Source organism: Atractosteus spatula, chromosome 10, assembly GCF_055471065.1.
Source record: "Atractosteus spatula isolate fAtrSpa1 chromosome 10, fAtrSpa1.hap1, whole genome shotgun sequence".
NCBI lineage: Eukaryota > Metazoa > Chordata > Actinopteri > Semionotiformes > Lepisosteidae > Atractosteus > Atractosteus spatula.
Window position 1 is genome coordinate 16,066,148 of NC_142715.1, and position 72,089 is coordinate 16,138,236.

At 39.4% G+C, this 72,089-nt stretch overlaps 4 non-coding genes across 4 annotated transcripts; 3 read left to right on the forward strand and 1 right to left on the reverse strand.

The window, feature by feature from the left end:
- The first annotated feature begins 24,953 nt into the window (after positions 1-24,953).
- Positions 24,954-25,011, forward strand: LOC148825481 (U7 small nuclear RNA). Its single transcript, XR_016093271.1, has one exon. It is a non-coding gene; the product is annotated as a U7 small nuclear RNA (small nuclear RNA).
- A 10,542-nt stretch (positions 25,012-35,553) lies between these two features.
- trnat-cgu (transfer RNA threonine (anticodon CGU)) lies at positions 35,554-35,625 on the forward strand. Its single transcript has one exon. It is a non-coding gene; the product is annotated as a tRNA-Thr (tRNA).
- A 20,995-nt stretch (positions 35,626-56,620) lies between these two features.
- trnal-caa (transfer RNA leucine (anticodon CAA)) lies at positions 56,621-56,733 on the reverse strand. The gene is made up of 2 exons: positions 56,696-56,733; positions 56,621-56,666 (listed from the first exon to the last, which is right to left on the reverse strand). It is a non-coding gene; the product is annotated as a tRNA-Leu (tRNA).
- A 2,957-nt stretch (positions 56,734-59,690) lies between these two features.
- Positions 59,691-59,762, forward strand: trnaa-ugc (transfer RNA alanine (anticodon UGC)). The gene has a single exon. It is a non-coding gene; the product is annotated as a tRNA-Ala (tRNA).
- The last annotated feature ends 12,327 nt before the right edge of the window (positions 59,763-72,089 follow it).

A 72,089-nucleotide genomic window follows, 5' to 3' on the forward strand; every position in this document is an offset into this window, starting at 1 on the left:
AGGGATGGAGAGATTCAGCTCAGTCGGAGCACTCAGTCAATTCAGAATTGGCTGCAGTCACTCTCAGCCCAGCTTTCTCCAGCTCGGCGCCAGCACCAGCAGCAACCACACGTGAGCCCTGGGTCACAGTCTGACAGGGGTCTAAGAGCTCAAAGACTAGACCCCCTGCACACCAGTCACCAATCCAACTCGGCAACAGGCTTTTTGCTTTAGGCAGTGCATCTGTCAATGCGGATAAGGTGCTCTAAATTGGCGGCTAGATAATCAGCAATATGAGAATTCCTAACTGTCACAAATCGGAGGTTTCCGTAAAATGCCTCCGTGGGGCCAGAGGTTCTTACATTGAGGCAAAACTAGACATTTTCCAGCAATGAAGTCTCCACCTTGGTTGTTCACGCTGGAACTAATGAATAAAGTATCAACAATCTGAGATACGAACTTCATTTCAATGTGCATTTTATTGTGTCTGGTCCCTTACAAATCCTTTACAGTAACCTATAGTAGGCTATATTCTTACTAAGCCACTGGTTAGAGACTTGCTGTGCATCCAATAGAATAACTTTCATCAATAATTGGGACGTTTTTCGGGGACGGCCTGGCTTTTGTAAACGGGACGGTCTCCACCCAAACTGGAGGGGATCATTAATTCTATCCCAAAATATAGCAGACAAGTTGCCCGCCTGATTACTAAGAGCACATCCCCAGTCCTCAGTACTGGTACACAGAAGGACATAACGGAAGGCTTAATACTCCACATGTAGTACTTTTTAGAAGGGTATAATGTTAGCATGCCCAGAGGGGTTGGGCAGCCAGTTGATCTTGAACCCCAAGAGGTTTTTCTCATCCTTACTAAGGAGTTTTTGTTTCCTCTCCTGCATTGTGTTCTTGTCTTTTCTGTATTTACAACATGTATGGGCACTTGCTTTGTTAAGCGCCTTGGGGCAACCTTGTTGTGAAAGGCACTCTATAAAAATAAATTTAACAGAATAAAGTTTATTATGTATTCAGTGTGTCTGTATTAACGCATTTCTCTCTTTCAGCGCAGTGTTAATGTACTGTAGTGTGCGGTCCTCTTAGCCAGTGCCTCTAGAGCAGGGGGGTCTCTAACAAGCAGCCCGAAGGAATTATCTGTGGCCTGCAATGATTCACTTGAACTAACAAAATGCTACCCATAAAATTCAGTCATTTGATACATTGTTCTAGAGATTAACTTTCTGTTAAATAATCGCCATGGAGATATTGTAGTGAAGCGGAGGTGCACTCAGCTAATGTATGTGCCACAGGCTGGGAATTGTAGCCGGGAGGTGGTCTGAGGGTCTGTAGAGTGACCACTAGGTCACCCTGCCTATGTAAATAGTGACTATAAAACATAAGGTAAACAGTATTGTTAAATTAATTGTTTACTCCTGTTTTGTCCCTTGTCTTGTTACCACCCTACCACCCTAAACCCTATTCACAGCCCCTGTGAGTGTGTTACACACCAACTCCTCAGCTCAGCGCCTGCTCCCTAAGCCTCTGTTCTCCTATTGCTAGCTGACAGAGTGCTGTTAATAAAGAAAGTAGACAGAAAGATTTGCCAGGTTAGTCTCCACATCTGGTAGAATCATAGCAATGTTTGGCAGGATGTACGTCAGCGAACAGTTTCTCTCATCAATGAAGATCAACAAAATCAATTTTACACTGAAGACTCACTGATGAACATTCATGAGCAAAATTGTGACATCAGGCCTCATGTTCCGGTCTCTGCAAAACGCAGAAGCAACAAAGCAGCCAGAAGGACGAACTTCAGAAATAACCTCACACGTCGAGTACATTGAGGTAAAGTTAACCAACATGTTTCAAATAAAAATTTCAATGAATTGTTTTAATATTTGATGTATTTTGTATTTGTATGAATGCAGCCCCCCTATTCATTTGATTTTGAGACACCGGCTGCAGATTCTAGATTAAATGTTGGAGATGATGATGCTCTTCAAGCTCTGTACTAATCCCTGTGTTTCTTTGTCAGAACAAGATTGTGGGAAGCTGTTTAGAGATTTGTAAAGGAACAGATCTGCTCCATTTTGTTTGTGTTTTATACTTCTGTGGCAGAAGCCAAAGAAAGTTCCACAGCAGTGGACAATAATGTAGCTCTAGGATCATTAATGACAACTTCCCCCCATCTTAACAGTTGACCCCGCCACAGCTATCCCCTTTCCTGACCGTTCCATTATCTCCTATCGCCGAACAACTAATCTGCGCAACCTCGTTCACAGCTCCCTTGACCTCACTCAGCAATCACCCACACCATGCACTTTCCACAGCAACGGACCTCACAGCATCACCTGTGAATACATATCCAATACCACACTCATTCAAAGGCCCCCTCTGGACAATTCTGTCACCCAGATGACATTATGCATTTCCAGCAATCTTAGTTACTGGATCTCTTGCAGAAAACACCCTGCTATTGACATTGACATTGGTGAAGACAACGACTCACAGACCATTTCAGGGAACATGTCAGAGCTGCAATTTCTCCACACTGATAGTTCCCTTATTCACCTCTTAAGGCTGCGATCTTCTTGATCTCCCTATCTGCTATTGCAGAAAGACATCCAAAACCATACTTATCTTTAAAATTTGGATCACACCACCTCCTTTCTCTTTCTAATCCTCTTGCCAAATGTGCTCCAGGACTTGATTATTCATTCTCACCTGCTCTATGCCCATTTGCTCCCTGTCTGTTATTGCCTGCTCTGCGTTTTGTTCTCCGATGCCTTCCTCTCTCTCCCTCACACCTGAAGACTCCACAACCGAATTGTGGTATTTCTTTTCAGCATAGAACGAACCTCTACCATGAATACCAGGGAAGCAATTTAAGTTTTTGGCTGGCACAGTGCAGACAGGTTTCCTAAGAAGTGTACAAAGTTGTAAAGAGGGTCATTGAGTAATGCAGAGTGTGACAGAGTGGCTCTTTTTTTTCTTTTGATGAATATGAAATACTCCTATATTTTCTTCCTCTACCTTTCTGGTATGTTTGAGTGTGTATGTGATACGAATGAAGTATAAATGATACTCACCTTTTTTATTTCCCTAAAATCATTAGTATTATTTTGTGTTCATCAAGATGACCACCAGTCACCTTTTCCATTTGTAGTATCCCACAATGCTCCCACAAATGATCTTAAAGGGAAAGGTTACTGGTGAGCCATCTAGAAATAACAGATTTAAGATTATTTGTTTTGTTTAAGTGGATATAACTTTGTTAGAGTTGCATGACTGTTAAAACGTATAAGTTTTTATGGATGGTTAAATACTTTATTTGTATCAAATTGCCCATCTCTGTTAAAACACGTGAGCGAGTTCCTTTAAGAGATCCCAATCCTTCCACTGGGACCCTCTTTTCTGACCGCCCCATCATCTCATATCATCGACCACCTAATCTGGGTAATCTTCTTGTTCACAGCTCCCTTGACCGCCCTCAGCAACCATCCACACCAGGCACTTTCCCTTGCAACAGAGCTCGCTGTATTACCTGCAAGTACATATCTAAAACCACACTCATTCAAGGCCCCTCAGGACAATTCTGGATCACCAAGATGGCATCTTGATCATCCAGCAACCTTATTTACTGTATCTCTTGCAGTAAATGCCCAGCCATCTACATTGGAGAAACAGGAAGGAGACTCGGAGACCTCTTCAGAGAACATGTCAGGTCTGTGAAGATTAAAGATCTCTCCAAGCCCATTGTTTCTCATTTCACCTCTGACGGCCACAACCACTCTAATCTCTCCGTCTGTGTTCTCAAAGACGGTTTTCCAAACTCATACATCAGAAAGACTACCGAAACCAAAATTATCCTGCAGCTAGGATCACACCTTCCCCATCTCTTAACGACAGACTACTCTTCTTCTAAATTTTCTCCATTCATTGGAAGTTTCATTTCACACCTCTCTACACCTATTCTGACTTCACACCTCTTGATTGGCCTCTCTTTCTGTCCCCTGCTCCCGTCTCTCGCTCCTCCTCCCTCCCAGCCTTTGTTCTCCTGCTACATTACCTTTGCTTACTGCCCTATCTTTCTCACACCTGAAGAAGGCTCCACAGCCAACACATCGCATTTTCTTTCTCATTTCAGCGTGGAATAAACCTATTACTAGTTCGTTTAAAGTGTGTTTTGTATTGTGGTAGTCCAGTAGTATTTACTGTATATATTGTATTAAAAGTATGAATGTAAAGGAACAGTTCTCTTTCGCACATAACTCATTTGGCTTGTATCATTTAATAAAGTGATGTATTCAAGTACTACATCCCAGTTCACTAGGGTTAGAGTACACACTTTCTTCCAATGTGGTTGAGTTAACCAAGACCCACCCTTCAATGAGAAACTCACTGCCCATTGGAAAACATGTTGGTTTTGCATTGTTGTACTGTATGCATTTTAATAAAGTTATGGTAGAGCATAAAAGGTCATAAAAGGGTTAAAGTAATGGATAAGTTATGTTCTCATATGATAATGTGTGCTCCAAAAAGCACTGAAGTGCCAAATCCAGTATGCACGTACTTAATGGGACGTTCAAAGTCAGAATGTCTTCACTTATGCTACAAAAATGCAAATAACATTTAATAAAGAAGACAAAATGATTTTATTTCTGCTTCAGATGTGCTTGATGTGTTGATAAATTTCAAGTTATCAGACAAGCTGTAGGGTATTACATCTCTCTATGGTAGGACTTCACATATTGTTTTTGTTTTTTTAGAAGTATTTTACTCTCCAGTTAAAGAAACATGCTATAAGTACTTGAATCTTTCTACAAAACATCTCATTGAAATGAAATAGCTTTACTTCTTATTTTCTAGATTCAGTCTGACAGCTCTAAAATGATTTGTACATCTCATCAGAAGAAAAATGAAGAGGCCTAGACTTTTAGTTGCAAAAAATGAAAAGGAAACTCCTAAACATTTGATATGCAGTTTATTTTTCCCCTATTTACTTGCACAACCGTTGTTAAGCTACAATTATGATCCTATCAATTTCAGTTTACTGTTCCGTAATATTGAAACAAAGGCAGGGGAAAATGTCAGTGATGATTACCCTCAAAAAGTTTAAATAAGTTAAAAAAAAGAAATGAATAGGTTATGTTCTCACATGAGAGCATGTGGTTCAAAAAGCACTAGAGTGCCAAATCTAATATTCACATATGTAATGGGCTCTGTCCACTTTTCAAGCCAGAAAATCTTCACACGCTACAGGAACATGACATTAAATCATTGTCATGTTTATTCAAGTTACTCTACAGATGTGCTTAATGTATGGAGTGGTACGTCAGTGGACTGGACAAATATAGAAGTGTATCCCATCATTCTGTGTACGACTTCACACAGTTTTTGTTCTGCTTATTAGAACTAATTGACTCTCCCGTTAAAGAAACATACGCTACAAGTACTTGAATCTTCCTAGAACACAACTCATTGAAATATCATTACTTATTTTGCTTTGTCTAGTTTCAGTGTGACACGTGTGAAAACTGGTTGCAAGAATTGTGCCTCTCAACTGAAGAATGTGAAAGGCCAAGAATGAAGACACCTGGTTATTTACATTTCACAATACCTGTAGTGCTGAGTAGTTTAGGCATGTATACTATCACCATGGTATGTTTTGTGAGCAGGAAATGTAGTGCTACTGTAGATTTGAAAAATACAAAAACTGATATTTATATGGAAGTGTTTCAATAAGCACGTTTGGAAGTTCATCTTCAGGCTCTGTTTTGTTTTTAGTATATTCTACTACTGTAAAAAATTAAAAATGAAACCCCTAAAAGTTATTGATTGGTTTTTATTCCTTATTACATGCTTGCACAACCATTGTTAAGCTAGAATATGATGCACCATGTACATATATTTTATGTCCAATACTACTGAAACAAATGTAGTATAAGATGTTAGGGATGATATTAAAGAGTGATTTCACAACCAGAAATGTCTGGATTTTCAAAACAAATAGCCCCGTACTCCAAAAAGCACCGAGAGGGAGCACCAGAGTATTGCATGTTACAGATATGGGTTTAAAAACCTAATTCCAATACCATTTTTATGTGAGATTTGAAAAATTCTACAGATGGTTTTCAGTTGAACATTAAACAGTTAAACTATTCGGGTCCTTTATGTAGGCCTCTCAGTGGGAGGATTTGCATAGAAATGTGGTTCATTTAAAACGTTTTTCAAAACCTAACCACCTCAAAAAAATGAATACAGCATTTTCCTGCATTCCTCTTCACAATACTGTACACTTGGTTTCAACTACTGACTGAACCAGTTTCAAAACAGACCAAGGAGCAGCTCTTTAGCCAAGGAGCTGTGGGGATATGGAACAAGCTAACCAGCCATGTTGTTGAAGCCGATACCCTGGTTTCTTTCAAGAAACAGCAGGATGAGATCGTTGGATTAGTAAATCAACTACCAAATGACATAGGAGGCCTTTTGCCCATTTACTTTTTTTGGAACCTCTTATGTTTTTGCATTCTAGGCACCACTAATAAGTGAGCAGCCACCCTACACTGCAAAGCATTATATATGTGCAATATTCCTTATCTCTCTTTACAGGATTACTCTGAAATGCAGGTAACTACTGGTTTCAATATGCCCAACATGGAGGGAACTGTCCTTTTGATAAGCGTTGACTTACAGAACGGATGGAGTCGCAGACCTTTTCTAAAAATACAAATCATATACAACACTAGAGTGAAACAGTGAAGATCATTTCAAAACTTGGTCAATTGTTTCCGTGATTTAGTCAGAAATCACAGGTCATGTACTGCTTTCCTCAAAGTTAGCAAGCACAAGATCTCCAATATGGACACACAGCATCTTGCACCCGGATCTGAACTGGAAAGGGAGGTCGATTCCATTTGGTCAGAGCTTGTTCAGATATTTTTGTTTCCAGGTTATTGATGCGGAACTCACAATACAAGTAGAGCAGCACAACAGGAAAGTGCCGAAAAAAAAGACTTGTCACTGGCCAATCTGGGATGGTAACCAATGTTGAATGGAAAAAAAATTGTCAACTTGTTTAAAAAGTCTCAGGATTTTGGATATGAAGTTTTACTTTATAGATTGATATGAGCCATTTTAATTACTTTAATTACATTTTAATTGTGTAAATGAGACTCATTGTACAGATTCCTAAAAAAAAATACCAAGATACAGACATTCTCATTCTAAATGCAACAAAAACACCACAAGAAATTGTTTTTTTTTTTTATCCCAGAGCAGTTGGCGATCACTCACAGGTAGTAATCTACAACAAATTTATCACTCAGGTTGATTCATATAAGTACTTAGGTGTACACATAGACAGTAACCTCAACACATAGATAGTAAACTTGACCAGTTCCTTACTTCAGAGAAGGAAAAAAAAACTCAATCATCTTCTACAGAAAAAGCCCAATAACACCCCTACCTGCTCAACTAATCCCAACCTTGTCATTACTATACCCTCTGACCTTTTCCTTTCACAGGATGAGTGATCTCTTCTTAGCAAAGGCCTCAGTTTTGTTCTAGTCCCCAAGAAGCTGGACACCCCGCAAACCCAAGTCGACCTCAACCGTTTTTACCACGGGATTCAGCTCAAAGCTCATTTTGCTGACGGCTCCTCCTCTCCGGTAGAGGACAATAACCCAGTCACTGATGCCATTAACAATATCAATCCTAAACAGAGCTCTTTGACTCCAACTGGCCTCTCTGTCTCTCTACCTCTCCTGCCTCCTCCCCCCTCCCAGCTTTTGTTCTTCCGTGCTAGAGTTGACAACCCAAGCTACTGTATGGTCACCCTCCATACTGTCGGCCACAAACCAAACATGTCAAACAGACAGGATACCTTCCAACAAGGAACCAGGATCATCTACAAAATTATCCAAATAGTAAACCATTTACAAAACAGCAGCTTTTTTGGACGGGAGAACAGAGCCTCCAGCCTATGACGGAAGACCGAGGAACTCAAGCACCTCATAAAACCTGCCAAGCCAGCCAAACTCACATATTTGAAGCTGGTAAGCAATGCCAAAAATTGGCTTCACACCACACTGCAGATCCTCGAAGAGCACTACGAGGAAAATCTGTCATTTCAACTAGAGGATCTTGAGCTTCCCCGCTGGGAGGAAGCTTTCACGCTTGCTTCCAACTGATCAAAGAAACATCATGGGAGGAAATTACAGGACACCTTTGGACCCTACACAAGCTATCAATACTGGGTTAGGGAAGGACACTCAGGCAGACCAATTATCACAGTAGTTCTTAAAGTCTACAATGGCTTCTACTGGAAAGACTGCAACCAAGACCAAGTAAGAGTTAAGTTGTTTTATAAAGTCATTATTTTAGAGCAAGGTATAATTCTGAAAAAAAATACAATAAACAATACAGTGAAGCTATTGGAGAGAAAATTAAGGCTCAGTTAAGAAACTAGAACAGTCTTGACTTGTTTCTTTACACAAAAGTTATTTATTTTCAAGAGACCCATGTGGATTCCTCTGGTGTGCAAGACCTGCCTGAAGACATTTGACCAGTTTCCTCTTCTCTTAAAGATGGTGTATGAAATGAGCCTCAGCAGTGGAGATCAGCGAGGTCTCACTCCAGGCCAAGAAGGACTTGTTGAATCACCTGAGGAATGGGCAGGTTGGGGATTGCAAGAGCACAGAGCTCATATCTGGTAAGGATGTGAGACTGGTGGAGTCCATGGACTGTTTTATGTGGAATCCTGAAGACACATCATCAAGGTGAGATATTTATAATTTATAAGGGTTCTTCTGTTTCTTTTCAAATTTACCATTATGTAAACGTATGTTAAAATTATATACCCATAGTCCAGATGCCCTGAGCAAGAGGCTGCTGTCCAGGAGGAAGAGATGCCAGAGACTGAAGCAGAGGAGGAAGGGGAAGACATGAGTTCTGGAGAACTTTCTATTTTTACAAATGTATCTATTATTTTATTCTTGTATTCTAGTTTGTCTTATAGGTATAAAATTTTTAAAATTGAATCTTGTATTCCTACTGGCCCCTAGTAGTTAAAAGCCATCATCAGGCTCTCAGGAAGACGGTAGCTTCTGGACTGGACAGAAAGCACTCCCTGGATGCTCCTCACCTGGCTGGGTTTAAACAGGACCTTACCAAGGATCTTGGAGTGGCAGATTGCTCTCAGGAGGTATTTATTTTTTAAAGGCATTTAAAATTGAGTAGTGATATTTCCATAGCACATGTTTTCACTCCTTAGCTTAAAATTTACGCATGTGAAATGTCAGCCATAAACATAGTGACTTTACATTTGTCAGGTAGAAAATGTTTCCAGATTCCTGTTTCTTTATGGATCGATCTGCATCTTCCTTAAACTTTGTAAAGGACAACCAAAACACAATTATTGTAACCAAATGAAGACCACTGGACTGTCTCACCAAACCATTGCTAATTATATCAAGAACATAAACCGTTTTCCGCGCTACATCCTGAAGGCTATCAATGTGAAAGTAGATGATCCCAGCTTGGCTAACCTCATCATAAACGTCCATAGTATCTTAAAGGATATTCAGAAGAAAAACTGTAAGAATGTTGCTAAGAGATTACCAGAAAGAGGTACTTTTCATTTTTTAACTTTATTCAATTGTACTTCTTTTAATTTGAATACAAAAAAAAGATGTTGATAGCATTACTTTCTCCCACAGATATAGACAGATGCAGAGTCCATAATCAAGTACCAGAGATTGCTGGAAGGTGTTGAGGGTTGCAAAGAGAGATGTGTTGCACATACTGGGCAAGACATACAGCTCTGAAGAGAACACCCTGCCTGACCATCATCTTGTGCTGTATTATCTGCAGACCTTTCTCAAGCTGAAGGACCTGCAGCACCCAGTGGTGGTAAAGAACATGACAGTAAGAATACTTTCATACAACAAATAACACACGCGCGCACACACACGATTTTTACAGTTTGGTGTATTATTTTTTATTTTCTTGCCATTACAGGTCGAGGAATGGATGCAAAGAAAGTGTTGTTTCAACAAGTGGGCGAAAAGATGGTCTAGTTTGCTGTTAACCTGCACAAAACCTCATCACAGCAGCTGGCTTCCTTTGCATTGAGTGAAGAGGAACATGTAAGTGGATGGCTACATTGATAAACCCCTCCACACGATTCAGGGTTGTTGTGGAACTGGAATAATCCTGGCAAGCAGTGGGTGCAAAGCACAGTATTGCCCATAATGTGACACCAGTTCATCACAGGACTCGCACACTCACACCACGGCCAATTTTCATAGAAGCCCATTAAAATCCATGTTAATACAGAACAAAATACCTCCACTTGCATAGCTCCCATCATGTATAATATTTAAGAAAATCTCCAATGTACCCTAATTGCATTTTATTTGTGTTTTATCAGCTGTTTCATCTTTACTTCACTAAACTAAGCTGTAATGCCCAGGTCAGCAGCTGTGAAGGGAGACAAAAAGTTTTTCAGTTCATCTGCGGGAGAGCCAATTCACAGTCCTTCCAACAACTTGAGAAGACTGCATGAGAAGTAAGCAGAATAATATATTACTTTATATTTCTGTGGGTTGAAAACATTCACATATGCTTGCTTGTTTGTTTTGTAGATTCCTCAGGCCATTCATTACCAGCCAGGAGGGCAATTGAGACAACAGCAAAAAATATAACCGATGCACAGAAGAGCATTATGGCGGATTACTTAGCCCATTCCAATGCGCCCACAGAGAAACATTATAGAATACTGACTCAGCCAGCATCTGCTCGGCAATCAAAGTAATTGAAGGCTTTGCAGGACAAGGAGTTTAGTAAGCATCATCACAATCTTAAAATAAGTCTCTCACAAAACAATCATTCATTTCTTTTTTTTAACTTCAGGTCAAGTAATCAATCATCAGACTCTGGACAAGAATGCACACCTGCTGTGGAGTAGGTTTGAATACAGTACACCTCTTCAGTTGTTTTTTGACTGTTACAGAGACCTGTGATATTTTATTTAAAATTTTTACAACAGTGGATCAAGGCCAAGATCCACAACAGCAGCTGCAGGGTTTACATGTCCGAAGATGGATAATGCTACAGCCTTCCAGCAGCTGATAAAGGTGTTTCCAGTGTTATTATATGGGCAGCTTAACAAAGAAAGGAGCATCTGAAACTGACTGGAAGTCATGACAGGTGGATATCATAACAGAGGAAGTGAGACTGCAGACCATTAATGGCAAGTTTACAAATCAATTATCTTCACCGACAAACACTAGGTTTGGAATATATTCTGAGGATTTATGATGTGGTTTTCCTTCTAGACCTTTACACTAGATGGCTGTCAGGTAACTTACTATATTCAAATGATGGACTGCTCAGCCAATGCATCAACAGTATCTGAAGTGTTTGAGAAGTGGAAGCCCAAGACAGGACTGCCACCAAATGACAAGCAAATTAAAAAGATAGAAAAGCATCAAATCTGGGAAGGCCTGAGCATCAGTGACAATCCTGTGAAGGGGAAGAAGGTTGTGACTTCCAGGTTTTCAGAAAGGAGAGGTGGTGTGTGATTATCATGGCGAGATCATCACAGAGACAGCCGCTGAAGCCCTAACGGCACAGATGGCAGAGGGAGAGAAGATACATCTTTTCTTTTTCTGATGGACCTGCACAAAAACCAAGCATTGATACTCTTGTAGAACACTGTGCCTGCCTCACGGATATGGAGACGATCAGAAGGTGGATAAATCCATCAAAGAAAAAAAAATACATCAAGGCTGTAAGAGGGTCATTTATATAAACGTCATAATCCTGTTTGTGACAAAAAATGACATTGTTGAGGGAGAAGAGCTCCTCTTTGATTACAGCATTTCCAGAAAATCATTTCAAGGCAAAGGACAAGCTCTGGAGTGGTTGGATCACTGACCATTTCCAAAACAGTAAGTAAGTGTACTAAAGTGCATATTTTGAAGATATATATTTTCTTGTAGCTTAAAATTAATATTAGAATTATGTTTCTGTTATTGTCTTAAAAATGGCATTTTTCATTCTCACCAGCAAGGATATAAGGAAGGAATATGGGACTGCCAAAAAGATTCATGATTTTCAGAAGAGCATAGAAGGCAGATAACTACCCCACTCAATTGTTACTGCAAAGAAATACCACATCGTGTAAACAAAAAAAGGTTTTGAGAAGTGAACCATTCTTGAAATTTATTGACAATCTGAAAAGCACAGCATTCCCAGACCAGGCACTGGAGTTTCCAGCAGCGTTAGATGGGTAGTCTCTTGGTAAGAGCGAGATCGACAGAGTACTGGAAGTCATGAACGACACCTTTCCAATTCATTGAGAACAGAGCCCACAGGATGTGTCTAGAGAACAATTTCTTACAATTTAAGTGGTAGTTTCTGAATAGGTTAAAGACAACATGGCTCTACAGCTATCTTATAACTTTTAAGAAGTTGCAAAAGTGATTACCATATTGTCAGTGGTTTATATTTAAAATCTAAAGATTTGAAATTTAATCTGTTTCTTAAACAAAGGACATGGTTCACAGGAACAGCAGCCTAAATCATTTGATGACTGTAAATATGACAAGCTTGTGATAGTGTAAATCGTAAAGTGCAAAACACAGTTGTATTGTTTTGGTTTTGTCTTCAACATAATCATATTAATAGGCATGTTATTTTTAGAGCAGCTGCCTGCCATTCACCACCAGCCAAGATGCCACAAGGTACAAGAGATGACCCAGAAGTACTTAATGATGCAGAGAAGAGCATATGGGTGAAAAAAAGAAGACAAGAAATATCCATTAACACGTGCATCTACAAATCAGAAGATGGGTGATGGTCAGCATTTCAGGAGTGACACTGGAGATTAAATTCAAGTTCTTACAGCGATTTTCTATGTTTGGCTTCAACACAAATCATATTAATATGCTCACATTATTCATTTGCACAAAATACCCGATATTCAATACAGGCCACGTTCAGAGGAGTACACACAACCCAGCCAGAACGTGGCTAGCTGAAGTGCGGCGGACCACAGGGAAAGTACTCTTGCCCACATGGATGTCTCTGTTCTGAAAACCACTGGATAAAGGTATATGACAGTCTGTTCTTAGCTGTTGATTTTGTGCAAAACATTGAATATGAAAGATTTTAGTGTCACCATTCTATGAAGTTCAGATATAAGTATTATATTGATAAGCTAGGTCTGTTCTACTAATACCTGAAGAACTTTTATATTGCACTGTTTGCTTTGGTCTCCTTCACGGGCTCTTGTTTTCAGACATCAGTCCAAGATCATTGGTGGGTTAATTGGTTTCTGGTAAAATTGGCCCTAAGTGTGAGTGTGTGTGTGTGTGTGTTTGATTTCCATCTGGCATCCTCAGAAGATGTCTTTGTTTTCTTTTCTTAATTGCTGTCGATTACTAGAGTTTATTTGGCATAATACCTTTGTGATGAATACTTTCTTTTTTGTCAATAGTCTTATTTTAAATCAACAATGTCAATGAGTTAGTACCTTAACCTTGAAGAACAAGCAGTAAAAAAAATAAAAACTAAAAACACACTTCAGATGGGTTATAAGCTGAAGTTTTTGTAAGTGAACCAAGATTCCTGTGCAGTGCAGAGACCTGTCTTTAAAACATTGCATGTATATATGGTGGACTTAAAATTTGTCCAATCTTGTCACAATGTAAAACTATATTAAACAGGTGACATATTCTATCTATAAAGATTTGACTAATTTTAATTCCATACTTCCATTGACTGCTTCGGAATACATTCCGTAAATTTCCCTGAATAATCATTGTCTCACAGAGAAGACCTGGGTGACACAACAGGGGTCAGGGTTGTGCTGAATGGAGGTTTGTGTAGACTGGCCAGTGTCTATGGGGGACTGTGGGATCACCGGGGGTTCCCCCACCGCCTGTAACATTGTCAGAGGGTGTAATCACCGACAAAAGCCAAAGTTTCCTTCATTGAGGGGGTCACTATTTGTCACATCCTGGCTGGACAAGAGACAAAAAATAAGCCTCCCACTGTCACAGACAGAGCAGTCTGGGACACTCCAGGCTGGACTGGACCATTGTCTTTGGAAGATGGGGTAACAGGAAATGAAATAGATCACACAAGACTGTCAGTCCTGCCTAGCTGTTATGTGACTGACGGACTCCCCCACATTGAGAAGAGACAACTGGCTTCTGTGTAGAAAGCAGACCATTTCACTTTAACTGGTTAATCAGATCTAATGAGCTATAATACCCTTGACAAGACTGGACACTTTACATCTAACTTCCTCTAGCCCCCTCCTCTACAAATAGCCCCACTTGTTCGCAGTGGAACCAGCCTATAGCAGCAGAACAGAGGTTTTTGTTTCTTAAAATTGTCTGCTGTTGTAAAACAAGTCATCCCTTGGGGATAAAAACTCTCCTTTGAGGCTGGTGGGTGTCTCCTGTATTTGCCCCATATTCCCAGGGCTTCTCAACTGAGTGATCAAAAGCTGAACTGCAATATGCTGAAATTCACACTGGGTTACAACAGACCCTAGTGGGAGAGTGGAAGGGACTCCCCACAAGGGGACACTCTTTATCTCACATAGCCCCACCCACATTAATGCATACGGAGTTTGAGTGAGTGAGGTCAATAACGAGCAAAATCAGACCCAATCTACTGCTTTCATTAACAACAGCCCCTTATTTTGGGTTTTAACCTCCACCTATTACCCCTCAGACTCAATCTTTCTGAAACAGGGTTATAGTTTAAGTTTTTCCCGGCACTGTTTGAGCAGAAGAAAGAAATAATAGTGCTATTCCCGACAGTCTAGCACAGTAACCACTAACTCCAATAAGTTTAACTAGAGAAAGAACCCAGCTTCAGCGCAAAAGGAAAACTATTAAAATTATAACTCTCCAACACTGGCTGGAGACTCTGTGTGTCCGGGCTCAGCGGTTATATAGGACAGGACTCGGCGAGCTGCAGGTGAAACTCATTGCTCTGCGCTCCCCGTGCGGAATGCGCGTCTCCTCCCTCCTGACTCGTCACACCGCCTTCATACTCTACAGCGGGGGAAAAAACTCCCCTTTACTGTCTTCATACATCCCTCTTAAATCCCAGAAACACAGAAACACCGAGGCGTTTCTGTGAGTCAGTACTGTGTTTTTCTTTTCGAGCTTACAAGCAGAAACAATAAAAGCGTTGAAAGCAGGAAGTTATTTCTGCTCCTAGGCAATAACGTATAAAAATACATTTTCTGATTCCTAAAACCTAATAAAATCCATGTAAGTCTCCCTTTTGTTCCCAATGCACATTACTGAATATAAACCAGTCAAGTTCAGGTACTATTCTGATTTATCTGAATAGTTCTGGCGCAGCTGTTACAACAAAGATACTTACAAACTATTTTTTTTTGTTTTCATACGAGCTCTTGCCGTTTGATTAATATGCCGTTTTGAATAATAATAATAATAATTGAATATTTTTTTTCAATTCACTAAGTCACAAGAAACACCAACAACACTCATCGTAAGCATCTGACCAATCACATTCCTGAATTTTAAACCCATTTAGTATTTATTTTTAAATTGTTATTTTTTTTACACCTGTTTTACGTATTCTTGCTGCTGTCCTTTTACAGCCACTTGGACAGACCACTCTGAGACATCTGCGTTCAGTAAGCGCTAAGCCTTCTCTCAGCACAAATTGCCTCTTTTACATAGCAGCCCCACCACCGAGAAACGAAGAGTAATGACTTTTATCTGGCATTTTTCATGTCCAATACGTTTGACATCTACCAAGGGCGACAGAGTTCTTTTGCGACACTATTTCTTTTTTTTCTTTCTGTACGCTTTGATAACAAAACTAGGAATCGTGCAAGGGAAAAATGTTTTTTTTTCATAGAGAAAACGTGCACCAGGAAATGTTGTGTTGAGAAGAAATGATTTAACATGATATGTGACCTAATTTACCAGAGCAAATGCTCACCCAGCAAGGTCTGGAGAAGTTGGAGAGTCTGGTGGATGTGATATGAGTTGTGGAAGAAACAGTCTTTCTTTGAATTCTAAATCAATTGGAATTTGAATGCGACACATAAACTCTTTGTCTGATTTAAAGAGATTATATTTTAAAACTCATAGAATTTTAGAAAACATGTTTCTCACTTTGAAAGTTTAGACGTGGCGGTGTATTACTAGTAGCAGCGCTGAGCTCACTACGTGCAATTCAGGTTATATGATGTACAAGGGGTTTAATAAATAACGCGTCTGATTTCGGATCATAAGATTGTAAGTTTGACTTCTACCTGGCTCGTGTAAATGTTTTCAAGCTCCTCAGTAATAGCTGTCTATTATGTAATGAAGTGCACCTGAAACCTGTAATAAAAAGGGATCTGAAACTTCCAGGATTTCATTCTCTGATGTAGCTGTCTCTCAAGTCGGACGTGATGTTTCGCAGATGTCAGCTGTGCCTTTTATCTTGTGTTCCCCTTTCATTTAGATTATCTATGTGATGTACAGACAGAAACTCAACCGCATAGTGAGAATTCCGGGTTCAGCACCAGCAGAACCTGAAAAACTAAGAACTAACCCGGACGTGATTTGAACATGCAGCCTTCAGATTTGGAGTCAGACGCGCTACCGCTGCGCCACGAGGTCAAACTAGTTCCCCCTACCCCCTTTTAAACCCCCCAAAGGAGAAAAATCAACGTCGCAATTTTTTTTTATTTCATTCTCTCCTGTGAGGAGCACCGCTCTTCTGAAGAGAGTATCATCTTCCCAGACCACATTTCATTCTTCATGCGCAGCTCTTGTGCAGGTGTTGTTCTCGACAACAGATCCAGGAACACTGATTGTTATTCTATTTTTTTTAAGTACTCCTTGGTGTAATTGAAGCACGTCTGACACTAAATCCCGAAGTTAGGTTTTCAAAGTACGTGCAAGTCAACTTGCACGTACTTGATCAGGTTCTTCTGCTGCTGCTGAACCCACAGTCTTCACCTTAAAGTCCAATTCCCTAAGCCTGCTGACCTTATATGTCCATCCCTTCTCGTAAAAACTCGCATTTTCACAGGGTACCCTTCAGAAAACGCAGTATAGAATGTAAAAAACTCCAGTAGTAAAAATTTTACGGAGTGTATCACTTTCACTGAGACCGAGAAGTGTTAAGCTGTTTATGAGTCTTTGTGGCTCGGCTGTTAACCAAAAGGGTGGTGGTTTGAGCCCTCCCAGGGACATTATGAGCCTTTTAATGTACACACCCGTCTCACTTTATCTCTACGGCCGGTCTTGTACCGCAATCAAATACTTACTGCCCGTAGAGGGCAGCAGGCTCGCAAACATAGCTCACTGTGTATATAATGAAGAAGCGAAGGTTAGTTCCTTATCTGCATGTTGCAGAGCCTTAGGCAACTCGTACCAGCAGCTGGGGTTTGATCCCTGCACGGGCTATTAGTTGAAAGACCATTGTATACGACGTGCAACAGATTTATTAAGCTGGCTTTTATGTTTCACACTATATTGCGATCTTGAAACCAGAATTATTAGAAGGAAAGATTTTTTACACTGACGTTAATCCGTTTAATATAACCCAGATTGTGAAAACAACTCCGCCCTGTCAAAAGAAAATGTTACACAAAAGTTGGAAAGCACACTCTCAATCCATCTGTAAGCAAGCAAATTATTTCAGGGAAGAAACTCAGTTTAGTGAACTACTGTTGTATTTTCACTCATTGAATTTGATCGTTGTAGTCTCTTTGCATTCTCAGCAATAATATTTCAAAATTACAGTTCGGATGTATTGGAAAACTTCACAAGCATTATTAGGTTAGGATTGTAAAATTGTATTTTAATATATTGGTATATTTACCTTCATTTTAATATAGATATAACCATAACTGTTGTGAAGCATATTGTACTTTTGTCGTACTTGTTAAAACATTTTAGCTGAGGATTACATGCAAGACATCTGTAAACGAAGATGTAATTACAATAAAATTGGCAATTAACAGAAAACCACAATTTGTATAATATTTTTCCTTGATATCGATGATCAGTTGAAGGATTTGAAGAAACTATCAAAGAAACAGCAGATGATTTTGGTTTTGAACCCATCTTTACACCTCAATAATCCATTTGTCCTCGAAAAAAGAAAAGACAGGCATATTTTGAGTCTCATAATTATCCTCTTCTCGATCCAAAAGAAACGTATACATTTGATTGCTTCTGTAGTATTTTGATCTCACGAAGTATTGCCAGGATCTATATTTAGCGTTCGGTAGCGATAACACTGCTGATATTGATTGAGTAAAAATCTATGATGTATTGACAGCTTTATCTGAAGCGAGAAGTCCTTGAACGCCGCTTATGAAGTGTTGGGATTCATACCAAGAAATACTTTTTGTTTTCCTGCCCAAAATGCTGCTATTGCATTACACATTATATGAACATTACCAGTTTTGGTAGCTTCTGGGTGCGATTTTCCAAAACTGAAACTAATTACAAAATTATTTAAGATGAACCATATCCGAAAATTGTAAATCATGACTAATATTAATATCAACTGAAATTACTACAGAAAAAAAGATTTAACCGAAATATTCATAAGGCTATACAAGCCTAAAAAGTAGAACAATTAAATTCATATAACTTTTTTTTATTTTTTTAGAAATGGGCTCACACACCTGAAGACACTAACGTTTCTCTCCGTTAGAGTATGTGAATAACAGTTTAATCCAAAATGTGTGTAATTGTGATTTTGTTCAAGTGCAATAAATCGTCTATCAGCAGTAAGAAATTATTAAGAAAGTAAGAAATTGTTTTATTTCACAAACTGTAAGATGTGAAGAGAGTTTACAGTTCGTATCCTTCACTTTGTCTTTTAACTTAAGCGTTCAGGATCCAAGCCCGTGTGCGGACGGTTGTGTTTCTTGAATCTCTTGTAATCATCAAAAGTCGTTGTTTAGTCTTTCAGTTTTTTCTCGAGTTGTACCATGGATATTTTATACGATGCGGCTTTCAGCTCAGTGCGGAGTGCAGAAGGAGGACTCGCTCGCTGAACGATCTCTCAAGAAATCCCGGGGTAGATTCAACAGGTAGCTTCTTCAACAGCCACGACAAGTCTGAAGACTTCCTCTGAATTTCCTGAATATGACGTTAAATTAGTTAGAATAATCTGGTAGTTAACACAACTAAATGCTTTGGAGGTATATTTAAAACAGCAGAGCAAGACTTTAGGCACTTCGAGTATGCATGAAATTAATTGTGTAAACCTGGATCTATATGAACAAGAGTTCTCTTGTCTTGACAGCTCTTCCCTCTCTTGCATTTTTCCCGTCTTGTTGTGCTTGCTGACAACGACAGGAAGAGGAAAACGGAGAAACCGGTTTGTGGGCACATGATGTGCAGGGAAATGTTTCGTGAACACTTACACGTTATTAGCAGAAAGTCAAATAGGCTTCGATTTCTGCCTTAAAAACTGTTTGGGGTGCCTGTAATCGAGTAAAGATTTACGGCCAAGCTATGCATTCAAAGGTGAAAGACCGAAATATAAATCCAGAAGAAGATTTATTAAAACATATTGTTTTCCTTGCGGTTTCTCCTGTATTTAATTAAATTTGGCATTGTGAAATCAACCTGTAGCCCTACGGAATGCAGAGTGACAGCGGCAGGAACAGAGAGGATTATATAAAAGGATTATATCAGTCTCACAGTCTTATACATTTACAATTAGATGAATTATTGTAACAGTTATACCGTTAATTTAAATAATCAGACTACCTATGGAACTGAGAGCAGGCTGGAAATAAAACCAGGAAACACATTTTAACCTCCAGGATCAGGTTCCTGATCCTCCTGGGTTCTATACTCTGATGATTCGTTTAAAACAATTCGTTATTACAGGGACTTGTGCTCGTTCTCTACTGCTCCACACGGGTACACTTTGTAACACATTAATCTGCGAAGTAAACTATTTTTTTTCCTGTTTAATGAATTTCATTCCTTGGTTTGTCGCTCTCCTTTTACAACTGTTATGATTCGCTTCTCTTCACAGCCCGGTGTGTTCTTTTTTGGGGGGGATGTCATATCTGTAAGAAAAGCCGCCCGGGCTCCGGACAGGAGTCTCCACCAGCGGAGATGCGCTCTGCTCTGTCAGAAAGAGCGCTGTGACGTCACAGACACCAGCCTGAGCGCCTGGATCAGAGAGTGAGGGCACGCACGGAGGAGAGTTATTGATCACTTATCTATCGAAAACCAATTAATTCAACTGAAGAACCGTAGAATAAACTATTAACTTCACCGATTGGTGAGTACTGATTCTTTTTCCGTTTTTGACCCTGTTTTAAATATCTAGAAAACAGTCAATAAAGACTGTATCCATCAATTACCATAGTGCGTTTAGTGTAGAAAAAAAAATTTGGTAACTGTATCCTAGAGCTAAAAAATTATATTCCAAGTTGATAAATGTATGTAACAGTTTACATGTATTTTTTCCCGTGTTTATAAATCATAAGTATGGTAACCACGGCGACAGGCGCCACGTCACTGTGCGCATCTATGTGTCTTGCGTTCGTCACACAGAGTATCAACAAATACTAATACTAGTGTATTCATATTAATATTAATGAGAGTACAACTGGTAGTTTTAATGCTAGTGTTCATGTGAGTATTAATGATGATAGCGCTACTGATAGTTTTAGTTTTAATGTTCATATTCATGTTAATATCAATTATAATTATACTGTTAATGTTATTAACAGTAGTAGTAGTGTTAGTTTTAATAATAGCATTACTGTTATTATAAGTAGTTTGTGTCAGTGTTAGTGATAATGATAGTGTATGTCTTAGTGATAGTGTTACTGTTGTAATATGAGTGGTATTTGTGTTAATGTTAGTTATCGTGTATTTGTAGATACTGGACGGTATAGCTCTCGGTATAGCCCTCGGTATAGGTATAGGGATAGCCCTCCTGCACATCAAACAGTCCGAGTGACTGTTAGTGTCAGTTAGTGTTGTCTGACCATTGACAAAGTACAACTATTTTTTAGGGCGCAAGTTAAGTAAGCGAAAGTGTTCAAAAATCCTTTTGCCCAGTTCTGAGGGCCTGTCCCCATCCTATTCCATAATGTAATTATATATAATATAATACCTTACAACAGTGACCATTTCCTTACTAACTGCATGCGTTAAAGTTGTACATCAGCACATAGCAGGGGGCTCATTGCCACAATGTATTATCAATGTTAAATTACAACCGTAATATTGACAACATTAATAAACGCATATATTATTTAAATTGAAAACATATCTAACACAGCATCTTTTCCAGTTATATACCTAAATGCATTGCTGATATTCGTATTAGCTTCTAATATTATTTCTAATATAATGTTATTTCCAAATAAACCAACTTTGGAAAGTAGGTGGCAGTGATGTCAGAGAGAGTGTGTTCACCGTGTTGTTAAGGTATTGCTTACTGATTTTTAAAATGTATTTACATTACAAGTTTAAATATCCACAAAATTTACCTAATAGATACCTATGTGTTAGCCACTTAATTTGCAAGGTGTAAAACTGCAAAATTGTTTTTTTAAAATATAAGGATTACAGTAGTACATTAAATCCTAAATATTTGAGTAAATAAATGTGAGTGAAAACTCGCTTGAGAAATGTCTAAGCTCAGTGATAATTTGGTTTTCAGACAAGACAAATGAACTGATGATGGAATTCAACTTCGCTGGCACAAACCGGAAAGATCAACAACAAAAGACGTGCCTGGGAGACACAAATCTTTTTAGAGCAGTTAAAGGTACTCTTATTCTATGTTGTACTTTCAAACTTTGGGTACTCTTTAATTAGGACAGACTTTATTGCTCAATTACTATGATGCAAGCTAAACTTAATACATTGATTAAGCTTTGAGCTTAGTAAACCTTAATGGTTCTTTTTTTAAATTATATTCAAGAAGAGATTAATCATCATTTATCTGAGTACTAATATTGTAACATTTTTCCTAGCTGAGGTGCTGAAACCCCACCCAACAGCAACAGAAAAAGAAATAAAGGAGCACACAATGCGTTATTTGAAGAATGCATATGCAAGGCAGTGGGCCTGGAAGTCTGGACACTGAAAACGATAAGTTGCTGGTCCTAACTGTTAGGACAATTGGACAGGGCTTTGCAAATGGTGAACAGTAAAAATCGTCTTAACTTCACATTGTAATAATATTTTCTTGGAGATATAGAAGTTGTAAATTTTGAAACTTATATTTGAATTTAAATGTGTTTTTGAGTTAAATATTAGCATGTTCATGTAATTAGTTTGTGTTTGTCTTTACTTTATATATATTGCCATGTTACTAGAATTTGTAACTGAAGTTTACTAGTTGTGTTTTTTTTTTATTATGATTAGCCATATGTTGAACACAATATTGTATATAATGTATAATTTGAACTACATATTTCTCAGGTGTGAATAATTGTATATTTTCAGAATAAATTTCTAAACCAAATCATTGGCTTGATTTACTAGTTTCTACACCTGTAAAACCTATCTTTGATGCACAATAGACCTTTAACCATATATGTATAATAGTCCTCTAAATTTATCCGTATAATAGAACTCCAACCATATATGTATAATAGTCCTCTTAAGTTATCCGTATAATAGAACTCAAACCATATATGTATATTGAACATATAATCATAGACGTATAATTGACGTATAACGATAGACATATATTAGAATTTCATTCTAGACCGATTACGGACCACATTTATACGTCTAAGGTATGCATTTAATAGACGTATATTATCTTATTATAGACGTGTATTATATTATCTTTTGTCCACTGGGTGGTTTTCTGTCTTGACAGTGAAACAGTGTTTTGTGTTATTTGCTAAATAGAGAGAGGATTCTGTGTTAATTGGCTCCTCCTGGGAGAGGTCAAGATGAGAAGTTCACGAGACTGGTGGTAAATATCCTGTCCAGGAATATCGTGGCTGTAGGTGGTCAGATCTATAGATGTAGTAAACACATTAGTGGAGACGGTGTGTCTGCTCTCTGTGTGAGAGCTGGACAGGAAGAATAATCTGTGGTCTGGGAAGAAGAGACCCTCTTCAGAAGAGCGGCACTCCTCACAGGAGAGAATAAAAAAAATCTTTTTCATGGACGCTGAGTTTTGTCTTTGGGGAAATTAAAAGCACTTGTAGCGAGTGATATTGTGGTGCAACAGTAGCGTGTCTGACTCCAGATCAGGAGGTTGTGTAAATCATGTCATGGTCATCTAATATGTTTTTAGGTTCTGCTGTTGTCGAACCCGAAAATCTTCTCATGCAGTTGAGTTTTATCTGTACACCACGTAGATAATCTAAACGAAATAACACAGCAGTACAGGACACGCAGGGAGGAGATCACGCAGCGAATCATCTTGAACACGATATTATATAGGTTTCAAGAGCAAAAGACTCGCTTTGCTACAAATATAAACAACACCATAACTTCTTGACTTCCAATCTCTTTCCTGGTTCAGGCCATGTAAAATGACATAATCAGTGGAGTCATGCCGAGGTTGTGAGTTTAAGCTTCACCTGGAGCAGCTCGGTTTTCTGTCTTGACAGGTGAAGTTGTTTCTGCTACCTACCCTCCCTTTGAACAATGTGCGGAGGTGTTTGAGGTACAAACAGTGAAAGTTCAGGCCCTTGGGACAATCCCTATTCAACTGTGCATGTTTTTTTTGTTCTCAGTGTTTGCAGAGATGGAAGACATTCGCACCTGGTTTAGCCAGTATTCCATAGTCCTTCATGGAACTCAGCTCAGAGATGGAATAAGAACAGGAGCAAGGAAGATTCGCTTGCTACCAGACAGTGTAAATAGAGGCTTAAGACATCTGCCCTCTACAATCCGACTAGGTGCCTGCAATGGATATGTTTTTGTGTGGGGCAATTGAAGGTATGTCGGTGCTGTGGGACACCTGGCATCATCTTGCACAATTAAATTTTGCAAGACCTGCAGCAATCAGGGACATTTTCCCTCTGGTTCTTTATTGTCTCTCATGTTATTACCATTATGAACCTTTCTTGTACCACAGGTGCCTCACTCCCAACTCTTGCTTTGTGACAGCAGTCGGATGTGAACAGGAATCTGTTCTGGGGCCAGTTGGGGGACTGGTTACAGGCCCTTTCACCTCACCCTGACCACTGCTTGATTTAGGCTGTGGTGAAGAGTGGAAAGGACACCCTGTGGGGCGTGAGGAACATGGGGGTGTTTATAGACATCGAGGTTCCAGTGAAGGGAGCAGGTAGCCTGGCCCTGTTCATTATTAGAGACAGCTATAACCTAATGAGATGGTTTCATGTATATTGTTTTGGGTATATTTATTAAAATTTCCTATTTTGTGAATATTTGTATTTGTTTGTGAAATTAAAATAAAGTTCTTAAAAAAAATAAAATAAATGGAAGGTTTTCTGAAGTCAGAAAGCCAATTTATTTGGTGGAAAAACAGATTGGTGAAGCTCCTCCTCTTCCTTACCTTACAAGGAGAATTACAAGGTCATCTCCAGAGCTACAATCTAACAGTTGCAGTCACAATCCAGTGTATTTGTTTACATTTTTTGTTTCTGGAGTAGCTGTTATATTAATTATGCTAATATGTAACCTAACTCCAGCATGAATAACTAGAAGAGAAGATCAGCTCCATTCCAGACCATGGGAGACTTGTGATTGGCTGGGCCAGATCTCTCATTTGCATATTGGATTTGGAAATATAACACTAAACCCTCTTCTTGCATGGATTTAATTTACACCCAAGAGTCACCTTCTGTGTATTGCCACTTCAGTTTTTTATGAGTAGTTGGGATTACCAGTTGACAGGTTTTATTTGTTGAATTTTAAATCATCTTGTATTATCACCCTGACTGGCCTGTACTCAAAGTTTGGTAAGGTACATGTGTTTTCATTTCCTTTACCATGTGGAATTTTTGCTCTTTTAGTATTTGTCTAGAAGGCTTTCTGAAGTCAGGAAGCCCATTTTTGGTGAAAAAAGATATTGCACTTGAATATCATGATAAAGCTGTGTGCTTCCATACAGTTATGATTCCTGGTATTTGACTGTGATTCCCTTTTCCGCCTTTTCGTTTTCAATTGATCAGCACAGTATAGAAAATAGACCCATAAAGCAACGTCAGCAATGAAAAATGTGAGAAAAGTGATCACTTGTTTTAGCTTGCTTTCAAAAAGAAACCCTTTGATGTGTTAAGAGAATGTGATAACCACTACACTGCGCAAGGTGGGAATGAGTGACTTGCAGAGAGTGTTGAACTTTGAGAAAAGAACTTTTCTAAGGAATATATTTCCTACTTTCTGAAGAGGAGATTTTCTCCATTTCTGTAGTCTGACTTCCTCTATGCTAGAGAGCTGTAGAATGTGGAGTCACCTATCCAGTTCTGGGAACAGTGTAGGTAACAGGTTTGTTACTGCCTGATGAGCACAGTAAATTAATACAGCAGAATAAAGACACTCTGAGTATTTGAAGAGAATTAACAATCTTTTACGTCTCGCCACGTTCAATGCTGCTGTCATTTCTGTAATATTGTGATTATCATGTTCATCACACATGTGCAAGATCCCCTGTTTGAAATTGGGCAGAAACAGGTGTCTTTTTATCATCTCACATTTTGCAATTCTGCCAGTGTTTTATGGATCTTGTTTTGTCTTATTGCAAGAACTCGCATTTCCTGTGTCATTCATGATCACGTCAAACAGCCAGCAGATCATGTCACCTTTCAGATAGTCATTCTTCTGCTTCCTAAATTTCCTAGAGACAGGTCATTTCAGCAGAACTGACAAACTTTGCAAAGCAACCTGATAAGACCAGGTCCTAGAAGTCACTACTCAGCCAGTCACTGCTGCCAAAATGCAAGCCCTTCCTCCAGCCTGAAGAAGTTGATCCTACATTACTCATGAGGAAGATGTATCTGCCAGACCTCAGAGAGCTGAGCCGGATCACTTCCCTTCTGAATGACTTTGCAGTAACACTCTACCACTCCTCTTCGTGCATTCATGCTGGAACTTTAGGAGGCTACTGCAGACAGCAGAGGTTGGATCACTAATTCCTAATCGCTAATCACTAATAAAACGAATTCCCATGTAGCCAAGGAGTTGCTGAAAAACAACTTCACTTTGATGTTTTGTGTTGTTATAACTAATTCATCTCCTTTAAAAAAAAATAGATTTCTGTAGAAGAAAGGTGTCTCACACTACAGTTTAAATTGTAAACAGGTCATAGAAAAAGCTCCTTAGCTCCCTGTCAAGAATCAAACCCCACTCTCCTGTATGACAGGCAGGGATTCTCGCCATGGTTAAATTACAACCGTAATAATATTGACAACATGAATAAATGCATATATAATTGCAATTGAAAACATATTTAACACAGCATCTTTTCCGGTTATATACCACAATGCATTGCTGATATTTGTTGTTTGCCATTTAGGTTAAATACTGTCATGTTTTTCTTAGCAATCCTCTTTTGACATGTAAGTATAAATAATGATAATACTATTTAAATACATACAGGTCTTGATATTATTTTGATTAAAAATAGTACGTCAATAATCAATAAATGACATATAAAATAGTGTGAAGGTGAAGATCACACAAAATCAACTAAAAATGTGGGAATTTTACATTTTTAAGATTATAAATTGCACGTAGCACATTAGCAACACTACAGTAATGCTAATATAACAATAGTGTAAAAATATCCTGACCTAATTCCTTACAAATGCTGATACAAAATGTGAATGATTTCAGAGTTTTGGGTATTGGGTCTCCTGATAGAGATCAGAGATGAACTGAGGCATGTGGGAAAGTGTACAGAGCAGGTAGACTCCCAATTCCACATCAAGAGGCTGTGCACAATGGAAGAGTCCTGTACACACAAGTGAGTCCTTGACAACATGGACAATCAAAACCTACTGGTATGATATTATATTCTCTCTGTGGTGTAAAAAATATTCACTACTAGTATTCTAGGTTACAGATAGGTCATTATATGACAGCCTACATCTGATTAATAGGATCCATCTCTGGCATACTTTCTTATTTTGGGTTTATAATGTATAATCTTGCTTATCTTTTAATGCCAAAATAAAGTGTTTTACAAAAAGCTTCATGTTCTAAAAAGTTACTACAACTTTTGAACTTTGAAATATGGTCACTTTGTATTCTAGGACTGAGCAAATACTGCAGAAAAGTGCAGTTAATATGTGAAAATGTGTAATTAGTATGTCTGATTAGTTGATTAGTGAAGATCTAGTAGTAAAAATAGCTTCTAATATTATTTCTAATATAATATTATTACCAGATAAACCAACTTTGGAGAGTAGGCAGCAGTGATGTCAGAGAGAGTGTGTTCACAGTGTTGTCAAGGTATTGCTTATCGATTTTTTAAATGTTTTTGCATTACATTTTTACTTTGATCAAGTTAAAATATCCACAAAATTTAGCTAATAGATACCTTGTTAACCACTGAATTTAGTACATTTGATCCTAAATATTTGAGTGAATAAACGTTGAGTGAAAACTCGCTTGAGAAATGTCTAAGCTCAGTGATAATTTGGTTTTCAGACTTAAGACAAATTAACTGATGATGGAATTCAACTTCGCTGGCACAAACCCTAAAGATCAACAACAAAAGAGCGGCCTGGGAGACACAAACCTTCATAGAGCAATTAAAGGTACTCTTATTCTATGTTGTACTTTCAAACTTTGGAAACTGTTTAATTAGGACAGACTTTATTGCTCAATTACTATGATGCAAGCTAAATTTACATTAAATAAGCTTTGTGCTAAGTAAACCTTAATGGCTCTTTTTTGAGATTATATTCAAGAAGAAATTAATCATCCGTTATTTGAGTACTAATATTATAGAATTTTCTCCTAGCTGTGGTGCTGAAGTCCCACCCAACAGGAAGTCTGGTTCTAACTGTTAGGACAATTAGACGGTGTTGCAAATGGTGGACAGCAAGAATCGACTTAACTTCACATTGTAATAATATTTTCTTGGAAATATAGAAGTTGTAAATTTTAAAACTTATATTTGAATTGAAATGTGGTTTTGAGTTAAATATTAGCATGTTCTTGTAATTAGTTTGTGTTTGTAAATATATTGCCATGTTACTAGAATTTGTAGCTGAAGTTTACTAGTTGTTTTTTTATGATTTTTGATGATTAGCCACATGTTGACTACAATATTGTATATAATGTATAATTTGAACTCGATATTTTTCAGGAGTGAATGATTGTATATTTTCAGAATAAATTTCTAAACCAAATCATTGGCTTGATTTACTAGTTTCTATGCCTATAAAACATAGCTTTGATGTATAATAGACCTTTAACCATATATGTATTATAGTCCTCTAAAGTAATCCGTATAATAGAACTCCAACCATATATGTATAATAGTCCTCTAAATGTATCCGTATAATAGAACTCCAACATTTATGAAAAATGGACATATAATCATAGATGTATAATTGACATATAACAATATAAGTATATTAGAATTTCATTCTAGACTAATTATGGACCACATTTATACATCTAAGGTATGTGTTTAAGAGACATATATTCTACATCTTTTGCCCACTGGGATTGACCTTATCGATACTTGGAGAGAATACAAATGTTTTGCGTGTATCGAATTAAAGCACGTAACAACTGAGAGAATCTGAGTCGACATCACTGGGCAATTTCCAATAATGACCAACATCATCAACTTCAAGGAAAATAAGATTCACACATGTAGTTTTATCTTGGAATGGAGGGGGGGGAATTCATTTATAATCCCGTTACATCTTGAGCTAAACTATTTTAAAAATATGACGCAGATTTGTTCAAGACACTTTAATCGCCTTAACGAGAGTTTTCATGAAGACGTACGTCGGCTAGCTCTCCCCTGTTAATTGACGGGACTTTTGAAGAAACTGTTCTCATACAACCAACATACAAATTACACATCTTAATAAACATGAATGGAAATCCGTGTTGTGAATAACATAAAACTGTCACTGCACATGATTGAGTCCTTGAGTCTGGCACCTAAGACCACTTAGCCATCCTGAGAAGCAGTGGAGGCTGGTGTTTTGAATGCGCCCGTTTCTTTGTCGAAGGATTATTAACTACTACTGATAGTTCTTTTCTTCTTATTACAGAGATTTCTACATTGCAAGACAATTGACGATATAGATAAAGTAAAGTCTTGGTAAATGAAACAGGCACAGACAGGGTTCAAACCTGTGATCTTCAGTTTACAAGACCGACACCTTACCGATTTATAATGACATTCACAATAGATTTAAGGAAAGCACAACCACCTAAAAGGGGACGAGAACCCTGGACCTTCAGATTAAAAATCTGATAATCTTTTTTTCAACTTGGCCACCATGCCTCCTGTTCTATCTTCTTTCCTATCAAGGCTAACATGTTTTTAAAATTAAAAAATTAAATCTTTGTGCACAAATTGTAATGGTAGGAGGAATAAAACAAATATGATTATGATATAATTGTTCAAGTTAATTCTATTGAAACTGATTAAATCACATGGAAGCAACAACAACAAAACCGTGATTCTTAACAAGGAGATACCGGGCAGTAGTGGGATTCCAACTCATGCCCCCGAAGAGACGAGCTTTAATCCAGCTCCTTAGAGCGCTCGGCCGGGTTACCCTTGATAACATCTTAACAGCGCTTGTAGTCTGACTTTGTGGTGTTATGATGCATGGAAGCAACTACACCTCCTTTTTCTGAGATGCGTCCTCTCACTTGGTGAAATATTCAATTCTTTGGCCCTCTGAATATAATTCTTCTATTCAGCAGGTTTCAGACTCTGCTTGTAGCGCCCATGTAGAGATTTTATTTTTACAGGAAGACGCATTCCGAAACGTATCTCTGTAGTTTTAGAAAAGCTTTGAGCGGCGGATTTATACAACACACAAACAGTATTCTAATTGCAGACTGCAGATCTGTGCAGCAATCGTACTCGATTTGACTGAGATTATGAAATACTTTAGCAAACATATTCAGGTTTCCTTGAACCTTTAATAGAAAAACTACATCGTTTCCAATCTCCAATGTCACTGTAAACTCAGACGTGATGTTCCGCAGATGTGCAGTGTGCCTTTCCTCTTGTTGTATTAAAGAGTACTCACTGTGTGAGCTCCTCACTGCGTGTCCTGTACTCTACTGTGATTTCATTTAGATTATCTACGTGGAGTGCGGTGACAAGATCGTCTTGAACATTTTCGGTTTGTGAAAGGAAACACTAAAGAAAATACAAGTGATGAACATTTAAAATAACCACAGTACAGCTAGAAGAGTGAAAGATAAAAGACGATTTCTAATGACATTCACAATAGATTTAAGAAAAGCACAGCCACCCAAACAGGGACTTGAACCCTGGACCCTCAGATTAAGAGTCTGATGTGCTACCGACTGAGCTGTCTGGGGTCTGCAAGCAGTATACACTCTCAGGATCCTCACAAGTCACATGTCTCTTCTTGTGCCGAAGCACAGTCATACCTGACCCATCTGGAATGACCACAGACAGACTTTATCCAAAAGCGACGGCACCACCCCCAGTAGAATGAGAGAGAAATACAGAATGACATGGAGAGTCAAGGGTCTCCCACAATCCATCTTTCCTCACATTACTGATTTTTTCACTAACATTTTGACCTTTTCACAATCAGATTTTTTCACATTTAATAAGATCTTTTAATCAACAACATTTAAGAAAGAAAACAAATGGAACATTTTTTGGAACAATAATAAAAGCTTTCAATGCCTTGGTTGTATATGTGTGCACACCCTTTCTAAAGGGGGTTGTAACTGTTGAAATTTAACCAGTCACATTCCAAATCGTGAACAAAGGTTATTTGCCTTCCCCAGACATCAGTTGTATTGATTCTGATAAGTCCCATTTAACATCAGATGATTTCATATAATGAACCAGATCTCAGAGAACAAACGTTCAAACTGCACAGCGGAACCTGAAGAGAAATCCGTCTGCTGATTGACACGGAATAATGTTGTTACAAATTATCCTCCGAGCTGTTTTAAGTGTCCGGCCATCTCTATCCTTCCAACTTTGCGGTGAGCACAATTATTTCAGTTTCTTCTCTTGTATTTCCCCTGTGTTTGTGCAGTGTCAGCCTGTGTAGAAAGAAAACTCACACAGCTCCAGTGGTGCGATTGGTTTCAACAGCAGTACGCAGTGAAGTCATGTTGAGGTTTTGAGTTACCTGGAGCAGTCTCGCCTGTGTTTTCAGCTACAGAAGCTCGCTGTTTAATTTATGTTGGTTCTTCTGTTACATTTTCGGCTCGATGGAGCTGTATTAATTCAGGCACACCTGCTTCCACAACAAGTTATTTATGCTCACATACCAACATACTGCAGGCACCTCTGATACTGTCACTGCTTGTGGACCACATGTTCTTGCTGTCAGCCTACTAAACCACGTTCATCCACATCTAGAAAGATTACTACTCTAGTACAAGAGCGAAAAATGAAACGAAAGCACAACCACAAAAAAAGCATATTTGTCAAACCCTGAAGTCGACGAAGATGGGATATGAACCCAAGCGTGCAGAGCACAATGGATTAACAGTCCATCACCTGTGCTGCACTGGACACCCTGTAGATCATCAAAAGCATATTGAGCTCCTTGGTAAAGAAATTGCCAGATAAAAGCCATTTCACATACTTGCTCAGTGAGCAGGCTCACTGCACACCGAACAAGATGTGACAGAGCAGTGTGTCCAAGTGGCTGAAAGGTTAAAGTGCTAGGAGATCCTGCATTCAAATCCCAGCAGTGCCTTTATTCCTGTCTTCTCGCACTGTTTATCGTTATAGACAACATGCTTCTGCATTAAGTTTAATGGAGGTGTTCATTTCGTTTTTGAAACAACTTGTTTTTCAAGAAATCCACACATTGCAAAAGATAAAATGCTCATCTTTCTTATCAGTGCAGAAGAATTACTGCCAACTGGCAAGAAAATGACAAAGATTTTCTTTTAGCTTTAGCCAAAAATCTGTGAATGATATGTGTCAGTTTCTATGACACACTCAGTCAGGGTATCCTTCAGTTAAACAAAACGTTGGTAGATCAAACGCACCCAGAGACACACTTTGAATTAATCCACCTTCTCTAAATGTGATGAGTTTCTTTGCACATCCTCAGCCAACCTGATGTTTGCAGAGATTTTAAACTTTTGACACGAGTCAAACTAGAAGTAAATAGTTGAATACCTCAACTATTTAGTCAATATCACCGGGAATGTGAATATAAACGTAAACGTAAAATGCTATTCAATAGAGTACATCACAATTACGTTGTACTTCTTAGAATATTTTAGCTGGGGATCTTCAAATAATGAGTGTAGAAAACAGCACTGCTAAACATCAATATCTCTGCTCTCTCCTGAGAAACACAAGTATAGAGACAAAATAGAATAAATAATACTACAAATCTATTCAGTTAACACCCAGATGTGACAGAATACATTTAAGACTTACACCCCCTTTAAATATGTATTTCATTAATATCAGTTCTCTTCCCTCCCCAGGATACCTGCAAATTCACTATTGTCGAAGAAAAGTGAATTAGGAGATTAAGGTTAGGAGATTGTCAAACAGAGATCTTTAATTCAATCAGCTGAAGGGGAGCACATCACAGAGAAAGGTTTTCCCCTAGCACTCAAAACATGCTTCCTGGACTGAAGTTACACTTTCCTTTATTTACATTAAAAGTAGGCAAGACTTAAGCATATCAAAGGAACATACAGGGAAAAGGGGCAGTGTCAGAAGTCAAACAAACAGGACAGGGAGATGCCATTTGGCATCCTGCAATCTGTTTCATTTCTCTCTGGTTGAATGGGTGTGAGGAATCACAGGCTTTAGTTTGCACCTAAGACAGTGGTCTTAGGTGCGAACAGAAAACCTTTCCCACGCATAGTCTTGACTTTTTGGCTTGCTCTTCCATACTGTCACACATTAAAATCTGTGTGTAAGTCTTACATGTGTGCTGTCACGTCTGGGTGTTAAATTAATAGATGTGTTGTGTTATTTAATATGATTTGACTTGTAGAGGCAATGCTTGTTAATAAGACAGAATTAAGTGTTGCTGTGCTTTCCTAAATGAGGCCCCATCTCTCTCTTCATCTTTGTGGTGCAGCCACAGAGAAGCTATTCATGCAGGCTGATTTAAGGTGTGTTCTTTTGATAAGTAGCAGCTCCCAAATGGGGATGCACTTAGCTAAGATTGGCTATCATGATCAATGGTCTATCCCTGGGACCTATTTGTCTAGGGAGTGCCAGCTGGACATCTGAACTGCATTCCTAAGTGTCAGGAGTAAGTGACTCATCTCTCACCTTGATCAACCAATCAGGGACTGGGAGGGCGTGGTAACACCACGTTGGTCTCCCATTCCCACCAAAAAGTTAGCACAAGCTCAGGTTGGAGCTCTCCTTGGCCATTTTCCGCACACCCTCAGAGACAATCACGTGGCAATTGGTGTTGTCTGCACTGGGACTTTTTTCTAAGCGCAAGGCTGAGGATCCCATGCATACTAGAATTCTGCAACCACCAACGTGAACGCTCCGCTTAATCAACGGCAGCCTACAGTTGGACCCTCGTCGACTACCTGAATAGTTTATTCAGAAGCACCACTGGACCGGGAACTAACCAGTTTCTTCCCATGCAAAAGAGTGACTTGCGAAGACCCGCGGTCACACTCTGTGCATAGAGACTTTCTACTAATCAACCAGACTGCTGGTAGATTCCCTGGGAGCAACGACTGCCCTGTGCGCTGCAGTTAGATTCCCCCGCCAGTCCTACTCCCAGCTGCACCTCGATTGGTTGGCCAGTAGCCAGAGGACGCCTAGACGGACACCTATTGGACAACCGCTGGAACAGAGGTTGCAACAGAACCTGTCAGCTGGTTGGGTGTTTGTACCGGGAAAACCGAATCCATACAGTGGATAAGTAACCCCATGTTCTACATTGCATCTCGAGAATTTCATTGTTACCTCAACACAAGTTTTTATCAATTTAATTCATGAGTAATGTATTTACTTTCGAGTTTAGAGTAACAGTGGGTAATAACACTGATTAGCGATTTGGTAACCGAACGATATATATTGACATATATTCTCTGTTGTGTATCTCTTTGTGTTTGCATCTCATAACATTAAAAACAAATCTGAGAAACAACAAAAACAGAATCTAATGCGAGAGCTTTTTCAAGTCTTTGGTACCCCATCGTGCTCCCTTAGTCCCAGTAGACCTCTCGTCTAAGAAGATATCTCTCATCTATCTTTGTAGAGATCAACAGGTGGTCCACAGCTGATGGGAAATTAAGTAGTGACCTGCATCAGCTGCAAAGGAAAAAGTATAGGTTTATTCCATGCTGAAAAGAGAAGGTAACGCAACGTGGACCCTTCTTCGGGTGTGATGTGGAATAAACCTTTACCTGTTCCTTTGATGTTAATTTAGACCGGATCTCCAGCAAATACCTAACAGGCTACAATCCCGTTAGATAAGGTGTTAAGGACGACCTATAAGTAGCAGTATCTAAAGTGGACAGTTGCTTTCAGTAGCTAAAGACAGGCTACACTGCTCCAGGTGAGGCTCGAACTCACAACCTCGGCATGACTCCGCTGTGCACTGCTGTATAAGTACCGCGCGCTGACCGATTGCGCCACGTAGACTACTTTCCCTTCCCACACTGACGTTGCACAAACACAGGGTGAAAACGATTTCGGCATGTTTTCCGTCTCTCCGTGGGAGAAAGGGACAGTAAAAGAGCGAGGAAACTACAAGGGAAGAAAATGAAAAAATAGTGCTCACTGCAAAAGAGGGAGGAGAGAGATGGTCAGACACGTAAATCAGCCCGGCGGATTTACACTACAAATTTGTCATTTGTAGTGACATTTATGAGTTTTCATGTGTCTGAAACTGTCCAGTTTGTATTTTCGTTTCATAAATCCAGTAAACTTGAATAAGACAAGAAGGCACACACTGCTCATCTGCGGAACATCACGTCCGATGTTTACAGTGACATCAGAGATTGAAAGCGAAGTCGTTTTTTATTGAAAGTTAAAGGAAACCTGAATATGTTTGCTAGACGTATTTCAGAATCACAGTGAAATGTAGTATGATTGCTGCACAGATCTGCAGTCTGCAATTAAAATACGGTTTGTGCGTTGTATAAAATATGCCATTCAAACCTTTTCTAAAACTGCAGAGATACATTTCGGAATGCGTCTTCCTGTAAAAATAAAATATCTATTTGATTTGACGGGCGCTATAAGCAGAGTCTGAAGCCAGCTCCACAGAAGAACTATATTCAGTGGGCCAAAAAAGTGAGTATTTCACTAAGTGAACAATTACTGTACATCATAATCATATTTGTTTTACTTCTCCTGCCATTGCAATTTGTGCACAAAGATTTTTTTTATTTATTTTCAAAATGTATTAGCCTTGATGGAAAAGAAAATTAAACTGTGGGCGCGGTGGCCAAGTGGTAAGGCGTCGGTCTCGTAAACCGAAGAGCACGGGTTCAAACCCCGTCCGTGCCTGGTTTGCTTACCACGACATACCTTTATCTAAATCGTCAATTGTCTTGCAATGTAAAAATCTCTGTAATAATAAGAAAAGAAAGTAGTTAATAATCCTTTGACAAAGTAACGGGCATCCTCCACTGCTTGTCAGGATGGCTGAGTGGTCTTAGGTGCCAGCCTCAAGAACTCAATCGTGTGTAGTGACAGTTGTTATTCACAACCCGGATTTCTATGGAAGCCCGTTTCCGCCAGGGAGTAAAAAAAAAACGCGCTATGGTATCTCAGAATTCCGACTTAGCAGCTCAGAATTGCGACTTAGTAACTCAGAATTCCGACTTTATATCTCACATTTGCGACTTCGAAATAGCCCATATTTCATTGTCCTTTTGTTATTGTAACGGATTCGGGTTCTAGGGCTTGTGCCCTCGCAGCTCCCACCCTAGTTCGTGCCTCACTGCATTGGCTCGAACCCAGGTCTTGCCAGCTGAGCTAAAGAACACTTTTTTTAAGTAAAAAAGGACATACAATGAGATACCATAGCGCGTTTTTTTTTTACTCCCTGGCGGAAACGGGCTTCCATAGATTTCCCTTCATGTTCATTAAGATGTGTAATTTGTATGTTGCTTATATAAGAACAGTTTCTTCAAAAGTTCTGTCAATTAACAGTGGAGAGCTAGCCGATGTACGTTTTCATGAAAACTCTCTTTAAGGCGATTACAAGTATCTTGAGCAAATCTGCGTCATATTTAAAAAAAAAAGTTTAGCTCAAGATGCAACAGGAGTATAAATTAATTCTCCCGCCCTACATTCCAAGATATGGAATCTTATTTTTCTTGAAGTTTCTGATGTTGGTCGTTATTGGAAATTGCCCGGTGATATCGACTCAGGTACTCAGTTGTTACGTGCTGTAATTCGATACATGCAAAGCATTTATATTCCCTCAAATTATTAATAAGGTCAATAATGTATTAAACATTACATGCCACTTTTTCTCTAAATGATGTTCACGATGGAACAGTGAGAAAGTCGTGCCTAGATGTGCTTGAACCAGCACCATACTATCATTTTAGTCCCGACCTGACCGCACTGAGCAATGGTACGACAGAGAGTCCAACGGGTCGGTTTTCTGCTTTTACAGTTTTTGGGAAAAAAAATAATCTGCAGTTTTAAGCAAGTATTTTATTTCAAATTTTGCAAAGTGTAAGTTTTTCTTGAAAAACGTTGTTTCAGAAAGAAACTGAGTTGACGGGAATAGCCCTGTCAGTAGAATATTTAACTTTTCATCTCAGCTAGTTCTTCTGTGGAACAGGCTTCAGAACTCTACGTACAACGCCTTTGATGTCATTTTATTTTTACAGCAGACGCATCCGGAATGTTTTTTTTTTACTTTTTATTTGAACAACAAAATAGACTCAATATAAACAAGAGCACTTATAACATCAGTAGAATCGTCAAGGGTACATAAAATAATACAATTACACTTTCTGAAAACGATTAAACTAGGTAAATCAAGATAAGGTCCGCACAGCTTTAATGTTCTTACATTTCGAAAGAGTCTGTAATTACCCTTTTTCGTCTATTTTGAACTATTCAAACTTAGGACTCGTACCAGACCATTTCACTCTACGTACAGTATATCTCTTTTCGTAACGAAATGTATTTCCTGTCTTAGAAATGCTCTGGGCGGTATGTCTTACACAACGCACCTAAAGTATTCTAATCGTGGACTGCAGATCTGTGATATAGCCGAATTCGAGGGATCCAGCAATCGTACTGGATTTGACTGGGATTCTGAAATGTCTCTTGCAAAGGTATTTGGGTTTGCTTGAACATTTAATAAAAAAGTGATCTGAGACTTCCTAGCTTCCAGTCTATAATCTCACTGCAACTAAACTAGGATGTGATGTTTCGCAGATGTGCAGTGTGCCTTTACGCTTGGATGTTCAAGACTATTCGTTGCTTGAGCTCCTCACTGCGTGTCCTGTACTGTATTGTGATTTCGTTGAGATTATCTACGAGGAGTACAGCGACTAGAACGCCTTGAACTTTTTTTCGGTATATAAAAGAAAACGCTAAAGCACATACAAAGTAACTAACATTTCCTATATGTAGGTTTTATGATTATGTCTCTACAAATTCCTTAGTGACAGGCGATTTCTTTCCGATATTTGTTCTGGCGCGGTGATTGATCCCATACTAAAGATTATTTTTATAAAGAACATGTCACCTGCAAACTGGTATCGGGAAAGTTTTATAATATTACTTTTTATTTAAACAAGTAAATTTATCATAACCTATATGATTTCTTACCAGCGTGGAGCTCGAATTCACAACCCCGAGATTAAGTGTTCGGTACTAGTTGCGCCACAGAAAAAATGAAATATCTTATTTATATTAAATACTGCGGCTCCTGACCTTTTCTTCTCGTCATAGAAGAGATCGGTCTGGTCTCCAGATTATCAACTATAAGATCAGACCGTGCTCCTTTGTAAAGCAGTGTTGGTTCACATTGCTTATATGGGGCAACACATCAACTCGATGATCGCTCGCTGTACACGCATGCCCCCCCTTCACTGAAATAACATAGAGGAAGGAAGCTCTCTTGTCTTGGGCTGCTGTCACCCGGATTCAAAGCGCGGGTATTGCGGTCACAGCACAAAGTACTGACCACTATACCATCGCGGCGAGCTGGGACAGACTATCCTTAATTTTATTCAAATGCTCACAGTGTCTTTAATCTGATGGATTCATAAACCGTGCTCATGAGAAAGTCACAAACCTGTCATCTACACACTGTTCCCAGAGCTGGATAGGTGATTCCAGATTCTACAGCTCTCCAGCAGTAGTGGAAATCAGGCTACAGAAATGGAGAAAATCTCTTCAAAATGTGGAAATATATTCCCGAGACGAGTCCTTTCTCAAAGGTCAACTCTGCTTGCAAGTCACCCCTCCCCACATCGCGCAGTGTAGCGGTTATAACCTTCTATTAACACACCAAAGGGCTTCAGTGAGAAAGCGTGCAGAAACAAAGCGATCTCTTTCATTTATACGTTTTGCACGCCTGACTGGGTTTTACGCTGCTCTTTTCTACACTGAACTGATCATTTGGACACCGTAAGTCAAGAGAGACACATTTCTATGTAATCAGGAAACCAGGAATCCTAACCGTTAGCCCGTTAGTGCCACAGAAAAAAAAAAACGTTTCAGCAAGATAAAATTGCAGGATAAACACATTTTTTTCTTTTTCGTAGGGCTGGTGTTTTGTTTGATTTAGCGAATTTTTTACACTCTGACACATGACTTAAAAGGCTGGTAGAGTATATTTAATACAAGAGCGCTGAACAACAATTTTCATCTACCGTATTGTCATGTTTTTTTAAAAAAAGCAAGTTAAATGCATATATAGTAAATGTTTTTTTTCATATAATAGTGTTTATGGTCTGATAAACGTAATTCATTATTTAACGGACATTTGGTATAATTAAAAAAAAATACTCATTCACGAATGTAAACATTTTTTACAATAACGTGTTTTATTGTGATCTGCGCCCCGTGCAGCAATATCACCAGACAGTTTAATGGTCTGTCGTCCTTTTACAGTTCTGGGTTTTATTCTGTCTTCAGATGCACCAGATGTATTTTTAAAATACGTAAATAACAATTCTGGTGCAGCGAGGCATTCTGATTAATTCAGATTCACTCTTCACGTGTGTTACAGATATCATATAATGTTTTTGTTTCCACGCAAAACCTCGCATGAAAGTGAAGTTGATAAACTTTACTTGTAACATATTTAACAAGGTACAGTGCCAAACTATTAAAATACATCAGAAATGTACCCAAACTCATCTTATTTATGTATTTGAAACGAACGGATGGGAGACTTTAACATGGCTTTCTGGAAATTCACTTTTAGGAGTTTTCGGAAGTCAGGACCCAAATATGCTCGTACAGTGAGGGAGGAGTGCTTTAGTTCCTGCTTTCAGCTCGTGCATTGTTTCTACTTGTGACCACCAACAGAGAGAGCTTTACCGGTTCACAGAAACGTCCCAGGAGTTTTCTGGGGTAAGAGGGAAGAATAAATGTAATAAATGGAGATGTTATTGCCGCTGGGGAGTATGAAGGCGGTTTAGTGAGGCGGTGGTGTGTAGAGGGAGGAGACGCGCATTCCGCACGGGCAGCGCAGAGCAATGAATCACATCTGCTGCGCGTTGAGTCCTCTCCTATATAACCGCTGAGCCCGGACACACACAGCCTCTCCAGCCAGTGTTGGAGATTTACAGGGTTAAAGCCCAGAAGTTGAGAGTAGAGTTTGTGTACGATTATAAGATTAAGGGGATAGGGTTTGGTGCACAGAAGAGGCTTAGGTTTGGTTTTTGTTTAGTTTTGACACATTTGTAACGGCCATGGCGGCCTGTAGGGTCGGCATGCGCCGTTACTTTTGCGCGCGTTTGGTGTACAAGAGTGGTGAGGGCTCGGCTCACTCGGGTGATATTTCACGGTTGGACTTTTCAAGGAAGGTGTTACAGAAAGAGTTAAAGGTTAAGGCATTAGATGTCAATTGCTTAATTACTTTGCCGAAGGGAATTGGTTTTGACATTAGTTTCAAATCGGCAAAGTTATTGGAAGAATTTGGGAGAAAAATAGAGGAGAAAAAAGATGTGGGCCTGATTAGAATGTTTGAATGGCAGAAGCTGACGGATCTTTCTAATAGAACTGTGATTGTTCGCATGTTTAATGAGATGGTGATGAAGGAAGATATTGTGACATGGTTGTCTAAGTATTGTTTAGTGAAAGGTGAGCCTCAGAAAGTCTTGGATGATGATGGCATCTGGAACTGTGCATGGAGAGTACCTATTTCGTTGCATGAAGACAAAAATGGTTATGGTGGATTTAAACACATTCCTTCCTTGATTGGATTAGGTGAAAATAGAGGCCTTGTGTTCTACCAAGGGCAGCCAAAACTGTGCAGGAGATGTGGGGAGCTGGGTCACTTTGTGGATGCCTGTACAAAGGTGGTGTGTGGTAAGTGCAAGGAAATTGGACATGCATATACTGAATGTACAAGCGTGAGGAAATGCAATCTATGTGAGTGTGAAGGTCATGTGTTTAAAGACTGTCCAAATTCTTTTGCAAATAGAACAAAACTGGGAAGACCGATGCAAAAGCAGGAAGAGTTTGAAGAGGCATTTAGGGCTGGAGCAGTGGTTCTGGATCAGGAACTGGATGTGGTTGACGTTGAAGAAAGTAGTGGAAAAGAGAGCGAGGGTTCAGAATGGAGTGAAGGAGATGAGGCTGAGGTAGAAGAGAATGATGATAATGTGGAAAGTGAGGTGGACTCTGAATTGAGTGGTAGCATCTCTCCTGATCGTCTGCCACCTGTGGAGACTGAAAGCGCTCAAATGGAATGTATAGAACAAAGGGTGCAGGCTAAAAGGTCTGCTGAGACATCTGATATAGAAAGTGATCTAACTCCGAGTGGAAAAGTGAGGGAAGATCATTTTCAGAGTCCTCAGATGGCAGGTTCTCCCATGGGATTAGTTCTCTCCAATCCTACTGATCCAGCTTTAGAACTAGAGACTCAAGGAGGGCAGGTGGAGAACCATCCTATTGATGGTGGGGGTGGTGGAGGAGGAGGCAAGGAGAGCAAATGGAAAAAGAAAAAGGCCTGTATAGTAGGTGTCACAGACTGAATGATTCTAGCCAGAGTTTTTAGTCTTCCCTGGTCTAACATCAAGTATGGCTCTGAACATTGTGTCCATAAATGTGAGAAGCATTCGATCCAAGTTAAGGGCAAGGACTATATTATCATTTGTGAGTAAGGTAAATGCTGATATTATGTTGTTACAGGAGTGTGGATTACCTTTTAAAAACAGCTATAAGGATATGGAAGAACTGTGGACATTGGGCCCATCAATTTGGAGTGGGTCCAATGAGAATAAATCTGATGGTATAGCTGTTTTAATTAAAAATAAGATGGTAGAGGTACATCAGTACCTTGTAGTGAAACCAGGGAGAGCACTGGTGGTGTATCTGGGTTTCATGAATGTCAAATTTAAACTTTTAAATGTGTATTGTCCGAGTTGCCCACACGACAGATATGTCCTAATTCAGGAATTGAGAGAATATTTATTGGGATGGGAACCACTGGTTTTAGCTGGGGATTTTAATTGCCTTTTAGAAAGAGAAGGCAGAATGAGGGGTGAGAGACGGGTCCAATTTGATAAATCATCAATATTATTGCAAACTGTATGTAAAGATTTTAAACTGAAAGATGCCCTCAAACTTCATAGTCAGGGGAGGGCAGGTTTCACATGGCACAAGTCTAATGGGACCCAAGCCTCACGTATAGATTTTATTTTGATACGTGATTTTACTTGCACAACTGCAGGCTTAACCCCTGTTTTTTTCTCTGACCATTGTTTACTGTCATGTACACTTGCTATTCCAACAGTTGTTACTGTGGGGAAGGGTGTGTGGAAGCTGAATATTTCACTTCTGGAGGATGAGGAAGTGAGGAGCAGGTTCAGGGAAAGATATAAGGAATGGCAGACTTTGTACGACCTGTTTGGCACAAGAGCACAGTGGTGGGAGGAGGTAAAGGAGCGTACAAAAGCATTTTTCATAGAGATGGGGAGGAGAAAACAGGCTAGGATACGAAGGGTTGAAAACGGATTACAAAAGAGATTGCAGAGGTATGTTAAGTTATTAGAAGAGGGGTGGGACTTCAGTGAGGAAATCAAAGAATTAAAGAATGAGCTTTTAAATCTCTCTAGAGAAAAGATTAAAAAAATCATGTTTCAAAGCAAAGTGAAAGAGCTTGAAGAAGGTGAAAAATGTACAAGATTCTTTTTCAAGAAAAGGGTTGTAGGGAGGGGACTAATGTCTGCATTGAAGGGACGAGAGGGGGTTTTGCAAACTAGTATGGAAGACATGTTGACTGTAGCTGAGGATTTCTATGGGGAGTTGTTTGGAAAGAAACAAGTGTCTAAGGATTTGTTAGAAAAATTTGTGCAAGTCATTCCAAAAAGTGTAAAAGATGATACTGTGTTATCAAAAGGCCTTTCTGTAGAAGAGTTAATGGAAAGTTTGAAGACCTTCAAAACGGGTAAGACTCCAGGGTTGGATGGTCTACCCATTGAGTTTTACAGGGCCTTTTGGGATATTTTAGCATTGGATCTTTTAACCATTTTTAAAGAATTTGAGTTTTTAGAAGAACTGCCGGACAGCTTTAAGACGGGAGTTGTGATCTTACTATTCAAAAAGAATGATCGCACAGACCTGGCAAATTGGCGACCGATAACTTTATTGAATTGTGATCTTAAACTGCTTTCCAAGTGTTTAACGCTTCGATTAAAATCTGTCCTGAGTGAAGTCATTCATCCAGATCAAGCTTGTGGAGTGGCAGGGAGGAGGATCACGGACAGCCTGATACTGATTAGAGATACCATAGGTTATGCGAGAGAGAGGAATATTGGATTGGCGGTTTTAAACTTGGATTTTGAGAAAGCTTATGATCGTATCTCTTATGAGTATATGTTTAGAGTACTACAAAAGATGGGGCTTTCAACCAGGTTCCTCACTTGGGTAAGGTTATTATATAAGGGTATAGGAAGTAGAATAATGATTAATGGCAGCATGTCAAATGTGGTTAATGTGAGTTGCGGTGTTCGCCAAGGCTGTCCGTTATCCCCACTCCTTTTTGTTTGCTGTATAGAACCACTGGCACAAGCCTTGAGAATGGAGAATGGGATTGAAGGCATTAAAATCCCTGGGAGTGGGGCCCAAGAGGTGAGAACTGTACTATACATGGACGATGTAAATGTTTTTTGTACAGATTATAAGGGAGTCAGAAATAGCTTGGAGGTGACAACCCAGTTTTGCGGAGCATCAGGGGCCAAGCTGAATAAAAACAAATGTGTGCTGATGCAATATGGAAACTGGAGTGAAGAGGAAAATGTGGGAATCACAATTCGTAGAGATGAAATAAAGATTTTGGGAATAAACTTTGACAGAAATGGGATGGGGAGTAGGAATTGGGAGAGGGTGGTAGGGAAAGTCAAAAGCAAGATCGGTCTGTGGAGTTTACGGGAATTAACAATGGAAGGCAAGGTTTTAGTTGTCAAGACTGTAATTTTACCACTACTGTTGTTTGTCAGTGCTGTTTTTATGCCATCAAGGTCTGTTTTACTGGTTTTAAAGAGGGCTATTTTTTATTTTTTCTGGAGGTCAAAATGGGAGAGAGTAAAGAGGGTGGTTGTAGAAAAAAAGGTGGAAATGGGTGGAAAAGGCATGCCTGAACTGTTCACTTTCCTAATGTACAAATATGTATCATTACATTTGTCTTTAGCGGTAGGGAACAGGGGGAAAGTATCCTTTATGTCTCGCTTTTTGTGTGGTTTTTATTTAAGGACATTGAAAGTTTTAGAGATCCCTTTAACAGCACCCGTTGCTTTTAACCTCCCGTATTCTTATTTTATCATAAAGAAATTTTTAAGGGAACAGAATTTGGAGAATGAGGCACTGGATGTGTTGACAAGCGCAAGAAGGTTGGAACTTGTTGTGCAGGGTAGAGGTGCAGTATGTCACATTCGTGGCCTCGTGGCTGGGGATCCCAGCCATGTTTGGAAAAGGGTTGGCCACACAGTTTTGTTGAATAGACACAGAGATATGTGCTGGTTGATTGCACATGAAGTTTTACCAACAAGGGCTGTGATGCATTCGAGAGGCATGGGGAAGACATCAAGGTGTCCAGTGGAAGGATGCGGACAAGAAGAATCCATCCGGCACGTCCTGTGGGACTGTGGCATCGCAAAAGAGGTGTGGACATTGGCTAACAGCTGGATAAGGTGTTTTCTGGCTTGCGGTATAAGTGACCCCCAGGTAGTGCTCTATGGACATGGACTTGAGAAGCTATCAAAATCGGAAGAAAGCAAAGCCTGGCAGGTCATCTGTTGCCTAAGGGAAGCTTTATGGAAGACTAGAACTACATTGGTATATAGAATGGAAAAAACCCTGCCTCTGTCAGTGATACAGAAGGCTGTGTCTTATTTGAGAGACTACATTTTGATCCACCGGAGAAGATTTGGGGAGAAAGAGACTGAGAGGGTCTGGAAGTTGACATTATGGCCCAAGCATGTTGCAATCAAGTGGTGATGGATCACAGGTCATGTTTCAGCAGGTCATGTTGGAAACTTTTTTTTGTGATGCCTCTTGCCTTGCACAAAATCTGTCTAGTGTTTTTATTCTTCGCTTTTGTATTTTATTTAATTTTATGTAAGAACTTAATAGTGTAACTTGTTATTGCTTGTGTATCAATAAAAACTTTTAAAAGTTAAAAGTATTTTTTTAATAATACTTCAGAAGGTGTTGGAACTGACTCTTTTGCTCAGTTGAGGCTATAGGAATCTGTGTTTCTTTTCAGGCTGTCAGGAATAGCGCTTATTATATTTTTTTCTCAGACTAAACAGTATCGTTTGGCTGAATTTCAGTTAAATGCCTAGTTTAGGAAGATCAAGAATGAGTTAAGGAAGACAGAGGTGGAGACTAATGGAAGTTATGAAAGCCATTAATGGGTTGTCTCTGCTTGAGCTTGATTTAGACCTTAGTAGGGCAAAGTCTAGGGGTTAATTGCAACAAACTGAAAGTGAAGTACTAACAGGCATTCAACCCGTGTTTAGTACACAGCTGTGGTCTGAAGTTGTGCTCCACCTTAAGTCCAATTGTAACGAACGTTGCTGCTGTGCTTAGTCCACAGCACTATACTTAACCTGTTCTCAATTGCGACGAACACAAAGTAATAGTTGTTGTCCCCTAGAAGTGACTAAACTAGTGAGTTATTTTAAACCACCTCTTAATATGGCTTGAGCAACTTAGTACCATACTTGGTGTAATGAAGAATCGCATTAGAAGGCTCCAGAATATAGTGGAAATAATATTGTTACCATGTACTGAATTTATGCATCCGTCGCTTGAAAACATTGTAATATTTAATTAAAATTGCTTAACACTCATACCACATTTATTCATAATGAAGTTGATTAATGTGTGTATTTACAAAAGTGACATTTACTAATTATGTTGAATGTTAATCATTACTAGTAGCTGTGAAGTTTAAGGTGCTAGGGAGTGAAGAGAACAGAACCTAAGCTATTATTTATATAAATGTAGCGTGAGGCTTTAATGTGTTCTATAAAATCGAGGAGTCAACTGGATAGATTTGTTAAATATTTTAGTGATGGGTCTCCGTATTTGTGGGTCTCCATATTCAGAGGAAAGCAGGGATGAGGAGGAAATAGGTGGCACCCAAGCATGTTAAAGGAAAAAAACTCAGCATCTTAAGTGATTTATGATGGTTTACAGTCCCTTTTCTGTCCTGTGGCTGTGATCCAATGACTGTGTTGAAACAGCCAGGGTTGTGCTAGCTCTTGATGGACTGGTATACAAACCAAATGACAGAAAAGCAAAGCGTTGTTTTACAATTCTGAAAGCTCGTTCAATGTGGCTTCTTGTGTTTTTATGACTCCTGTTATAGTGCTGGTCTTGTAATGTTGTTGGATTGTGCAGAGGTGTCAGAAGATACTGTTATAAAAGATAAGCATGAGTTAGCAAAACAACTCGCCTGCAAGCACTTCCCCACTTTGAAAGGAAGATGTTGGAACTGATTCTGAGAAGGTCAGAGGAACAACAATTGTTGTATTTATTTTTTCAGGTAGTTTTATAAGTCTAATTTTCAGTAAAGTTCTGTTAAAAATAAATTAATGTCAAATTAATACAGTAGTGTCCTGTCTCAAGCCCACAGCTGCAGTTCTCATTTGTTTTGTGACTAATTGCAATTGAGTATCCCTCATTTGGTGGATTTTAGCCTCAATGCAATTCTTAGATTTAAAAACTATATTTAAACTAAATTTCCTGACTAATTTTAAACAAGAGACAAAGTAATTAGCGTGGCCTATGAATTAACCTACTAATCAGATGAAATGTGCTGATGCACAGTCCCCTGCAATTCGGGCTAAATAGTACAACAATGCTGAGCCCTGGGAACTGGATTAAGCACAAAATGAGCTGAGCTCCAACTTTGTTCCAAATGTTTATTAAGCACAAGTTGAGCTGAACTGAAAGGAAGACATTGGAACTGACTAAAAAATAACTTAATTTGAAATGTACGCTCCTACTGATACAGGAGAGAGAGAGAAAATCAAACTTCTGAAAAGTAAGCACAAAGCACACCCTGCTAAAGAAATGTATTGCCTTAAAAAATTGCTTAGAAGGTCAGAGGAACAATTGTTTTTTTTGTTTTTTTGCACAAGTTTAATTTCCAGTTCTGTTAAAAATTAAACTTAACTTTACTGGTTATTGGTCGGGTGTTTTGTAACGATTTAGCTATAACGATGTGTCCACTTATTCATCTGGAGTGTTAAACAAAATTAATGCTGCAATAATACAGTAGTGTTTAATTTCAAATGCACAGCTGCGGTTCTCATTTGTTTCATGACTAATTACGATTGGGTATCTCATTTAATAACGGTGTAGCCCCATCAGGTGAATTGTAGCCTAAATGCAATTCTTAAATTAAAAACTAACTGATTTGTCAGGAAATTTAGTTTGAATATAAATAAGAAACAGAAAAGTAATTGTATATTAATGTGGCCTACGTTTTATCCTACTAATCAGAAGTGTTCTGATGCACAGTCCCCTGCAGTTCAGGCTAATTAGTACAACAAGGCCGAGCCCTTGGAACAGGATTAAGCACAAGTTGAGCTGAGCTCCATCTTTGTTCCACATGTTTTTGCTGCAATTGAACTCGGAGTGGGAGATGATCTCCAGAATGTACCATACTAACTTAGCACGCGGCTGTGTTTTAACTTGGGATGTCCATTGCAATTGACCCTATGGGTTTATATACATGGGTTTCTCTGCATACACTACCATAAGGGAGGAATGGTGAGTTGGAGGGAGGGCACCAGTTTGGTTTATCAAGAATACACCAAACTGAGTAGAACTACAGATCCAACCATTCAAAATGTGCAAGGTATGCTGCAGTAAATAGCAGTGCTTGTTCTGCAAAGAACTGTAGGATACTGCATGATGTATCAAAGTAGGGTGAAATATCTTGTAAAACTGCCAGGCGGAGCTATGAAAGCTTAATGTCTCATGTGCAGCATTTGCACTGTTGCTAGAAAATGTTTGGTTTTGAATCCCTGTCAATACTGAGGGACAATCTTTTGTCAAGTACACAATTTAACAGTCTAAACGGTACATACAATTTAATAATTTTAAGCTTTGTATAGCATTGTTAAAAATTAAACTGATTAAAAAGTACACTGAAGTGTTATAGAGGACACGCGTTGTGTATTCTCTTACATTTAAAAACAACATTCATTTTAATGTGATATGAAAGATTAATAAAGAATAATAGTGGATAGGCTGTAAGCTCAAAATAGTACTGTAGTCCACTTTCTTTCTAAACATCTGCATCAATTTGTCTCATTCACCTATGATTACTTAAACATTTTGCCTACCCTTTTCAGCTATAGCTTTTTTGAACCCAGCTCCTGGCATGAGTTTTCCTTTAACAAAAACATTTCTTTGAAAAACTAAAATAATAAATTATACTGATTTGTTGCTATTTCTAAATATCACAACATGTTCAAAGTTAAGTGATTTATTAATATCTAATAATTTCATCTGCTTGTATTCTAAAATTGTATTTTGTTTGGGGTGGTTTGTCACAAACTTCAATTTATTAAACATCTGAGATAGGGTGTTCCAGACCTCTGTTTACTTTCTGAAACTCCATCGATATTTCCTGTTTTCACACAGATAAGAATAAACTGCATGTGCAAATCTTTTCACAGGCGGAAAGATGTTCTGTGCTCAATAGCTCTTTAACACAGTACGCATTATGTCATATCTTTAAGCATCAGTTGAAGCATTCTGAAGTCTGACAATCGTAAAAAGTTACCAAATACTATTGGTGAAACTGTTAGCTGTCCTGGATAAAGCGATTAGAAAATAGTTGGATTTACACTTGTAAGAAACTTTCTGATTTTAATGGGATATGGAAGATATTAATAATAAATGATTGGATGGTCTAAATGGAAGATGTATAGAGGAGACATGTTGAGTCTTTTCTTTTCAGCTTGAAATTAACTTTTGCCTACTATGTATATTCCATTGCAGACATTTTAATGCAACGCAGCTCCATACTTCTCACAAAGTCTAGGCTAGGTGTTACACCCCACTGTGTTTATGTAGATTAGACAGTTCTACTTGGGGAGGTGAAAGAACTTTCAGTTTTCTGGTGTCATTGTTGGCCTTTAACATAAGGCAATCAGCAATCAAATGTCCTGTTTTTTCTTAAGTTGAACAAAGATGTGCCACATGCATACAGTGTCATGTTGTATACTTTTAATGCTACTACAGTACAGCTTGTGGGAAATACATTTGTCCTGTATCAAAGTTTAACTTACCCTACACCCTACATTACAAACTGAGTGAATTCAACAGAATCGTCGGCTAAAAGCAACATGTCAAAATGTTCCCAAAATAACAAAAAGTGAACGAGTTGAGGATTCGATAATAGAGTAATCATAACAATAACTCCCGAGTTGTTTAATGCAATCCAAACGAAAGAAGGACACTTAAATAAACATGAAAAGACTATTTTTTCATTGACGAAAAGTAATGTCGCACTCTCTCTTGTTTAATCTGATTGTTTTATTGCTGCACAGACTAAAACCAGAGAGAAATAGCACCTCTTTCTTTGAAGCATTTTGTTTATCCTATCGTGTATCGGTTTCCAATTATACAAAGAAAGTTATGAGAATCTCCAATTAACCATACCTATGTTTTCCTGGAGAATGCAAAGCCCTTTTGCCTCTGGACCAATCAAAATTTATGGATGTGGTTCACCCCCAGTCCCAAAATTGTGAAATGGAAGAGCGGCGTAGCGGTCGGCTCTGGCTGTCCCCTCTGTGCCGACACACTGCACATTCAATCCCTCCTTCTCTTGACTGATGGGCAAAAGGTGGATCGCAACATGATCGATTCTAAGTCATTTTTGATAACAATGAATAGTCACCTTCTTCCCTTCTGACAACGGTCTCTGCTTCTGCTTCCTGCTTCTATTGTGTGTGTGTGTGTAATAGAGTAAATTTTTATAGAGAAATGGAGGCTGGACAGTATGCGTTACAATATAAACATTTATATTGATTTAAATCTTGTTTTGATTTAAATCACAAACGCGTGTTTAATTATGTGTTTTTTTAATCATAATCAGACTAATGCAACATAAATTGATACAGTATATTTGTCTTCTAAGTATCTTAATAAACTTTCAGCATAGCTTTCTACCCGTTTAGATTTATATTTCTTGGGATTTTGGGATCAAACGTGGAAGGATTAGATTGTAATCGTTTTTATTTTTCAAATACGTTTTAGAAAAGTGTAATCTATACCTGCCCAGACTGTACGCCTTCCTAAACCCCGCCCTGACCACTTTCACTCCTGTCCTGCTCTTCCCTGCGCACCCCAGCTGGGCGCTCTTCGGCCTCTGCCCAGGACGAATGTATATTTTGATATTTACACCCGGCGCGGCACCGAGGGAGCGTCTGCATTTATAACTTAGTTTTTAAAATTAGTCAAGCAATATGAAGCATCTCCTTTTACTTTTAAGTCCCTTAAATACATTGAGCACAGCTTTCTCACCACTTAAGATTACTTTTTGATACCATCCTTACACAAAGCAGAAACTTTCCGATGACATACAGTACAAGTGGAAAGATCTTTAATTTAACTGTTTAAGTCTTTAATTTTGTTATGTTATACGTTTTAGGAACGTTTCATCTAAACAAACACCACAAAACTATTCTCTGAATATTCAGAAATGATTGTATTTCTGAATGTTATGTTACACCTACAGTAGTTCATTGCTTTAAATACATCAAATTAAGACAGTTAGGTGTAGCACTTTAGCTCTTTTTTTCTGAACCAGGGAAAATCTGATCATGTTTCTCTATAACAATAATAAAAAACTTTATTTTACATATCACCTTTAAAAGTGGCATCTCAAAGCAATACAGTAGATCGAAAAACAGTTAAAAGGGACCAAAGTAAATACCAGACAAATGCAAACGCGTTTTTAATAAAATGCTTTTATTCATTCAGCAGAGAGTGAGAGGGACATCCAGCAGAGAGAGACACACACACCGGTTTCCATTGACAAAAGTAATTGTTTTTTTTCAATTCCTCTTGTCTAACAGGAATGTTTTGTTTGTGGACAGACTGTTAGACTAGAGGAAAAGAGCGCCTCCTTCTGCGAAGCATTTCGTTGATCCGATCACAAATTCTTTTCCAGTCGCACGAAGTAAGGGTTGAGAATCTCCGATTCACCATGCTACTAATGGTTTCCCGGAGATTGCAAGGCAAGGCACTTTTGCCTCTGGACCCATCGAAATTTACAGACGTGGTCCACCCCCAGTAAATTTCAAAAGTCACAAGATTTCGAAACACGAGGGCGGCGTAGCGGTCGGCTCTTGCTTTCCCGTCTATGCCGATGCACTGCAAGTACAACCCCCCCTCCATCTCCTGAGTGATGGGTAGCAGTTGGATATCTGGGAGAATTATTCGTCCCACTGGCGTCTGTGAATTCCGCTCTGTGAACGGTGATTCCTGGGGGGAGATAGACGGCGGGGACAGCATCAACAAATTCCTGCGCGGTGGTGAGCGGAGAGGCCGGGATGGAGTGTCCTGAGGCGGTGTGTGCTCTGCGGGGGGCAGAGCTTCCGCCAGGCATTGCAACCTGCGCGGCGGGGAGAGGCACTTTTCGGAAGACAGCTGCTCAACTGTTTGACTGCTGGAACATACTGTCTCCTTCCTCTGCATTTTCAGGAGTGTCTCTAGCCTCCCAATCCTCCCCAGTAATGCGTCGTACTGCTCCCGCTGCTGCTGAAAAGTCTCCACACAGGTGCTGCTTCTACAGGTTGGCACCCTGGCCAGTGGCCGAGAGCAGAGACCCACGGCCTGTGGCAAAATAACATAATTCATGTAAGAAATAAAGTCACACAGTAGTATTCATCAGTTGCGGAACAGACGTCAAAATAAACTTTTCTTTTTTTCCGTCTTACCGCTTTCTTTTTTTACTGTCCTGGTGGTAGATTTCGAAGATCGTTTCGCCCGTGCGGTGTTTTCTTGAAGAACAGGCTACGAAGATTATAATTATTATTATAATTGAATTTAAAATTCAAAACGGCAATAATACCTTGTAATATGCGCTGTAATCGCGTATTTCAGATGAAGTCTGCTGTATTTGCTTACCCTTCACTCTTTGGAAGCTGGGGCGGCAGAAGCACCCCGTCTCTTCCCGTGAAAGGTCTTGGTCTCCATACTGTACTGTGGTCCCTGTAGTGCAGGTTCACAGTTTTTTTGGTGATGGGAGCTCACCCAATCCCTTGGTGTATTTATGCTATATTCACATGTACGGCTAGAATGTTCATTGTCTTCCAATGAAAGGCGGGTGCCTTTTGCCGAAGTCGGGAGACATTAGAGGCTTGCCACACCCGGACTGTTAAACCAATGCATTAGCACGTCAAAGCCCATTGACGACCCGGGCGCAATAGTTGTTTTGTCCCTTGATTTACTGATCTGCATTAATTATGGAAATCGAGTTCCTGCTCTGTGCAGACCACCTGGTCCCGCTGTCGCCCACAGAACAGAGGCTGCGCCAGAACCTGGCACTGCTGGAGCAGCGCTGTCAGACCTGGGCGCCGACAGTCAATCTGGACAAGACCAGAGTTATGGTTTTCCAGAAAAAAAAGCCAGACCTCAGGGAAACGGGTACAAATTCACACTTAACAACACATTAACACCTAACAACGGGAGCAGGGACGAATTAGGCCAGTAACCACTATTGTTAAACATACAGAAAAGAATATTAAAGTATTGAAGTATTGGCTTTAGTATTAGCCATACAGAACATTAAAGTGCCCCTTTTCCATTCAGCGGGTGCCTGAGCCGCTGTGTCCTATCTTCTGACAGTCGCCGTTGTGAATGCCTGTAGAGTGTATCTTATTTTTAGTACTATATTTTTGTATTATATTCCCTATTAATCAAACTCTAAGAGTATGTATCGGCTTGTCCCCTCCTCCCGCCCCTCTCTGTGTACAGTAGAGCCTCCTGTCCAGCCAGCACATGTCCACAGACATTCACAACAGCGACATATCATAAAACGTTTGCACATATAGTTAAATTATTAGTTGTTTTTCAGGAAGTTAAAAAAAACACTTGGATTACTTATCCAGTCTCTTGAAATAAAGTTATTTTTCAAGCAATGCAACAAACGTCGGCAATGTGTTTTTTTTTAATCCAACATTGACAGCCACATCTTAAATCTTGTCAGTCAGCTCTTTTTTCTCTATTTGAATTGTGGCTTACACATCGCACGACTTTAAAAGCTAGAAAGACATGTTTCGATTCACATTAGCTGGTGAGCCTTGTTAACAAAAAAACAGACAATACACACAGAGGGGGAGGTCAAGCGAGAGAGAGAGTTTTTTACCCTCTGTCTAAAAACCCAAATAACCCGGGGCAGAGACTCTGGGGGGGATCATTGCGTGGTACAGAGCGGAGCTCAGTCAATTCTTATGGAATGTGTTTTCTTTCTTCTTTTTTTCAGCATGGAATAAACCTGTTACTTGATTCATATGGATGCCTGGTTCCGCCGGGGATTCAAAACATTTTTTATTTTTTTTTAATCGGGTATCAAAGGGAATAGCAGTATAACCCTGTTCATGCACAAACAGTGGCATGTTACATTATTGATTTGGGTGTCTCCTCTTGCCAGAAAGCTCTAAATTACATTTTGAGCGTGGTTTTTGATTTTTTTTAAATTGCATTTTGAGCACGGACAGCACATACAAGGGTTAATTGCACAATGAACTGCGCCAAGAAATTTAAAATAGTCTTCTTTAGGTGTGATACAGTCTTTTAATACAGTCTTTGCTGTGCTCTTGAGGGTCCTTGTGATATTTCGAGCTCTGGTTGAATGATAAGTGTCGCAGTTTATTTATGGGTTGCAATTTAGAAAAAGTCAAAAACCGCACTCAAAATGCAATTAAGAGCTTTCTGGCAAGAGGAGACACCCAAATTAATAATATAACATGCCACTGTTTGTGCATGAACAAAGTTATACTGCAATTTTCCTTAGATACCCGATTAAAAAAAAATAAATTTTTTGAATCCCCGGCGGAACACATTCCATAAGACTCAGCGCTTTTATACAGTATATCGCCTTTAAACGCATATATTTAAACACGCGTTTACGATTTAAATCAAAACGTGATTCAAATCAATATATATGTTTATTTTGTAATGCATAGGTGACTATTCATTGTTATTAAAAATACTTAAATTCGATCATGTTGTGATATTTAGAAATATAAATTTGTTTGGTGCGAATGAGGTTTTATTTAATCTCTGACCAAGGGAAACGTTTCATTTTTTCAAAGAAATGTTTGTTAAAAAATAAAGTCATAGTTACATGGGATTCAATCACAGACCATGTGACATGGGAGTCAGGAACCTAACCCACAGCACCACCGGCACAGTCACATGCTGAGTGCTGAAAAAGCACTACAGAAACATTATCGAAAGACAATGCACAGATTTGATAAAGCTATAAAATAATGTAATTAGGCACAGAAGAAGTTTACAGCACAGTACAATAATATATGCTGACCATGACTTTAGAAGGATAAATTACCTTACACTCAATTTAAACACAAGCTGTCTTTAGCCTTCTAAGCTGGTTCATACAGAAATGTAGAGAACCAGGCTCAGAACACACAGCTTCATTAGCGAATACATATGCAGGACAACTGGAGAAGACGTTTTACAGTGGATGGATTTTTAGAAACATCCCATCAGTGACATTACTGAAGTCAACTCCTAGGTAACTGTCGTGTGGATAGTTTCACAAGAATCAGACAAAGGTTTAAGCATCGCTTGTTCTTGATAAAACTGCAAAAAAAAAAAAAACAACAACCCATAATGTACTTCTTTGCGGCTCTGTTTGCCCAAATCATATATTCACAACGTAAAATTAGAAACTAATATAACTTTACCAAAATCCTCAATATGGAAACAGAACCTGTGTAATTTTTGACAGATGATGTACTCGTAACATTTTTACAAGACGAACTACAACATTTAAAAAATGACTTGTATGTACTTGATATCTCTAATCAATCCACGGCGAGATAGTTAAAGCAGAGTCCCCGCACAAAACAAAACTAAAACGCCCTGGGCATACCGTTTCGCGCTTCTTATCAGTTGCTCAAAAGTAATTTGACCGTATGAAATGCATAATATAAACCTAGAAACATATACGTGAGCAGTATTTGCGTAGTATCGGTGTCAAGACATACCTCTCAAATACTGTAAATCAAGTTAAAAATATCTCAAGACCGATTCTGGTCATAATGAAACCATGTTTTGTGTATGTTTTCTTTATAGTACCGAGACCAGCCATATACTGTATGTTTATGTTCCAAAATTAATATAGTTTATGGCCTTCACACGCGTTACAGTATGCTCCTATTCTTTTTATGCTCAGCTACTAAGATTTCCCTTCAGTGGTAAAATTCCATATGAATATTCAATACTACAACGGGCACAGTAAAGAGGTTTACAGTAAATCTTTCTACGACAGACCAACGGACCACGAGTGCCCCTGTCGGTCAACCAATCACGTACCGCGGTACCCCGCGTCATCTTGCATCACGATGCGCGACGCCGTAGCCAATTACCTCCGTTACGTGTCTGTACCGCGCACTTTGAATGGCTGCATCTGTATAAATTGAATTGTTCTATTTTTCAGGCTTGCATAGTCTTATTCATATTTCAGTTAAACCTTTTCTTCTGTAGTAATTTCATTTGATATTAAAATTAGTCCTGATTTACAATTTTTGGACATGGTTCATCTTAAAGAATTTTGTACTAAGTTTCAGTTTCAGTTTAATCGTGCCCAGAAGCTACCAAAACTGGTAATGTTCACGTAATGTGTAATGCAAAAGCAGCATTTGGGGTGGGAAACAAAAGGCATTTCTTGGTACGAATCCTAAAACTTCATAGATGGCGTTCTAGGACTTCTCGTTTCAGATAAAGCTGTCAATACATCATAGATTTCTACTCAATCAATATCAGCAGTGCTATCACTACCGAACGCTAAATATAGATCCTGGCAATAATTCATGAGTTGTTCGTTAGAAAATTGTTTATGTTTTTTTTTAACGTTTTCAATACCAGACAAAAAGTCGAAAGTTTCAATTTCATACAACTGATGAAATCTCTCTTCGATAGAAGTTATAAGTACAGTACATCCAAAATACTGCGGAATGAATCAAATTTACATGTTTCTTGTGGATCCAGAAGATCATTTTGAGACTCAAAAAATGCCTGTTTTTTCTTTTTTCGAGGACAAAGGAGTAGCAGCAGGAGTAGCGGTAATGGCAAGAACGTGTTTAGAGTTCAGCACTTCTCATTTCTAATGCAGAGCCATCGACTCGGAAAGCACCGCCCGCAATAAAAGAAATTGCAGAATTGGTCTGTTCATGCTGCCTACACGCTTTGAATTGCTGGCATTTTCTGCAAGCGTTCCTTTTTGAGGGTTCATGAAATTCCTCACATTTGAGCCAACACTAAAATATTTCATTCGGGGTCGCCTAATTCATAGTGCAAACCGAATCTACAGGGGAATGCTGTGGCACATGAAGCCGTTTGTTATTCTGTTGTGAGGTGTGAGGGGCGGAATGCAAATTGAGTTGGTGAATAGAAAATGAAACAGGAGTCACTTCTTGAGCTACGAATTCCAAAAAGTATGAAAACCTGTGCATTTTAACAGTGCAGAATACTCACAAATTGCACTGAGTTGCTTGCTTTCTTCTGCTGCTTTTATATTTCAGTCATTCCCTGTCAGCTAGCACTGGAACAATTCAAGAGAGGTAAAAACAGAAGCTGTCAGGAGTGGGATTTGAACCCACGCCTCCATTTGGAGACCAGAATACCCAAGCCAGCTGGAAAGACACATGTCCTTGAGTCTGGCACCTTAGACCACTCGGCCACCCTGACAAGTGAGAGCAAGTGGTGTGCTGAATGCACCAGTAGTTGACTAAACTGAGTTTCTTCCCTGAAATTATTTGCTTGCGAAGAGCCAAGTTGCCTTGAATGGATCTTGGAAATCAAATATACGGATGGATTGTTATTCGGTTGTGAGTTTTGAGGGGCGTATTATAAATTGAGTTGGTGAAAAGGCGCTTTTTGTTAGTCTGTCGGGAGGCTGCACAAGGTGTTTAGAGGGAGAACTTCTAAAAGGCAGGCTCTCTATGTTTAACATCAAGAAAGATTTTTTTTTTCTCAATGGAAATGCTCTTTGGCACTTTCAGCTTTACGTAGGGAACAAGGTCTGCCGAGATCACTTTTGAGCCAGTGCAAATGGTAATGTGCCACCAAGCACATTTAATATTGGCTGTGGTAGCGAGCTGCTTTTGTTTGTGAAGCTTTGAATTCTTTAAGCTGAATCATCGGCAGGAGTAGCTTATTAAATCTTTGCTCATAGCGCTCCTTCAGAAATACCTTGTCCATGTACAAAAAAGATCAGGGGATTTACTTCATGCTTTCACATAGCATGCCTTACACGAAAGATTTAAATATGGAATTGATTGTGCTTCTTGATGTTGTTCCTGTGGTTGCCTTGGTTACAATGGTGAACGTTCTTCCACGTTCTGCTAGAGTATCCACTGGGTGGGCTTTATCAATTGGCTCGGATAGGTCATCAGTGCTCCGTCTCCAGAAAAATAATCAGCACTGTCTTTTTTCTGTGCGCATGACCGTCTTTTAAAACATATAAAATCACAAGTTCATTGATTTCTCCAAATAACAACAATACATTTTAACCCAGCGGTTAGCATTCCTTCAATCCAATAGTTTCACTCCAAGAAAAAAGCAGCGCAATATATAGAGAGATGATATTCAAAGATTTCAACGTTCTTATTGGATTGCCTGTATGCAGATATCGCTCAGAATTGCTAATATGATTTTAATTCAGTTTTTCTCTACTACTTTCAGAGTCTTTTATTGACCTTGCTGAAGCAGAGAAGTGAAATAATCACAAATGCCACCAGTTGTGCAGCTGTTTCTGGTTAATAATGATTAATGCAAAAAAAAAAACAGCTCCTTACATTAAGAGCAAGAGCAACCAACGCGCTCGCTTGTTGAGTTGAGTATTTTCCGAGCTACTCTTCCTTAGCTGTGTAGAGGTTTGATGGGTTTACTGAGACAATTATTCATTGTAGCAGTAATCACGAGGTGGTTTGTTGTTGCTTTTAGAAAATCAATCGTCAGAACAACTAACAACGCACACACACGGGTTCAATACACGAGATACAGTTATTAATATAAATTGTGCACCAAACATACAGTATACTAGTCTGCCTGGATACAAGCGGCAGACCTTACTGTGAGGGTTATCAATATACAAGGTATATAATCTCAAAGAGATGCAAACACAAAGAGATACACAACAGAGAATATATGTCAATATATATCGTTCGGTTACCAAATCGCTAATCAGTGTTATTACCCACTGTTACTCTTAACTCGGAAGTAAATGCATTACTCATGAATTAAATTGATAACAACTTGTGTTGAGGTACAATTGAATTCTCGAGACGCAATGTAGAACATGGGGTTTACTTATCCACTGTGTATGGATTTGGAATTTCCCGGCACGAACACCAAACCAGCTGACAGGCTCTGTTGCAGCCTCGGTTCCAGCGGTTGTCCAATGGGCGTTGTCCCGGCGTCCTCTGGCTACCGGCCAACCAGTCGAGGTGCAGCTCAGAGTAGGACAGGCGGAGGAATCTGACTGCGGTGCGCAGGACTCCGAGAGAGTCCGGCTGGCTAGTAGAAAGTCTCTATGCACAGAGTGTGACCGCGAGTCCTCACAAGTCAATCTTTTGCCCGGGAAGAAGCTGGTTCGTTCCCGGACCAGCGCTGCTTCGGAATAAGCTATTCAGGTTGTCGACGAGGGTCCAACTGTAGGCTGCCGTTGATCAAGCGGAGCATTCACGTTGGTAGAATTCTGAGTACGTACGGGATCCTCGGCCTCACGCTTAGAACAAAGTCCAAGTCCCAGTGCAGACAACAGCAGTTGTCACGTGATTGTCTCTGACGATGCGCGAAAATGGCCAAGGAGAGCCCCGATCTGAGCTTGCGCTCCCTTTTTGACCAAGACACAGATGTGTGCTGATTGGTTGAGAGTTTGGCGGGCATTGGAGACCCACGTGGTGTTACCAGGCCCTGCCAATCCCTGATTGGTTGATCAAGGTGAGATATGAGTCACTTATTCCTGACACTTAGGAATGCAGTCCAGATGTCCATTCGGCACTCCCTAGACAGATAGGCACCAATGGATGACCATTGATCATGATAGCCAGGCTTAGCTAAGTGCATCTCCGTTTGGGATCTGTCCCTTATCAAAAGAAAATATCTTAAATCAGCCTGCATGAATACTTTTTCTGTGGCTGCACCACAGAGAGGGAGAGTGAGATGGGGCCTCATTTAGGAAAGCACAGCAACGCTTAATTCTGTCTTATTAACAAGCATTGCTGCTACAGCTTTAAAGTTATTTGGCGAGCATGGACCTCTGAGAAGGAGTCTGAATCCATCAAGAAGACAGGAATTCTAATATCGCACTGCCGTCTTGTGTACAAAATATTTGTTCAACTCTAACGTCTGTGTGCGTTGACAAGACATCTCAAAAGGACGTATTAAATAAGAAAATGATCCTTTCTGTTACCATTCCTGTGGTTGGAGCGTTGTTTCACCCTTTTACGTTCTACAATATTTACAGACAAGGTTTTATCACTGGAGTTGTACAGAACAAGTGTGCATCAGTCCATGAAAATCATCAGTACTGCTGTTTTTCTATGCATAGTTTAATCAAGAGCACTTAAAAGATGCAAAAGATGGATTGTGTTCTGTGAGCACCTGCACATCTCTAAGTCACTTCCACAGCCTCTTATGTTGGTGATGTAGCTCAGTGGTAGAGTGCATGCTTTGCATGTATGAGGTCCTGGGTTCAATCCCTGGCATCTCCAAGTGCTTTATGTTACTGTACTCACATCGCAGTCTTCTGTTGAGTGAAAATTCTTCACTCGTGTTCATAGAGAGCCAGGTTTACACAATTAAACTCGAAGTGCTACAGTGTTCTCTGCAGTTTTAAATGTACCTCCAAAGCATTTAGTTCTGTTAACTACCAAAGAATGTGAACTAATTTAAAGTCACATTCAGGAAATCCAGAGAACGTCTTCACACTTGTCATGGCTGTTGCAGAAAAACCTCACCCAGGATGTTGAATCTCACCCGGGATTTCCTGAGAGATCATTCAGCGAGCGAGTCCTCCCTCTGGACTCCACACTGAGCTGAAAGCTGCGCGAATTCCTCACTGCGTGTCCTGTACAGTGTAGTACAGTGACAAGAACGCCTTGAGTTTTTTTCCGTATGTGAAGGAAAATGCAAAAGAGCATGAAAAGTATTGATGGTATAAAATATCCATGGTACAACTCGAGAAAGATCTGACGGACAAAACAATGACTCTTGATGATTACAAGAGAAACACAACCGTCCGAACATGTGCTTGGATCCTGAACGCTTGCGTTAAAAGACAAAGCAAAGGATATAACCTGTAAATGTCTTCATGTCTTACAGTTTATGAAATGACACAATTTCTTCCTTTCTTAATAATTTCTTACTTTTGATAGATGCTTTTTTGAACTTTAACAGAATCACAATTACAGACATTTGGGGTTAACTGTTATTCACATATTCTAACGAAGAGAAACGTTAGTGTCTTCCGGTGTGTGAGCCCATTTCTCAAAAAAGAAAAAAAATAAGTTATATAAATTGAATTATTCTATTTTGTAGGCTTGCATAGTCTTATTCATATTTCAGTTAAACCTTTTCTTCTGTAGTAATTTCATTTGATATTATATTTATCCTGATTTACAATTTTTGGACATGGTTCATCTTAAATAATTTGTAATTAGTTTCAGTTTTGGAAAATCGTGCCCAGAAGCTACAAAACTGGTAATGTTTGCATAATGTGTAATGTAATAGTAGCATTTTGGGTGGGAAAACAAAAGGTATTTCTTGGTATGAATCCCAACACTTCATAAGCGGCGTTCGAGGATTTCTCGCTTCAGATAAAGTTGTCAATACATCATAAGTTTTTACTCAATCAATATCAGCAGTGTTATTGCTACCGAACGCTAAATATAGATTCTGGCAATACTTCGTGAGATCTTCGTAAGAAAATCTAAAAAAGTACAGAAGCAATCAACGCTTTTTTTGAATCGAGAAGAGGATAATTATGAGACTCAAAATATGCCTGTCTTTTCTTTTTTCGAGGACAAATGGATTATTGAGGTGTAAAGATATGTTCAAAACCAAAATCATCTGCTATTGCTGCTGTTTCTTTGATAGTTTCTTCAAATCCTTCAATTGATCATTGATATCGAGGAATAATATAATACAAATTGTGGTTTTCTGTGAATTGCTAATTTTATTGTAATTACATCTTCGTTTACAGATGTCTTGCATGTATCACAAGGTATAATAGTCGCCGTGTGTCCTCAGCCAAAATGTTTTAAAAAGTACGACAAAAGTACAATATGCTTAACAACATTTATGGTTGTATCTATATTAAAATGAAGGTAAATATACCAAGATATTAAAAAACAATTTAACAGTCCTAACCTCATAATGCTTGTGAAGTTTTCCAATAAATCCGAACTCTAATTTTGAAATATTATTGCTGAGAATGCAAAGAGAATACAAAGATCAAAATCAATGAGTGAAAATACAAAAGTACAGATGCAGCCATTCAAAGTGTGCGGTACAGACACGTACCGCAGGTAATTGGCTGCGGTGTCGCGTATCGTGACGCAAGATGACGTTGGGTACCGCGGTACGTGATTGGTTGACCGACAGGGGCACTCGTGGTCCATTGGTCTGTCGTAGAAAGACTTACTGTAAACGTCTTTACTGTGCCCGTTGTAGATATTGAATTTTACCACTGAAGGGAAATCTTAGTAGCTGAGCATAAAAAGAATAGGAGCATACTGTAACGTGTGTGAAGGCCATAAACGATATTAATTTTGGAACATAAACATACAGTATATAGCTAATCTTGGTACTTTAAAGAAAAAAATACACACCAGTATTCCATTTCTCCCTAAACATTTTAAGCATCGAAGTCTTTAACTAACGTGATACCGGAGTCAACAAGCATACTTTTAGAATTTGATTAAAAGGGAATATAATATGGAATCGTGTATCTAAAGAATTTAATAACGGTATGATTATATCCGTGTACTGTGACAGGGCTGTGTAGGGCTGTTTCGCCTCCCTGTTCGTGTGAGTTGTCTTGTAGCCTACTGGTCTATGTGCGTGACTAACAACTGGTAGGTTGTGTGTTTGAATCTAGCTGGTGCTGGACTTTTCTTTTAACAAACATTTCTTCAAAAAAATAGAATAGCGATATTATGGACAATTAATTGATTTTTATATTTCAAAATATCGCAACATGATCGATTCTAAGTCATTTTTGATAACAATCAACAAACAAACATTTCTTTGAAAAAATGAGACATTTCCCTTGGTCAGAGATATAAATATATAAATAAATTAAATTTAACTAGTGTGTGAAAAAGTGGTAGTTTTAAGCTTTTCTGCTAATATAATATGGAATCGCGTATCTAAAGAATTTAATAACGGTATGATTATATTCGTGTACTGCGACAGGGCTGTGTAGGGCTGTTTCGCCTCCCTGTTCATGCAAGCTGTCTTGTAGCCTACTGGTCTACGTGCCTGAATAACAACTGGCAGGTTGTGTGTTTGAATCCAGCTGGTGCTGGACTTTCCTTTTAACAAACATTTCTTCAAAAAAATAGAATAGCGATATTATGGACAATCAATTGACTTTTATATTTCAAAATATCGCAACATGATCGATTCTAAGTCATTTTTGATAACAATGAATAGTCACCTTCTTCCCTTCTGACAACGGTCCCTGCTTCTGCTTCCTGCTTCTATTGTGTGTGTGTGTGTGCAACAGAGTAAATTTTTATAGAGAAATGGAGGCTGGACAGTATGCGTTACAATATAAACATTTATATTGATTTAAATCGTGATCTGATGTTATCCTTTACAGGATAAAAACAACCAGAACAGCAGCCAGGGAAAGGCACTCCTATTTTATTTAAAACACAATACGCCAGGAAATGTGTCTGATGCATTAGCAAGTTAAAACAATTGGGTCGAAAACCTGGGCGTAACACCATTTCCTTTTTCTGATCACTCGCTTTCTAGATACACATCTCACCTGTCCTGTTCTTTGTTTTCCTGGTTTGCTGATTATGCCTGCTGCGGTCCACTCCTACCCTCACACCTAAAGAATACTATTTTAAATTTCTTGGCGCAGTTCATTAACCCTTGTATGTGCTGTCCGCGCCCAAAATGCAATTTAAAAAAAGTCAAAAACCACGCTCAAAATGCAATTTAGAGCTTAATAAGATACACTCCACAGGCAAAATTAAAGACAAAATTAAAGACGATTAAAATCTGTAATCTTTCCACTTGTACTGTGAGTCATCGGGAAGTTTCTGCTTTGTGTAAGGATGGTGAGAAAGCTGTGATAAATGTATTTAAGGGCCATCAGTGTAGCTGCAACTGCAGTTTGCTTGGTACTTCTGGCAACAGGAGCGGTTTGCATTGTTCTCTGGAAGAGGAAGATGGGTAAGAGTTAATTACCAGTTTACACATAACAAGTACTGCACTGTCTCTTCACATTACAGTATCTGTCACTCATACTGTCAGTGCTGTCTCTCTGTATTCTGGATGTGTAGTTCAGTATTATAGAATGGTCTAGGGTCACACATGAGAAGTGCCTCTCTGTATGACAGTGATATTGGACTGTATTAATATAGTACACAAATATGAATTTAGAGATTCAAAGTTAAAAAACTCCTGGTGACTGTGTTGTCTGCAGACTAAATAACATGACTTACTGCTTCATTCCCAGGGAGAGAGATGCTGAGTAAAAAAGTCTCAGTCCCCTCAGTGGACAGTGGAGACTCAGGTGAGACTCTGCTGAAAGGGGGAGGGTGATGGGTAGGGTCTGTGGAAGCAGTGATGGCCAGTGTGTGTCTGTATTTGTTGGTGGTCAGGAGCAGGTGGCTGTGGGAGCAACGATGTTCAGTGTGTGTCTGTTGTTGGTGGTGGTCAGTAGTCTGTGGCTGTGGGAGCAGTGATGGTCAGTGTGTCTGTTGTTGTTGTTGTTCAGTAGTCAGTGTCTGTGGGAGTAGTGATGGCCAGTGTGTCTGTTGTTGTTGTTTGTCAGTAGTTAGTGGCTGTGGGATCGGTGATGGTCAGTGTGTCTGGTGTTGTTGTTCAGTAGTCAGTGTGTGTGTAAGCATTGATGGCCAGTGTGTGTCTGTTATTGTTCAGTAGTCAGTGTGTGTGTGGGAGCGGTGATGGCCGGTGTGTCTGTTGTTGTTGGTCAGTAGTCAATGGCTGTGGGAGCAGTGATGGTCATTGTGTCTGTTGTTGTTGGTCAGTAGTCGTGGCTTTGGGAGTGGTGATGGCCATTGTGTCTGTTGTTGTTGGTCAGTAGTCAGTGGCTGTGGGAGTGGTGATGGCCATTGTGTCTGTTGTTGTTGTTGGTCAGTAGTCAGTGTCTGTGGGAGCAGTGATGGTCAGTGTGTCTGGTGTTGTTGTTCAATAGTGTGTGGGATCGGTGATGGCCAGTGTGTCTGTTGTTGTTGTTTGTCAGTAGTCGTGGCTGTGGAAGCAGTGATGGCCAGTGTGTCTGTTGTTGGTGGTGGTCTGTAGTCAGTGTCTGTGGGAGTGGTGATGGTCAGTGTGCCTGGTGTTGTTGTTGGTCAGGAGTCGTTGGGTGTGGGATCAGTGACGACCGGTGTGTCTGTTGTTATTGTTGTTGGCAGTAGGCAGGAGTCGGTGGCCGGGGAATTGGTGATGGCCAGTGTGTCTGTTGTTGGTCTATCAGGCGTTTCTTCACAAATCAGTTCGGAGGGGAGTACCAGTTCCAGTGTGACAGATAGAGGAGCTTGCGATCAGGCTGAAGAATTTGACCCCATGCTGCCCCCTAAAAGCCAGAAGCTAAACAGTGATGCTGAGACAAAGCAAATTATGCTGGAACATAATTTGTGACCCCTAGTTCACACAATATATTGTCACAGGTGTTTTATACACACTGACCTACACAGTTTCACCGGTGTCTTGACCGCAGCATCAAGAAGCAGTGAAACACAATGCTTAAACACACACTCAGCTCCTCCAGCACTGAGAGAAATGTGTGCCAGAGCAGAGAAGCAGGTTAAAGTCAGCTGTGCTGAGACATTTTCACCAGTAATCTTTCATGCCCTCCTTCACTTATTCTGCTTGTTCTTTAATGTTTGTTTTTTTAGGCCTGTGATTGTATCTAGGTTTCTGGGTTGTATTGTATCTGGGTGACTCTCTCAATGAGATATGAAACTGGCATAGTTTCTTCAGGCTAATTATCCTGATATATCTGAGACACTGCGCTGTTCAGGGCTCCTCCTCTTGGAGGCACTGTTGTGCCAGGAAGCGGTCAATAATCTGGGAACGGAGACAAGACAGGACTAGGGGAACAACCTCCCCGTCTTCCCTGCACCCCAGGAGGAGGACATGAGGAGATCAGAGAATCAGAGGATTTACAAACCAGCCAACAGCTGATGATACTGGAATCCAGCTACAGTGAGACTTGAGCACTGGGGCTTGGTCATTGTTGCAGTACTGAAATTTGAATTTAAAATCAAAATATTAAATTTCCTCTTTTCTTTCTGGGTATTATTTAGCATACATACTGTATTTGACCATGTTTGAAGATAATTTGCGATAAGTTGACAATGGTATAGTGAGTGGAACATTGGAAAAACATGTTTGCACCTGAATATGCTTTTCATTTTATATTAATTAAATCCATATTGTAGCACATTAAATGCACCAAGAAGAGAATCTGAGAACTAAATGCATGTTTCTCAGCTCTCAAAAACCTTTCTAGTCTGTCTGTTTGAGAATTTTGCAGGAATATGTTTTGAAACTTGTATTGTAATACTTTGTGTCACCAAGGTCTTCAATAAAATTAATCAGACTTTAATATTTGAGGCTTGTAAGCAATGCTGCATGTTAGTGACTGAGTATTCGTTTACTAGATGCTTTCCTACGGGCCTGCATGTTGCACTATGAACCTCAGGGGTGAAGACTTGATTTAAAGTGTTTGCTGTCAAAAGGGAACAGTTTAAAGTGAAGAGTGAACAGGGTGCACTGTGTTTTGGTTGAGATGACAGGTTGGTGATGGGAGAGAGGTGGAGGTGGGGCTGGACAGGAGATGTCAGAATGGCGGGAAGTTTGGGTGAGGCTGTGCAAGTACTGAGTGCCCTGTAAACAGATATCTGAGATAGCTACAGCATGCAACTGGGAGAGAGTCACTGTGCCAGGGCTCTGGGCTTTAACACAGGTCTCAATCACAGAAGACAGGTAGTACATTTTACCAGCTGAGAGTCATTGTCTCAAGGTGAAACTGTCTTCGAGGGATGTTGCATCCAAAATACAATGGAATACATCACATTTAAGCTTTTTTGGGGGGATCGAGAAGACGATCATGGTGAGACTCAAAACATACCTGTGTTTTCTTCTTTTGAGAATGAGTGGATTATTGAGGCGCAAATATTGGTTCAAAATAAAAAATCCATTCCTGTCATTGTTTATCCTTTGATAGATTCTTCGTTGAATATTTAGTGATTTAGTATCGATATTATATATAGTATAGTATTTAGTATCGAACGTTGATATTTAGTGATAATATAAAAATTGTGGTTTTCTCTTATTCGCTAATTTTATTAAAATAACAGGCTCTTTTACAATTGTATTGGATGTTTGGAATGTATAACAGTCCCTCTTGCATCCACAGCTAAAATATATATTTTTTAAATTACAAAATATTGAATGGCATTTGTCTTTAGATTCACATTAAAATTAAGATAAATATGCCAAAAGATTATAATAGAACTCTACAGTCCTAACCTAATGACGCCGGCGAGCTGTCATTTTTACTTGTCAAGTTCTCTAATAAATCTGTTCTGTATTTTTAAAATATTTTAGCTGAGGAGACAAGAGGAGTATAAATGAATTCTTCTGCCACCCACTCAATGAATATTTGCATTAAACTAAATCAAGACGTATGTTGTCCATGACTATAAATTCTGTACAACAAGACAGAAAGAAAGGCACCACTGGGATTTGAGTGTAGGATCTGGGATGTTTACTAGACAGGTGCTTTATCAGCTAAGCAACAGAGTGCTCCCCTTTTACAGCCACTTGTACACACCGCGCTGAGCCTGCTCGCTGAGCAAGCTGTCTCCTTTACAAGCAATAGTAGCACTGAAACTGAGAGAAAGGATGAGAAAATGCTATTATCTGGCACTTTTCATGTTAAAGGAGCTCAATGTGCTTTCTGTGTACAACAGGATGTCCTGTACACCTGCCACTGAAGCACAGCATAGGCTTGGTAGCTTGACAGCTCCCAAGAAAAATTTTGAAATTTCAGTTGGAAGAGGAAAATGACCCTTACCTACAGGGAAAGATGGTCATCTAGAGCATGACACCTCATGCCTGGAGGTGATAGTTTTCTTGACGAAGTGGCCAAGTAGTAATGGCGATGGACTACTAATTCATTATGCACTGCACCTGGTTCAAACCTCATCATTATCAAGCTCACAGATGTGCCTTGTTTTAATAAAAAAGCTCGGTATGCTTTCATTTCCTTTTTTGCTCTTGTAGTACAACAGCAGTATATCTGGACTGAACATGCTATAGCAGGCTCACAGCAGGAACGTGTGACCCACAAGCAATGACAGTATCACTATCAGATCTGGCTGCAGTATATTGGTTGACGAGAAGCAGTAACGATTCTGTGGAAACAGGTGAGCTTGCTTTAATACAGCTCTTTTGAGCAGAATGTGTCACAACAAACTGACCTAAACTCAACTATTTCAGTAGCTAAAGACATAAGTGATGTTGCTCCAGCTGAGACTCGAACTCATAACCTCGGTATGACTCCGCTGTGCACTGATGACCGATTGCACCCCTGGAGCTGCGTAAGTTTCTCTCTCTACACAGACTGACGCTGCACAAACACAAGGTGAAACACAGGGTTTTGACTGTGGATCCATCTCCACGTGGGGGAAGGAGACAGTAAAATAGCAAGGAACATACAAAAGAAGGAACCGAAAGAATTGTGCTCGCTGCAAATTAAAAAGGAAAGAGATGGTCGGACATGTAAAACAGCTCGGCGGATAATTTGTAGCAACATGTTTTGCGTCAATCAGCATACAGATTTCTCTTCGTGTGCCTTAAGATGTGCAATTTGTGCAGTCGTCGTATGACATTGGTTTCTTCAAAAGTCCAGTCAATTGGCAGTACAGAGCTAAGCGACGCACGCCTTCGTGAAGACTCTCTGTAAGGCAATTACACATTTTATTTTCAAGTCGCCTCCTTCACATGCAATAGCAGCACCGACACTAAGAGAAAGGATGAGAAATGGCTTTTATCAAGCGATTACAGCCTTGGTTTGAAGGAGGGTATTTGTGTGCTGAACTGGCTCCTGGAGAAGTGCAGAACAGTAGGATACAAGGTTTATCAAAACTGACAGCAGCCCCAGACAATAAAGCTTCACACACGCATGACAAAATGCGTGTACGTTTGGGCTGCTCTCCTTAATGGTATAGTGGCTAGTACTTTGTATTGAGACCACAGTACTCCTGCTTTGAAACTGGGTTACAGCAACCCAAGACAAGAGAGCTGCCTTCATCTATGATATTTGAGTGAAGGGGAAAATGGTCATAGAGCTGATGTGCCATCCCACATAACCAATCCGAACAAACACTGCTTTACAAAGGAGCACTGCCTGAGCTTATTGTTGGTAAACTGAAGACCAGATCCACCTCTTCAGTGACGAAAAGTAGAGGACAGGAGCCGCAGTGTTTAATATAAATAAAAGATTTCAGTTTTCTCTGGAGCAACTAGTATGAAACTCTGAATCTCAGGGTTGTGAATTCAAGCGCCAGACTGGCAAGAAATTCCATAGGTAATGATAAGATTTACTTGTATTCTAATAAAAAGAAATATTATGAAACTTTTCCCAATACCAGTTTCACAGTGACTTTGTTGGTGTTCTTTATGAAAATAAGATTTTTGTATGTGATCAATAACCGCACCAGAAAAAATATTGGAAAGAAATGGCCTGTCACTAAGGAAATTCAGTAAGTAAAGCAGAGACATAATCAGAAAATCGACATACTTGTAATGTTAATCACTTTGCATATTCTTTTGCGTTTTTTTATATAACGAAAGTAGTTCAAGATGTTCTAGTCCCTGTACTCCTCATAGATAATCTAAACGAAATCACAGTACAGTACAGGACACGCAGTGAGAAGCTCACGCAGTGAAAATACTCTTGAACACGACAAGAGTAAAGGTACACTGCACATCTGCGGACATCACGTCCAAGTTTAGTGAGAACTACTTCAGAGATTGTAAGCTAGGAAGTTTCAGATCGTTTTTTTAATGAAAGGTTTAAGCAAACCTGAAAACCTTTGCAAGAGACATTTCGGAATCCCAGTCAATTCCAGTACGATTGCTGGATCCTTCGAATTCAGCTGAACTATAGCACAGATCTGCAGTCCACAGTTAGAATACTGTGGGTGCATTGTATAAGACATACTGCCCAAAACAGTTCTTAAACAGGAGACACATTCTGATTTCAGAATGTGATATACATAAAGTGAAATGGTCTGGGAAGAGTCTTTTGTTTGAACAGTTCAAAATAGATGTAAAGGCGTATTTACAGACTACTTTGAAATGTCTTTAATATGCCTTGTTCAATCTTTTTTTTAATAAGGTATAATTTATTATAGTATGTATCCCTGACAATGTTATTGATACTTTATATGTGTTCTTGTTTGTATTGTATCTAATTTTTGTTGTTCAAATAAAAAGTAAAAAAACAACTTTCCGGATGCGTCCTGCTGTAAAAATAAAATGACTTCAAGGGCGCTGTATGAAGAGATCTGAAGACTGCTCAACAGAGGAACTATATCCAGAGGTGCCAGAGAAGTTGAGAGGGGAGAGGGGAGAGGGAGAAGCATCTCAGAAAATGGAGGTGCAGTCGCTTCCAGGCGTCATAAAACCACTAGGATGGACAACAAGAGCTGAAGCCTCCCAGCATTCTCCGAGCAAGTAATGTGAAGAACAGACACAGGTTATAGGGTAGTGTGACCGAGGGTCTAAGGCGCTGGATTAAGGCTCCAGTCTCTTCAGGGGTTGGAATCCCACAGCTGCCAGTTGTTTCAGGAACTGAACCACGATCACCTGCTTGGGAGGCAGCTATGCTCACCATTATTTTACCAACGCGCATGCAACATATGTGAGCAAATTTTCACTTAAAAGTTATGTAGAAAAAGATGTTCAATAAAAGCGATTTTTGTTCATTCAAAGCCCCACTAATTACTTTGTTGTGATGATGTTTGAATTAATATTTGCCGTGATATGGTGTCATTTTGTCTCAAAGTTTAAGAGTCTGCTACCTTTTTTACTATTGGCTGGTATAGGAAAATCTGTGTTTTCACAGCTCCATTATAAATTATTTGTCGACGTTCTAACGCCTGAGTGCGTTTACAAGGCATTTCTCAAAAGGACATTGTCACGCCCTCTGCAGCCAGAGGGCGCTCCTTCTCTGTCCTGTCCCTAGTTTCTGGTCTGCTGTCCTTCCTGTCCCTCTCTTTCCCTTGGGCTATATATTTCCGGGTCTTGCACTCTGTCCTCGCTCAGCATTGACGTTTGGATGTCCTGAGACCCGCCTAGCACCAGGGCGCCCCACGTCCGCTCCCTGAGGGCATAGGTTTCTATACGGCATTCCTGAACTCTTTGCACTATGAGCCCGGGCCTTTTTCCCGTCTCGCCGCTACGCATATGGGTCTTTTCCGCTCTCCTGCTCCCCACGGTTAGTCCCTTTGGACGTCCGTGACAGACATATTAAATAAGAACACAATCCTTCCTGTTACCATTCCTGTGGTTGGGGCTGTTGTTTCGCCCTTTTTTCTCGTACAATATTCACAGGCAGGGCTTTACCACTAGAGTTCTACAGAACAAGTGTGCATCGGCCCATGAAAATCATCAGCAGTGATGGTTTTCTATGCGTGGTTTAACCGAGAGCACTTAAAAGATGTAAAAAGCTTTCAAAAAAGACAGAATTGAATGACAGTCTAGTAAGAAGGTAAAGAAACAACACATCCCCATCGGCGAATCAACCCGTCTCCTGTGTGACTGGATATAGAAATAGCTGATTCATTCGTGCCAAGTAACTGGAAACTTTAATGTGATATTTTTTCCTTCCATTTCTCTTCATTCCTATGAATTTACTCTGTAGTAAAGGAAACGCATAAGTGGCAGACTGCAGGCATTTTTCATTTATGTTGGATTGCTTGTGTGCAGGGAGCTTCAGCGTTTCCTAGGTAATCTCCACAGACACACTGCTGTGTACAAGTCATTTTCTTATTACTTTAGGTTTTTAAAAACCGCACACACCAGGAGCTACTGAAACTGGTAAGGCTCATATAATGTGCAATGCAATAGCAACGCTTAGGGGGGAGAAATATGCCTTGCTATGAATCCTAACACTTTACAGGAGGTATTTTAATCATTATCGGCTCAGATATAGCTGTCAATAAATACATCATGCATTTCAACTCCATCAATATCAGCAGTGCTAAATGTAGATCCTGGTAATACTTCATGAGTTCTTACATCCACATTACAGTATTAAACAAAATGTCGGAAGAATCAATTGCATGCTGCTGATAAAATCTCTCTTCGATGGAAGTTATAGCGTAGAGATGCAAGGAGTCACAGCAGAGTGAGTTGTACTGTAGTTTAGACTTGAAATAGTGTATTGCACATACAAGTATACAATGCAACTGTATTGTTTGTGCTCCAACTTTAAGCAAAATGATACTGCACGTGAATTCTCTCTAGGTTTCTGACACATAGACGCTTTTATAACTTTCCCTATTAGGTTCTCCTGTAAAATAGTAAAGATTTCATCTAAATGTATCTTATGTTGTGTTAGACCATTGCAAAAGTCGTATTTCATTGTTTTGGTTCTTCGTTGTCTAGGCTTCTCCTAGATTGATTAAGGGTTTAAGTTGCTGCAATTTGAACTCTGGGAGCTTCACTTTCATGTTGCTCTTTATAAACTCACCTGTCTCTTCACTTTACGATATAAACTTGTTGTCTAATTTTCAGTTGTTGTATAATTTCTATTCCAA